The sequence below is a fragment of the Apteryx mantelli genome, chromosome 1, assembly GCF_036417845.1.
Source record: "Apteryx mantelli isolate bAptMan1 chromosome 1, bAptMan1.hap1, whole genome shotgun sequence".
NCBI classification, from domain to species: domain Eukaryota; kingdom Metazoa; phylum Chordata; class Aves; order Apterygiformes; family Apterygidae; genus Apteryx; species Apteryx mantelli.
The window spans coordinates 131,964,758-132,035,870 of NC_089978.1; the positions used below are offsets into that span (position 1 = coordinate 131,964,758).

Consider the following 71,113-nt stretch of genomic DNA (forward strand, 5'->3'; position numbering starts at 1 on the left):
TCAAGGTGAAGGCCAAAGTGTGGCACTCGCTGCAACATAAGCAAAATGCTGGTGGACACAGGGGATTCCACAGAAAGCAACACTAGGTGGGAGATGGGATTCTTTCCTATTCCAGGTAGCATCCATTACTGGGATCTAACATCCTAGCTTTCCCAGCAAATGCAGCCCTAGGCTGTGGCAGTTGCAAAGGGGCAAAGAAGAGTTGCTTTCCTGTGTCTAGCTACATGCAGCTTGTTAGCGAAAGCAGGCATATCACAGAATCACAGAATGGTCGAGGCTGGAAGAGACCTCTGGAGATCATCTAGTCCAAACCCCCTGCTCAAACAGAGTCACCGAGAGCATGTTGCACAGGATCGAGTCCAGGCGGCTTTTCAATATCTCCAGAGAGGAGACTCCACAACCTCTCTGGGCAACCTGTCCCAGTGCTCTGTCACCCTCACAGTAAAGAAGTTTTTCCTCATGTTCAGATGGACCTTCTGTGTTTCAGTTTGTGCCTGTTGCCTCTTGTCCTGTCGCTGAGCACCACTGAAGAGAGTCTGGCCCCATCCTCTTGACACCCTCCCTTTAGATATTTGTATACATTGATAAGATCCCCTCTCAGTCTTCTCTGCCTGAGTGGAAGCCATTGTATCCAGCAGCAAGAGCAAAGAGCTTTCCGACCCTTGGACTCTTACCTAGATTCCGCTAAAGTTTCTCTGCCTGCCTGCCTCCTCCCTCTGTGACTCTGCTTTCCCATCCCTCAGATGGGCACAAACTCTCAGGTTCTCAAAGTAAAAAATGCTGCAGAAGGATTGTGTAATGTACATGCTATTAATAACAGCAGTAGGCATTCACATTATGCCCTGCACTATTTTCATAATGCTCATCTTCTCCTTTCATTGCATCTAGCACTACCTACCCCTAGAATTTGAGCAGCCCACAACTGCACCACAAACAATGAACGGTCAGAAGGAAAAAAATAAACATGTTACACCACATCTTCAAAAAAGATTCACAATTACTCCCAGCCTGAATTGAGTGGGACTCACAAGCCATAGAGCAAGAATTTTCAGGTATTAAAACCTAACTGGATTTAATCCACTGGCAAGAGTAAAGTTCCCTGCGTGTTATCTCTACTTCTCTCAGTCATCCTGCCAACGTATCAAAAAGAGTTTGTAATTGCTTGTAGATACTGAAATCAGAGATTTCCTGTTTTTTCTTAAGCTAATCTCTCTTACTGCTGTTTTGGGAGGAGAAAGGAGAATACAAGTACTTTACCCTCTATGCCTGGTTTCAAACAATGTTTTTTCCTTCGATCCCTATGGATTTGATCTTAATTTAAATCACTGCCAGTAAGAGAACTGGGACGCATTTTTCTCCTGAAAGAGATACCAGGTGTAAGTTTACAACACCACCACTGCACACTATGGTTTCATGTCATGAAGAAATGGCAACACGTCAAGTATCCCAAAGCAAATGATGGATCAAACTTAGACTATTCCAGCTCAGCTATACTGTGTACACCATAGCTGTTTCACTTCAAGTGGCAAAATGTCTTGGAAGTTGTTTGGAGTTTTTTTTGTGTCACATATAAGATGCTTCACAGCTACACTGAAAGAAACTGAAGTTTGATAAGGACTGAAAATGAAATGAGTAGGTGATTTCAGTTCAGAAATTTCTAACCAGTTCCTAATACCTCACCACAGCTGGCAAGATCTAGCCCTTTATGGGAAGTCTTAAAAGAAAGCCTGAAAGATGAGTAATGAGAGCTAAATGAGAGCTCTGCCTTGGGGTCAAGATGGTGCAGCTTGGGAGGGAGACTGCTGCCCAGGCAGCATGTGTTTTCTAGGTAAACAGAAGGCTTCTGTCTCCAACTCTCAAAACAGTGCCAGATCCAATAAAGACCATCAGCGGCATAAAATGGATCTTGGGCAGAAAGTTAAAAATGTGACTCCAAAAACTCCTTCCTCCTTGCCCTCTAAAATTGCATCTGAGCTCACCACAGGTTTTTACTTTAAAGTTCACTGTGTTCAGTCCCAGAAGTGCCTCAGTACTGAGCAGGCCAAGCCATTTGTAAGCCCATCTGGAATCCCAAAACACAGTGTTCATTTGTCTGCATGGACTCAAGTGTGAGATCCACCCGCATCTCCCAAAGAAGGTCTAAAACGCAGTGACAGGACCAAGCTTCACAAATGCTGTGGAGCCTCCCACCTTCTTTTAAAACACAACCAGCCAGGAGATGGTTGTAATGGCATCTCTACCCCTTGCATAAAAGGGTCTGTTAGCAAACAGGTTGATCACAAAGCTCTTGTCCAGGACCCGAAAGGCTGAAGTTGTCTTCTGCTGAGGGGGGTTTCAAACCCTGCTTACTAGAATAGTGCTTAACTACCTGAATGTAAGCTCTTCTCTGCAAGACAGTTCTCAGCGCCCCCACAGCTAATCCAGTGTGTTTGGGCTCTCAGCAGGGGAACCCTCCTGTGGGGAAGAGGCTACTGAAACACTTCCACAGTAGGGTGGGTATTTCCCAGCCCATACAGGGTCCTGTAGGCTCTGCTAAGCTGTCATGAACAAAAAACAGCAGATGCTTTTTTTCTTTGCCAATGTATGAAGGCATAATTAAAAAGCAAATTGATCACACACACAGAGTAGCAACTTTGGCATCCATCTGTTTTTCCCAGATTTTTAAGTATAAAAGGGACCCATGAGGATCACCTAGTCAGACCTCCTGAGCAATACAGGGCATAGAAACCTGCCCCATAACTTTTCACTGAGTCCTGACCACAATCTGTAGTAATTACTGAACTTTAAAGCCGTTAGAGCTATTTTTGTCAAGTTTATTCACATCTACTGGCATACAGGATGAGCTTTAATCTTAGGTTAGCAGGTTTGAAGCATTTCAGGCATCCTGTCACCCAAGGCTACTGAGCATCCAATGTGGTAGCAGACAATAAGAGAGCGACTTTGATGGAAAGGTACTGCCTGAGGTCTTGAATCCTCAAAGCAGGGCTGGCTTCAAAGTTAGATGGGGTTGCCCAGAGCCTGGTCGAGCCAGGCTGTGACACCTGCAAGGACAGCAATGCACCAGCCTCTCTGGGCACGAGCCCCAGTGCAGCACCCCCCTCGCAGCAAAAAACATCATCTCCAAGTCAGAACAACCTTCGCTAAAACTTGTATACTCCGTGACAAGCCACAGGGCTAGAACCGAGCACATCCCACTCCTTTTGGTTCAGCCCGGTTGCAGACCAGTGATCAGAAACAGCCGTGTGGCGTGCGTCCCTCTACGTGGCCCTGCGGAAACCAGAAAGGGGAAGAGCAATGGGGAGGGAAGCCCATGGCCCTCCTCAGCGTGACCACGTCACCGGCCTGCCAAGGCACTTGGCGCTAAGCAGCACTGCTTGCCTGCCGCTTCAACTCAAGCAGGGCTTCCTGGTTGTTCTCAGGGAGAAACTAAGCTGTGTTGCCTCCAGGGCTGTGTTTTTCGGGGGAAACTCTCTAGGTTATCTGCCCTTTGGTGCTTTTTGATGTTCTGTCAGGATATTAGTGGAGAGCAGTTGGATTTCTGAATGCAAGGATCTTTCTACCTGTGGCTCTAAAGCACCAGGGAGTGAATCAATATTTACTTAAGAAATGAGAAGGATACAGTACGGCCGGTTCCTATTGTGACCTTGGAGACTCCTGTCACCACGCAATTTCAGTGACTGTAAATAACGGCCGTTAGCGATAAACTACGTAAATCTCGCCCCGCTTCAGATTTCTCGGGAAAGCCGGGTCAGCGGGGAAGTGGCCGAGACGCCCTCCGGGCCTGCGCGGCCCGACATGGCGCTAGCGCCGGCGGCCCCACGAGAGGCCCCGCGCGCCGCGGCGCCCCCCGCCGCCCGCCCCGCGCCGTAGCGCAGCTCAGCTCAGCTCAGCGCCCCCCGCTGCCCGCCGCTTTCGCTTTGCACGCCCCTGTCCCTCCCTTTTGCCCCGGCTGCCGCCCCCCCCGCCCCCGGACAGCCAAGGTGAGCCCCAAGGAGCACCCGCGGCCGGCGAGAGGGGCTGGGCCCGCTGGCAGCGCTCCCTCCCACAAGTCCTCCCCTCCCTCCCCGCGGCCGCTACCCGCCGCCCGCGGGCGCGGAGGGGCGGGGCGACGGGACGAGGCGGGGCGGGGCGGCGCGGCGCGGCACAGAGAGGGCTCTTTAGGCGGCGGGAAGCTGGCCGCGTTTGGAGTTGCGGGTGGCTGCAGCAAGAGCGCGGAGCTATCCCGGCGGGGGCGCGGGGGGGGTGGAAGGGAGGCGAGGCGGCAGCAGCAGCAGGAAGGGCCGGAGGAGAACGGAGCCGCGGGCGGAGCGCTGCTGCTATTGTTCCGCACCTGCCGCCGGCCGGGACACGTGGCGCCGCTGAGCCCCGCACCTCGCTTGCACCCGCAGGCCCCGCACACAGCCGCCCGGCACCATGGGCAAGGGGGTGAGCAGGGGCGGCCGCCGGGGTTGCGGAGCGGCGGCAGGGCTGGCCGGGGCGGGCTGGCGTCCCTCGGGCGCGCCCCGCCGGCGGCGGCGTGAGCCGTGGCGGGGCGGAGCGCATGCCCGGGGCGTGGGCGTGCGGCCGGGAGTGGGAAATTCAAGGAGCCGGAGCCGGGGCTCGCCGCCGGGCAGGGAGGGCAGCGCCGGGCCGGGACAGAGCGGGGGCCGCCCCTCGCGCCTCGGCTCCGGCCGCTTTGTCCGCGGATCTGTCCCGCCTTTGTCTGTGCCCGGCTGGGAGGCGCTGGGGCCCTTCGGGCCGGCGCTGTGTGGGGCTGAGGGGGAGGGGGCCGGCTGGCGGGGCCGTATGGTGCCGGTGCCGCTGTCCCGGGAGGCAGGGCCGGGCGGGGGGATCGGCGCTCTGGCGGGCGCCAACGGCCGTGGCGGCCGTTGGCCGGTGGCACCGAGCCCCCTTCCCCACGCACACACACACACGCGCGCGCGCACACACACACACCGCCGGCGAGCCCCGGGTGCCCGCGGCGGCCGCCGGCTCCCTCGGGGCGGGCCGCTTGCTCCGTGAGAGGAAGTAACGGCGAGGTCTGCGGGGGCGGGGGGGAACGAAAGGCCCGGCAAACCGCGGGCGCCTCCTTCCCTCCCTCCCTCCCCGGGAAGCAGGGCGGAGGGTGAGGTGGAATAAGACGTGGTTGAAGAAATGGCCGCGCGACGCTGTCAATGGGCTCCTTATTCTGGCGGTTACAACGCCGGGAATCACTTAGCGTTTCTGTCCCAGGGAAAGCCGGGCGGGAAAGAAAGGGCGGAGGAGACAGTTATTTAAAAGTTAAGGCTAGCAGCCGGAATATATAAATAGGAGCCTGACGGTTTCATTCTAACGTTAAACTTTTAGGCGTGTTCTCCTAAACCTTATCTGCCCAGGTGGGTAGCGTTCGCCTTGTGTTCACCGCCTCTATGGTTTCCTTCCGCGCAGGCCGAGCAGCGGGTGGGAGTTGGGGTGCTGTTTTTCAAAGCTGAGTCGTGCCTTGTCCTGGTATGAGGCACGAGAAGGAAGCTTGCCACAGCTCGTTCTGTGGAAAGCCTCTCGGCTACAGTTCTGAGATGATAAACACTCCTTTTCTTTGTGCATGCTGTTGGTGAAAGCATGCTCCAGGTTGAAGGTTAGCCTGATAGTTTTCTAGTCAGCATGGAAACAGAAATGTGCTCTGTAAGTGATGTTATCTGATGCCCTTTTGGAGCTCAGCTTGAAAGTGTGGCTGCTCTAATATCTTTTTGGCCATTATAAGAGTACTTTAGACTTCTGGAGGCATGAGGCCTGGGGGTGGGGGGAGCTGACAGGCTAAAAGGCCCTGCTTGTTAGTACTAATTTGCTTATTAGTACCAGCGAGGATGTGATAAGACTTGATGGACTAGAGAAGGTGATCATTCAAGACTTATCATGTCCCTCTGGTTAATTGGTGTGATAAAGTGTCCCAGAGTGCTGTGCAACAGTTTCTGTATACTTGGGTGAAGAGTTATATTGGCAGTTTGTTTCCTTTTAGTCTTCTACCTTATAACCAACAATGAAAAGAAGTCCTTAATTCAGATTATATTTATTTTTATTAAAAAGAAATATTTGAAGGCTCTTGAAAGCAGAAGTCAAGATTCTGGCTTTCAATCACAATATCAAATGTTGCAGTGTGGGGAGCAGAAATACCTCTTGGGTTGCTCTGATTTTGTTTGGAATAAACAAAAAACGTTTCTCCATGTGTGGGTTTGTTTTTTTTTATTTGTAAGAGCTTTGGGGTCTTTTCCCTTCCAAATATTTTACTTCCAGATGTTGTACAACTGGGGGGGTAGAATTCCCCCCCCCCCCCCCGACTCTTTCCTGGAAAAATTTGTAATTTCTCTGCTTCTGTGAAGACAGCATAACTACGAGGTTCCTAGAGACACAGGCGTACCAGGATTGTCCCTGCTTGCTTGTTAGCACTTGCTGCTTACAGTTGTTCTGCATTTCCAAAATGCTGTTCAAATATCAATCAGGACAGTGCAGAGTCAGTCAGTGCTGTATAGCAGTGGCAATATTGTCATGAGTACATGAATGGTAGGAGAACTGCAAACACAGCTGAAAGGGCAGTTATTTGAAAAAGGGGGCCTGAGGAGCGTTCCCCACCACCCCCCTGTTAAGCTCAGTTGCCCAGCATAATGTATTTCAGCCTACTGGGTGGTTTGATGGATAGTAGTCATTTGGAAGGAATAGGCACTGTGCACAGTGCGAGGTCATCTAAGAGATAAATATGGGGGGTGGGGGAAGGGTTGATAAGATTTCTGGATGCTCTCATTCAAAGAAGCCTTAGAAATCTTTCATGACTAGGGTGCAGAAGGCTTCAGTGGGGAGTTTAGTCTATCTTGGCTTGATCAGTGAGAGTTACATAATTTCTAATGAAAGTAAGATTTAGCTTATGTGCATAGTAAGCAATTTGGCCTGAAACTGAACCCCCAGCGTGAGGGGTAATACAGCAATGTATGGCTGCCTCAGACTTTCTGCTAGTAAGTCACAAGATTGGTTCATTTAGCAGTGAGAAAGCATGCTGTAATAGGGACACCCTGAAAAAAAGTGGATGTGAAAGAGCAAGAAGTTGGAAAAGACTGTATATGATTGCAAAACTGAACAGCAAGTGCCTGCCCTTACTTAGGGTGCCCAAAAAGGAAACCATACTTCTTTCCCATGGGAGCCTAGCATTGAAGAGACAGTAAGGGTGTGTATGTCTGACACAGACAGACCTCTCTAAGTGCTTGCATCTATGGCTCTGAAGAGAAGCTGACTGGAGCATCTGTTTTACTTTAAATGGTAATGGAGCTAGGGGAGGGGCCCAAATAACAGATCTATCAAAGACTGTCTGTAGTGGAGAAAAGCAGGCAGGATTTCATTTCTACTCAGTGCTTGCCTGGAAGCTGTCTGCAGACAGCAGCATGTTTCATTACATTTGCCATGCTACATGTATATGGAGTACAACCATTAGTGTATGCTTTGAGTTGCTTCTGGAGAATAATATTAATGCATGAACCCTAGTTAAGCTTTTCTGCTATTAGAAACTAGGAAGGCTTATTTCTTAATGGATCAACTGAAGGGAAATTATGCAAATCAAAGCATTCCTTGTGTAGTGCACTTAAGAATTCTTAATATGTTCACCCCCCCCCCCCAAAAAAAAATCTTCTTTGTTCCCACTTCTGTTAGTATGGGGGAGTGACAGGATATTCCTTTTGCCAAAGAAAACCCCTGGCTCAGACAACACTTTTTCCTCAAAGCGGTGTAATGGCATAGGAGGGTCTTTGACAAGTGTTCTGTACCTGTGGGTTTCAGTCCCACAACCTGGGGGGATCCTGACATGCCAAAAGCAGCAAAATAGCACAGTTCAAAAACCCAGACCCTTTTAAGGGGCAGTTGAAGCTGCCAGTTGTTCTATGGGAGAACTGTGTCCAGTCCATTGATCCTTCATGTGTTTGACAGCTACTAGAGATGTCTAGGTTGACAGTACAGACACGCTAATATTCCAGGCGCAGAGTTGTGGGAGATGACACTTCATAGTTTGCATCCCCCCCCCCCCAAAAAAAAAAAAAAAAGGAAGGGCTCCTCAGTCACACACCAGTAGTGTTTGGAAAGCCAGTTCTGCTTCTGGGCCTTCAAGAAGCAGGGGAGACACTGGTCCGAGTACTCAGAGTATTCAGGGTACGCTTAAAGTATGTGGATGGTCACATTTCAACCTTGATTAAAAGTCTTGCAAATTTTAGATCCTTTTTCATGTGAGAAGGGGTTGTCCTGCAGGAATTTGGGACTCTGAAGCAGCAGTCTGCTTGCTGAATCCCAATAAGTGTTCACAATGAGAAATTATGTCTGCTTAGTAAAAGTTAAGTGGTACTGTCCTAGTTGCTGAGAATGTGTTCAACTGATGCAGTCAATTAGACTTTTGATTAAAGATAGGAGGTTGAGCAGAGCTTATGAAAGGGAGTGAGAAAGCTCCAGAGAGGGTATTTATGTCCCTTGCTAAAATTACGTGTGGTCTCTGCAGAGTAGTGTCTCCAATCCAATAGTAATAGTCACTAACATGACTCATCTGGTTAATATATTTACTGAAGTTTGTCTCATGAGACAGCAGGACAGTAACTTTCCCATTTGTTCTGCCCAGTTGATAACGACCTAAATATTAGAACAGACTGGGCCTCCAGAGACTACTTAATTTATCTGGGCTTTTACTTGACATTGCTTGTCAGGATAGGTGGTATCAGAACAGGGTACTGCTGAAATTGTCTGCTGACTCATACCCCTCCCATTTCCTTGTTAATGATGGTTCATGTCTAAAGTATCAGCCATAAATGGCTCAATTAGCACAGAGCGGAAAAGCACAAGTTGTATCTTAAAGACAATAGGGCTTTGGGGAGGGGGTGGTGTATAAAACTTCTTGCATCCCTGTGTACAAATGTTCTGCTTCAGCCAATGGAAAAAGCTTGCATGAAAAAAGGTTATGTTCTGTGGCTTTTCCTGTCACAGTTTTGATGAGTCAGAGTTCCTCAGCTAAGTGGAGTGGTGGTGGGGGGGGGGCATTTCTGATGAGACAGACCTTCCTTTGTGTTCAGGCCATGTGATTAATTCTTGATAAGATGTAGGTCAGGAGCACCGTTTGTTTTCTTCATTGTATGACAGGAAAAGGAGGGGAGAGCAGGGAAATTTTACAGTGAAAAGGGGATGGGATGAACTCCTCATCTCCTTGCAGCACAGGCCTTTGAATAGATTGGGATCATCTTGCCAGAAGAGAGGCATTGGCCATGAAGGCAGAAACAGGGTCTGTGTGTCAAATTCAGATTTGAATGATAGGACAGGAAGTTCAGATTCTGAATGAAATAACCCTATAGCAAGAATTAAAGCTGATGCTACTGACTTACACTTTCTGTAAGGTTGGGATGCAATAGCAAGGCAACAAAGGAGTAAATTGTGCTTTTTTTTTTTTTTTTAACTGAGGTGCTCTGAGCTCCTCAGTAGGATGTCAAATACTCAGGTGCTTAAAGAAACAAGTAACCTCACTGTCTTTTTTTTTTTTTGTCCTGATTGCAGCTAATGGCTTTTCTATTTCTTTTTGCAAATCATGCTTGAACAGAGGCAGTGGGCTTTTTAATGTTTGCCCACTTGTAGGTGGCCTTTCTAGCTATAAGAGCTAGAAACTCTTATATTCTTGGGTTGTTTTCTTCCTTCCTCTCTGTGTGTGTTAAGTGACTGTAGTTCTCAGAAGCTTCTAAGAACCAGGGGTGCTAAGACCACCTGCAAAAGCTTGCCAAGCTTTTTTTTTTGAAGAAAGAGTTGAAACTGAAGATGATAGAATGCTAATCAAAGCCACAGCTTCATCACTTTCGTATGAAGCCACTTTTCATTTTGAGCAGTAATCAAGAAGCATGTGTTTTGTGTGGGACTGTCTGGACTTGACTACTACTGAAGGTCTAATAGACAGTTATTTGAATCTAAGGCTAAAGGAAAAAAGGAAGCTTCATGGTGACTTTCTGCAAGTTGCCCTTTGGCAAATTCTTGTGATGCTGGAATGTGTGGACTATGCTGTTTTAAGTTCTGTGGTTTTCACCTTTTTTTTTAATTTTAGACAAAATAATGAAATAGGAGTTTTGGTGCCAAGAAGAGAATGTCAAGAATGCTGACAATCTGTAGTCCTGTGCCTTTTTCCTGGATGAAAGGAGGCAAACAGCTAGGATCTACTGCATTTATTTTAAAAAGTTTCCACTGCACAGCTCTGTGGCTGCATGCAAGAATATGGGGAATTCAAAGTTTGCCTCCCCTTACATGAAGGGACTCCTGTGTCTGTGAAGTGTACAAATACAGTTGCAGAGTGGTGTGCATGGGACTTAAAATAAAAATAAAAAAATCTTTGTCTAGTGTGTCTGACAGATTTCTTAGAAGTTGTTTTTTTCATTTCTGCAGTTTCACTTTTGTTTTTGGTTTCTGCTTCTCAGAGTAAATAACAAAAAAACCTTTCTGTGTTTGTCATTCAACAGGACAATTCTTGGATTATAACAATAGTTTATGTCCAGATTGCTCTAGGGAATCAAATCTGTGATTTGAGGTGCTTGTGCAAACAGCAAGGCATTGCCTCAGAACCCTCCTCTTAATCTTGTTACTGTTTTGACTGTGTTGCTGTTAACTGCTGTTTCATCTCAAAATACTCCTCAGTTCTTATTGGGTGAAAGTGCCGTGGCATAAAACTTGGCAGGGATGTAATAGGTCTTCTGCAGAAGAGAAGGGAGGAAAAATCTGCCATTGGAGACTTGTGAGTCTGGAAATCTGTAGAGGATTTAAAGGAGAAACTGCATTGCAGTGCCATACTGGTGCCTGGTTTTGATACCTTATAGATGGAGCCTACATTTCTTTTGTTTAGGATTATACTTAGGACCACATCTAAGTATAGATAAGTTTCATGCAGAAACAGTTGCAATTAAAGGAAATAAAAATCCATCTGAATAAAGATTCCGGCTGGAATACCAATTTGAGAATAAGCGTTTGGAACCTATCCCCCAAATTTGACTAGAGTTAGAGGTAACACTTTAAAAAAAAAAAAAAAATCTTGATAGGATGCTCCTTTCCCTCCTGGAGGATATGAAAGATTGTGAGGGAGGGGGAGTTAATGCCTTGAAGGGAACGTACACTTGCACCTAGGAATTGCTTTCTTCTGGTCTTCTACTTTCAGCCTGAGCTGGGGCTCACATGGAAACTGACTGAAGAGCATATAGTCTGATTTCCTCCTAGCTGATCTTGTACAATGTGTGGCTGTAATCTGTGCATCATGGATGCTGCTGAGCAGAGTTGTCTGTTTACTAGCTTGTTTGTTATTAAAGTGGCATAACTTTATTTAAACCATAATCATTTTGTGTGTCCTGCAGTCATATATGCACAACTGACATTTACTGCTGTAGAAATTGACTGTAGGTGTTTCTTACAATACTATGCTTTTTTTCTTTTTTAAAGGCTGGAAGAGACAAATATGAGCCTACTGCTACATCAGAGCATGGCACAAAGAAAAAGAGGAAGGAGAGAGACATGGATGAGCTGAAAAAGGAGGTCTCAATGGTAAGAGCATGAGGCAGGGAAAGAACAGCTTTAAGATTGTTCTTTGCCTCCAAAGCCCTGCACCTCACACAACTTTTGGAGGAAAGAGCTGTTGAGCTGACAGCATGGTGACTGAAGGCAGTGATCTTCCTTCTGGTCCCCTGTATCTCCAAGCCAGACATCCTACAGGTATTTTAGTCCAGATGAGCGTGCAGTAGGCTCTGAAAACGTCACTTCTTGAAAGGCACTTGGCATAAAACTCAAGCGTCTGGTTGCCTGTGTTACGCATAGCAAAGTGTAGCTGCATTTCCTCACTCAGGCTGTCTAGATAACAGCAGTGCAGGCTTTATTGTGCTGTCATGTGGATGAGACTGCTATTTTCACTCCAGCTGAGGAGTTGAGTCTGTACGGCTCCATTTGCTGTTGGCCTCTGCTCAGACCTCAGTAGTAGTATTCCTTCTAATCACATATGATGCTGTGGTGAGATTTCCATCCCTGTCTGTGAATGTTGGATGATGTGCATATGTGTATAAGCAGAATCCAGCTTAGATCAAAACCTTATCAACTTCAAGGAGAGCTGTTGATGTGCTGTGGATTTTGGTCTGGGCTCTCACATTTTTGGCCATGCTTGTTAGGGAGAGGAGAGGCTGAAATTTGCTCCAGGATCAGGTTTTCTGTTCAGTAGCAATGCTAGCTTAGTGTCTGTTCTCTCCAGCACAAGTGTTTATGCAAGGCAGTGCTGTGCACCAATGGGGAACTTGATGCAGTTGAAAAATAACCTGGCTATAAAAGGAGCCTCTTTAGGGGGAGAAACACTGCTTAAGCTGGCAGTGTTACTGAAAGCATGTGTGAAATTACAGGGCTAAGCTTTTGTACACTCCTGCCTTCTTTCCTGACACGCTGTGCCCCCCGCCCCGCCCCCCAAAAAAACACTGAGAGTTCACAGAATCTGCAGGGAGGAGAAAGACTGCACTGAGATGTGGTCGGAGTTTGTTAGAAAGCTGTCATATCATCTCCAAATAGCCACAAGAACACTGATAACAAGGCTGTCTAGAGTTGCTGAGTGAGATAGAGATTCTCTTTGGAGAGAAGATAAGCTGGAGTCTTGCTGTCTCACTGAGCTGTTACTGAAGGGGGTTGGGGGGGGGGAGAGGAGGGAGGCAAATCACTGAGCTCTTGCTGACCAATTTGTAGGGACTGTTATCTTCCCCTCACTGTTTTTTCTTTCAGGATGACCACAAGCTGAGCCTTGATGAACTTCATCGTAAATATGGAACAGACTTGAATCGAGTAGGTAGACTTCGTTTTCTGTCCTGCTTTGTCTTGATCTGAAAAGGAACAGTCTCTGCTTAAAGCATTTCATGAAGGGGAGATTTGGGTGATCTTTTTTTTTTTAATCTCAACTCCTCCAGTTAAGTTTCCCAGGCTTTGGGAAAATAGTTGAGCTCGCAAATACTTCTCTCTGTCCTCCCACTATGCAGCCTGGCTGCAATACTTTCATGACTTTGTTAGAAACAAAGTCACTGTTATCTGCCTCTGGATTGTTCCAAGGTCAAGTTGATTCTTGGATTTTTCCCTTAGAAGCTTTTAATAAAGGCAAATGTTTGTCTCCTGTTGCGAATAGTCTAGTGAGCTAGCACATGCCCAGAGACTAAATGGTGGCCAGTGGCAGTTAAAATTTTACTCTCCTCATAAAAAGAGGTGTGTAATTGCCCTGGCTAACCCTGAAGTCCAGTGCAGTAGCACTGCAGTGGTTTCATACCTTTGCTCACTTGCTTTTTATTTACTAGGGGTTTTTTTGCAGGATTGCATATAGCAACAAGCCTGTTCTTACTCTGTAAGAGCATAGAGACTTGCATACTTCTGTCAAGGACCTTGGCTTCTAAAAGCTCAACTTCCTGGAAAGCCAACTGCCATCTTCATGGCCCCAGCTTTCACTTGTTCTATAATTTGGACTGGGCTGCTTCTCAGAGCTTGGAAGTCCACTGCTGTAGCCTACTTGTCCTGCCTTCCTTCAGTGTTTGTAGTTCCATGGTCTGCAGGCTCCTCATGTAGCATGCAACATCCTCTAGCTCCTCTTTCAGTGTCAAGCTTTCACATCCTGCAGTTGTGTTGCAGAGCCCTGGCAGCTTTACAGGCTTCCATTCCTTGTTACAATCTCCCTGTTGCTGTAACAGGATTCCTGCATTTTTGAGCTGAAGATGAATGAGTTCAAAAGTACCTTCTCTGGTCAGTCCTGCCACGATGTCCCTGAAAGGAATCCCTCTTCTCTCTTCACCTCACTTTTAGGGTTTGACACCTGCACGTGCAGCTGAGATTTTGGCTCGTGATGGCCCAAATTCCCTCACCCCACCACCAACCACTCCTGAATGGGTAAAGTTCTGTCGGCAGCTCTTTGGAGGATTCTCACTCTTGCTGTGGATTGGCGCTATTCTCTGTTTTCTAGCTTATGGCATACAAAGTGCAATGGAGGAGGAGCCCAATAATGATAATGTAAGTAAAAATGTCTGCTTTACCTCAAAGGCAGGCTGAGCAGCCTATTTGGCTCCAAGCAGATCTATTTCCTCTAAGCATTCAGTCCAGAAACTTCTCCCATAAGCACGGGAAATTTAGTGGGTGACCTTAACATGTCTTGGAATGCTTCCACATAATGAAAGAAACAGCCGACTTCCTTCATGCTGTGTTAGCAACATTAGCTTGTGGGCAGTCTTTGTGTACAAAATGTACAGAGATTGCAAGTACTTTCACACTTTGCAGTGGGGCACTTAATCACCAAGCAACTGATCTGGAGAAACTGTAGGCCTTTCAGCCAGATCATGTTCTCAGCCACTCTTTCTGTTCCTTGTAGCTATACCTTGGTATTGTGTTGGCAGCTGTGGTTATCATTACTGGCTGTTTCTCTTACTACCAAGAAGCAAAAAGTTCCAAGATCATGGAGTCCTTCAAAAACATGGTGCCTCAGGTATGGAACAACTCATTTGCTTGACCTGCTGAACTGTAGCTCACTTGGGGCTTTTACCTGCTTTAAACATGGGTTTCAATTGCAAAAGGCCTGCCTTGATGGGAATGGTATGTATTGGTCTTTAGCAGACAAGATGTCTCTTGTGCCAAGCTGTCAGTGTGGGTAACTTGCTCTTAATGTTGAGGCATATAACACCCCCTCCAGTTATGCTCCCAGTGATTATGCTAATAGTCCAGAGCATTGTGAGTTCTGGAAGTTTATTAACACTTGTAGGACGCTTTCTGGCTAGTCTGGGGAGTACAGTAATTTGGGTGATGAGTAAGCCTTAAAACCCAAATTCCTTCATAAACAGTGTCAGTATCATACTTAACCATCTTACTGCCATCCTGGCAGCAAAGAAATTCAATATCAAAAAACCAGCTATTTTTCTTAAATCACATGCCTGTCTGAGGTGAACATTACTCTAAGCAGAAACTTCTTAGAACCATAGAACAACTATTTTAAGAGACTCAGTTTCATGCACCTTCTTAAGAGCTGCCTTTGATATGGATTGTTTCATTACTGTCTTTCAGCAAGCTCTTGTAGTCAGAAATGGTGAGAAGATGAGCATAAATGCTGAAAGTGTTGTAGTTGGAGATCTGGTGGAGGTGAAAGGAGGAGACAGAATTCCAGCTGACCTTCGGATCATATCTGCTCATGGTTGCAAGGTACAGTGGTAACCATGTCTCTGAAAACCTCATGCCATAATGAAGGATGATAAATTAGTCTGGTTTCAAAGAATGTCTTCTATGCTGTCAGTGGGTGGTGGAAGAGAAAGGTGGGAAGTACATAGTGTTAGCCTTTATCACTGAAGCATCTGTCTGCTTGTGTATGAAGCAATAATCTCTTCCATGCAGGTGGACAACTCCTCTCTCACTGGGGAATCAGAGCCTCAGACCAGGTCTCCAGACTTCACCAATGAGAACCCACTGGAGACCAGGAACATTGCCTTCTTTTCTACCAACTGTGTAGAAGGTATGCAACTATCCTAGTTTTGTAAAGTATTAACAGTGCTAGGGAATGAACTGCTTAGGTAAGCAATGTGAATGCTGTTCATGGTTAGTGCACTAGTTGGGAGCCCAGTCCTATTGTACAAGAGCAGGCTGGAAGTTCCCAGCAAAGGCTTATGTCCATTCCGACTACAATACTGTGCAGTGGGCAGAGAAGACTCTACAGCACTGCTAACTGGTTTCTTGCAAGAGTTACACATCTGCTGGGAGGGGCAACTCAGGCTGGAGAGAGTGCAGTAAATAGGGGTTGTACTGGCAGCTATGTGGTGGATCTTTAAGCCTGACTGTCTAAATACAGCAGTGTTAAAGTGTAGATACCAAGCGTGAACCAAAATGGTCAGGCAGAGCTATTGGAAATAATACAGCTGCTGCAGAAGGCAGGAATTCCAGAACATCTCGGGCAGAATTTCCTGTAGCAGCTCCGAGTGTGGTGGTAGGCACTGCTTGTGCTAAAGCCCGTGGTATTTTATCCACATCCGCAAGGATATCAAGGTATGACTATCCTGTGATGGTGCAGAAGTTGACTCTTTACCATATCATGTTCTCTCTTGACAGCAAACTGCCCCAAAAATTAAAATGTATTTAGTACTTGGAAACTTTCCTACTCTTCTTTCCCCTCTCCTTCTCTCCATCCCCCCCTACCCCCAATCTTGCAATAATGAGGCATATTCTTGATCTTCCTCAAGAGTCTTGGAGAGAAAAAAAATAGGCCTTCTATTAAAGAAGGGAAGAGGGCACCACCTACTTCTTGAAGATGGCTTCCTCTAACTCTCTATGCAGTTGATACTTGAACCGAGTGGATTCTTGATTCTCTGGGATAGAAGGGAGAGGGCATACAATATAGTCATGCAGGAATCCTGTGCCAGCCCTTTAAACAAAAGTAATTGGAGCTAGACAGTAATAAAGCTATGGTGGGAGATTTTGGCCTAGTCAAATGCCCACCTGCGATATTTTGGACAAGGCTTGCTGAACTCCAGGACAGGCTGAAGGAACCCTTGCGCATCTGTTATTAGTTTGTACTCGGTATAGTATGTTTTAGGACAGGTTTTGTTTTTTAAAGTCTGCCTCTCTTCCAGGCACTGCCCGTGGCATTGTCATTAACACTGGAGACCGCACTGTGATGGGCCGTATAGCGTGTCTGGCTTCTGGACTGGAAGGGGGGAAAACTCCCATTGCCATGGAGATTGAGCACTTTATCCACCTCATCACTGGGGTAGCTGTGTTCCTGGGTGTCAGCTTCTCCATCCTCTCGCTCATCCTTGAGTACACTTGGCTGGAAGCTGTAATCTTCCTCATTGGGATCATTGTTGCCAATGTCCCTGAGGGACTGCTTGCAACAGTCACGGTGAGTGAAGTTGGGAGAGAAGGTTGAGTGGAATGGATTACACACATGGTTCTTAAGGAAATAGTGCTTGTGCTTGGTGTGTGTTCTCAGCAGTAAACCTTATTCTTGGTGCTGAGTGCATAGGGCCAGGTCTTATAAACTTGCTCTCAAACCAGTTGCCCAAATCAGTGAGGTGCCAAGGTCATGTGGATGCCAGGTTTTGCAGCTGTTTAATGTAGGTGTGTCCCTAATTTATAGATGTGCATGGAGGCTTGGTGTCACAGAACTGAAATGAGCAAGGCTAGGAGTTCTGAACTTGTCTTCCTTCACTTTTTCCATGGCAGGGAGGGGCCCTTCCATTAGGAAAACAGTTGCTTTAGGGTTTCTTCTCCATACACACACATCAGTCCCTCCAACCCTGAAGGACTAGCAGAGCATCCAGTAAGTTTCACTCTAGTCCAGCTCTTGATCTGGGAGCTGCACAGGGTCTTAAAAATTTGATTTCCCAGAGGGATGGTGGGAGTATCTAGGACTGCTCAACTGTAAAGAGTGATGGTGGACAGGGCTAGATACCATGAAGCCCTAGGGTGCAGAGCAGCAGCTGAGTTGAGGAATGAAGAGTTGGGATCTAGCACCAGACAGCTTCTGGTGAGAAAGGGTGCTGGGGCTGCCTGCTTGCTGTTTTGGACCTCCTTGTACATGGCCCATCTCCACCTGTTTTGAGAGCTTCTGTGATTATGGAGCTGCAACACTAGCTAAAATGTTAGTCTAAGGTGTGTTTCCTTCCTAATGCACTGAGAAGCAGAAGACTGAGCCTTGTGAGTCCTTTTTCTTGGAGCTAAAAGGCACTTAGCTCTGTGGCCTTGTGCCCCAGAGCTCTGTTGGGATTGTTAAACTCAAGGACCCCACTCCAATCTGCAACAAGCAGCACACCTGTGATGCAGTACCTGTAAAAGTGTACAGCACTTTTTTTCTGGAGGTTTTGTGGAGAAGTGCAGTATCGTCTAAACCTAGCAGCTGGACCAAATTGTTGCTGCTTATCTTGCAGTGGGAGGGTGAGCATGGAGGAGTTAAGGAATCACTGCAAGGCATGCAGTTTGTCATCTCATGTCTGCAGTGAGTTGGGTAGCAGTGTATTGGTGCACAAGGATATCTAATCTGTTGTCTTCTCCTTTGCCTCCAGGTATGTCTGACGCTAACAGCCAAGCGTATGGCTCGTAAGAACTGCTTGGTAAAGAACCTGGAAGCTGTGGAAACCCTGGGCTCCACATCAACCATCTGTTCTGACAAAACAGGCACTCTGACGCAGAACCGCATGACAGTTGCGCACATGTGGTTTGACAATCAGATTCATGAGGCTGATACCACAGAGAATCAGAGTGGTAAGACTATCTCTTTGCACTTGAGGCATCTCATTGTAAAGGGCTTATTGTGGGCCTTCCTGTACACCTGTGCTTCTAAGAACTCCTGTGTTTGTAGCTAGCCAGTCCAAGTCTGGTTCATAGTGCAAGGATTTGTAACATGATCTATAACTAGCATTAAAGGCTTAGCGTGACCTGTGGAGTTTTGCACAGTACCATGGTTGTTTAATCAATTAATGACATATAGGCTGCTCTTGCTCCAAATTTCTCCATTGGAGTTTGAGACTCAGGAATGTTCAGCCCCTTAAGTCTGTCCTGTAGGTAAAAATACTTTTTATTCCGTTCTTGAACACCTGATTATTTTTTCTAAAATATACCAAATGGAATTGCCTGTCTTGGGTCATACACACAGCCTTGAAAGTGCAAACAGAAGAGGTATTGACCCTGATAATAACTACTTGAGACTGGGCATATGCTGGAATTTGCTATGTTGAAATAGTCTGCTACCCTTAAGAACAGGGGTTTTCCCAGAATGTCCTGGCTGTGGTCAGAGTGGTAGCAATGAATGAAATAAATGTAAGACTTACTAATATCTGGAAGAAACTTCCTGTTAAGAATCCGAAATCTCGGCATGCTATTCCATTGAAAGAGAGGTACTTACCTCTCCAGAACTACATTTAGTGCAGCCAAATTCAGAATTTCTCTAGCTCTGTCATCCACCTTATGAAACATTGTTGTTGCACCATATTACTAACATGATCTTTTTTCCTACTCCCTCCCTCCTCTGCCTCAAAGCATCATGCTTGTAGGAACCATTTCTGAAAGCTGCTTTCTTCTTAGTTGGTACTTTGTACTAGTGGTTTAAAAAAAGCTGTAAATAAAGTATTATTTGGAAGCACTCAGATTTGGTTTGGTAACACTTGGCTTGGCTGCAGTAGAAATAAACCTATGTGATTTCCCTTCAGGGAAAGTATATTAGCTTACAAATTATCTGTCTGTTCAATTCATCTCCCTTGAAGCCAGCTTAAGAGCCAGCATGGGTGAAGTAGGATCTCTCTGTATTTAAGCATCATTCCTTTGGGAGCTATTCCATTCAGTTCCAGGTGACAGATAAAGTGAGATAACCTAGAGAAGGAACTCAGTATTGCTTCCTCATCCCCCTCTGAAAGGATGTTACTTGTCCAGATTTTCTTGTTCTTGCTTTTTGTTGTCAGCCTAGCTTCTGCTGCTGCTGGATGCAGCTGTTATCTGGAATCTTGAAAGCAGAGGTATCTTCTTTCCATGTAACCATTTTATCCTCAGATCTTCTAGTAAAAATCAACTGCTCACCAGGTACCTGGAAAGTAGTAGGGAGGGGAGGAAAGAAATGTAGTGTGCTAACAGGCTATAAGCGAATTTCCTTTTCCTGTGAGGTAAAGAAGACGACTCACCATTAAGCCTGTTTTCTTGACACTCTTTCTCTGCTTTCAGGTGCTTCCTTTGACAAGAGTTCAGCCACTTGGACTGCCTTGTCCAGAGTTGCAGGTCTCTGCAACCGTGCTGTGTTTCAAGCCAACCAGGAGAATGTGCCTATTCTTAAGGTGAGTTCTTAAAAGAAGCACTTGTCATATTCCTTCTCCCCACCCCACATGATAGTGAGGCTAAATACCATGTGTCAGGAGCAACTGCAGAGTGGACAGGCATGTGCTGCTGTTAGTTTTTCATGCAGTCTAGCACTTTAATAGCCCACTTGCTGTGGGCAGAGTAGATAAGACTGGGAAGACATTTCCCACAGCAAGCTCCCTGCTGTATGCTACTATCTACAATCTGTTTGGCAAGTAGGATATTTGACAGAGCTAGGTAGTGTGGTTAGAGCTTTCCTAGGCAGTTAGCATTGCCTGTCCATTCCAAGAATTACCCTTTCAGTATTTGTATATTTAAAAGCAGCAACACCCAGTTTTGGAAGCTGGGAGAATTGGACACCAGAGGTGGGGGAGCAGCAGGTTGTGGGATTGTTTGTGTTTAGCTATTCTGTTCCCACTGGCAAATCTTAGCTTTTTAAGCTTTTGCTGGTTCAGCACTAGTGCAAATTCTGTAGAATCAATCCAGGTTCCAGCATCTGAACTGTGACCTAGCCAGGGCTGAAATTAATGTACAAAGAAAAAAAAAAATCATCTGATGGACAAAGGGGACAGAAGTGTGAGGAACAATGGGTTTAAATTGCAGCAGAAGAAACTCAGGCAGGACATTAACAACATTCAGATCTCCAGGGCTGAGAACTCTCACCCACAGTCTCTGCCAGTGCTAACCTTACTCTGGAAAAAGGAGGTTAAACCTTCTCTGCCAGATGCTTTCTAAGTTGATCTTGTCTTGAGGTGGGAGAGTACATAAGGGTGTGTTTCTTTGTGTGTGTCATTAGTCTTCATCTAGTGCTTACTATATGTCACTTGAAGAATATACCATGAAGAACAGCAGGTAGTTGAGAAATCGCGTATCCTAATTCTTCTCGAAGTTCCCTTCTAGCCTCATTTTCTGACTGCACCTAGTTATCTGACTTTCTCTGCCCTTTAAAAAGGGACTTGACTTTGGCATCAGAAGACTACTGTTCTTTCAGACCGGAAGGCCTGGCCTTCTGAAATGCAATATTTGTTGTCAGTGCTAGATAACAGAATTGTCCTTTGCTGCTCTCCTATCGGGTTATGTTGAAGCTAGAATTGGGCTGATATGAATATGCCCTTTCAAAATGTGTGATCTTCTGTGGTGAGTCCACTGGTATGTGCTCTAGTTCATTATTCCTTTCTTTTTTCCTCAGAGGGCAGTGGCAGGAGATGCTTCTGAGTCTGCACTTCTAAAATGCATTGAACTGTGCTGTGGTTCTGTCAGGGAGATGAGAGAAAGGTACCCCAAAGTGGTGGAAATACCATTTAACTCTACCAACAAGTACCAGGTAAGTGTGTGCCCTCGTGAGGGAGAGCCATCACTTGAAGCATTTATGTAAATTCACATGCAGTGTCTCAAAACTTGTTTTGGCACCAAAACCTTATCTAGCCAGCACTACCTGTAGAGTACCCAAGACTATGAATTTAAGTAACAAGTCATGCTCATTTTACATTGTGTAAGTGCTTCCAGAGCTGCCTTGACACTGAAGTGTCAGCTGCTGGAAGAAGACCAGGCGTGCTTTCTGCCTGTGCAGTCAGGGTGCAGGGAGAATAGAAGAGCTCAAATCTCGGAATCTGCATGCAGAGAAGTGATCTTAAAGGTAGAACATGGATACAAGAAAGCCCCTGCCGCAGCTGTGGTTATGTGGTAGTGTTAAAGAATATTCAATAACTCCCCTGTTTGCAGGCATCTTCATAGTGCTGGTGAATGTGAAAACTAGGGCAGAATGTTGCAAGTTGTTCTAAGCTACTTTAATCACAAAACACTAAGTGATGGTGCTTATTCATGAACTTTGCTTCACATGTTTAGAAAACTGTTCAATTTCTTCTACCCTAGCTGTCTATCCACAAGAATGCAAATCCAGCAGAATCCCGTTACTTGCTGGTGATGAAAGGAGCCCCAGAGAGGATCTTGGATCGCTGCAGCTCCATTCTCATTCATGGCAAAGAGCAACCACTGGATGAGGAAACTAAAGATGCTTTTCAGAATGCCTACCTTGAGTTGGGAGGCCTTGGCGAGAGAGTGTTAGGTGAGGAAAAGCAGTCCTAGTAAATAACAAGATCTGTCCCTCACACTCGTCTGCAGAGTCCTGCAGATTAAATGTAGGGTTGTGCCCTGTTCCCACAGTGTAACCGTAGCGCTGGGTCAAGGTCACTTCGACAATTCATATAGGAACAGTCCTGCCTTCAGCCTTTAATCTAAAAGGCAGCCTGCAGGGTCCTTTCTTTTCCAGCAACTGGGTTGCCTAGATCAAAATGAAGCAAAGCTTTTGGGATCTTCAGTTTCCATGGGCCCACATCGTATTAGATTTGCTCCACTGCACGTGAACCAAGTTGTGGCTAGGTACCTAGCAACAGCTATTAGTTATCAGAATATGAGTGTGACTCCTATCTCAGCAGCCCTGGCTAAACTCCTGAACACTGAAGCTGCCCTATTGTTCTTGTGTAGCTGTTTGCAGAAGCAGTAAGTGTTCGCTGCTCCCCATCTCTGCCTCCCAGTATGTAGGAATAGAATAAACATGTCTTTAAATGTGTTGCAGGCTTCTGTCACTTGGCTCTACCTGATGATCAGTTTCCTGAAGGCTTCCAATTTGATGCAGATGAAGTAAACTTTCCTGTAGAGAAACTCTGCTTTGTAGGACTGATGTCTATGATAGACCCTCCTCGTGCTGCTGTGCCAGATGCTGTTGGCAAATGCAGAAGTGCTGGAATCAAGGTAGCTTCTTCCTGGGCTGAAAATAGCCTTGCTTTTAAACCTGTGTGTATAAAGAGCTTCACATATCCTGTGCAATGCTGAAGTGTGAGTGAAGGGAAGTATTGATCAGATGCATTTCTAAAGATCTGGTTGTTCAGGGTTTAACAAATTCTTCTTAAGGCTTAATATCCCTGAGTTAAATTCCTAGGATGGTATTACATGCTGAAAAATGAGTTGGATGCCAAACTCTTAGTGCCCTAACAGTACACTGATTATTTGATTTTTGTCTCAGAGCATTTGATTTGGCTCATGTGTCCCATACTACTGACTGAGCAGGGATGAGCAAAGCACAGATTGGAAATGGAACTGGAAATCTGACTCAAGACTACAAGTTTTATTGTCCATCCACCTTAAACCCTTGCAAACTGGTAATAGGTTATATTGTCTGTACCTCAGGCTTGCTCTTTGCCAGGACCATTTTGTAGAGGAAAAGCCACGTGGCCTTCAGTGTCAAGGGACCTTATCTCTGGGGCAGTGCTGCTCTGTGGTATAGACAAGGCTTTCACAGCAGTCTGCTGTTTGTATTTCAGGTTATCATGGTTACTGGAGACCATCCAATCACTGCCAAAGCCATTGCCAAGGGTGTCGGCATCATCTCTGAGGGCAATGAGACAGTAGAAGATATTGCTGCTCGGCTCAACATTCCTGTCAGCCAGGTCAACCCTAGGTACTGACTGGTGGGGAAGGGCAGGCAAGATTGCCAGAGCTGCACAGAGAATAATTATCCAAGACAATAAGAAGCAAGTGCTTAACCTCTCAGCATCTTGCCAGACATGAAAAGCTCGGCATCTGCTTAGCTCAGCATGTTGTGGCTCTTCAACATGTATCATGTGCTATGTGAAGAATGCACAAAACTGTTTTGAATATGTTTGTAAATACCAGTCTCTTGCACAGAGGAAGTAGTTAGGGATAAGGCCTACATAGAAAACTTGAGCAGTTTCTTTGCTCCTGTTCCACAGCTGCCTGTCCCCACATTAGGACAAGGAAACAATTGACTGGGGGGATATCTCTTTTGGGGAGCATAACGTTTTTTTCCCTCTAAGCTGAGCATTTCCCCCATTGGCTCGTGTCACTTGTAAGCTCTGTGTGTTGGCCCAGTGTAGAGAGCAAGAAAGAATAGCTAGAAAAAAGGGCATGGGGGAGGGAGATGGCTGCCTGGGGACTGTTGAAGCAATGCTGCTGCAGAGTCTGAAACCACAGACCCCTGTGATTTCAGATCTTAAATAGAGGGTAAGTCTAGTTTTGCCCCCAAACATACATTTAGTCAAGCATATTTAGTAAGAACTGCTTATAGGTTCATGGGAAAATTCTGATAGAAAATGACTGGTTAGTCACAATGCAATCTGAATGGGCTAAGAAAGGTCAACTCTGGTTAACTGTTTTATACTGTTTAGAGAAAGGAGCTGAAATGCTGCCTGTAGATTTGATCGCTCAAAGCAGAGTTCTGTGCCTTTTGTGCTCAAACTCTGTTCTGAGTCTGATTACAGGTGGACAAATAGAGCAGGTCTAGGGCTGGGTGGTAGAATTGACAGTAATTGGTCACTACAAGCAGAATCAAGGCATTTAATGTGAAGATGGAATTCCCTTTCTTCTTAGGGGTTAATGTTTTCCTTCATAGCCTCACGTAGAACTGAGACATCCTAAGAAAATGTGGTTTGGCATAAGCAGGTTGTTTGCAGAATGGCTGGGCTGTCTGCATTGCTTAGCTTGACCCAGCCTCTGTTTGGGCTGGAGGGTAGCCACATAGCTTATGAACTGTGAATAGAGACACCCTGTGGACTGAATTGCTTGGGGAGGACAAATATTGTGGCTGAATTCCTCTTTTTATTGAGGGTAACTTCATAACCTAGTAATGCAGGCTGAGGATCACTGGGCTGTGTGACTGAGCATTTTAGCAGCTGGCTGTAAGGGTGGGGAAGGAATTTCCCTGTCTAAACTGTGATGTCACTAGCTGCAAGAATAATCTGGACCTATAAGGGATGGTATGCTGGGTTAGAGAGGTGGTATTTTGCCATAGCATGCAGGGTACCAAACTAGTCTAAATATAAAGGTTGCCTACTTTTGTTGTTGAAGTGCATAAAATAGAGACTGAACTGGCATAGCAGGAGCTCTCTGTGAAGAGCCAAGTGTGGATGAACAGTTTGTTGCAAAAAGGATTGCCTGCAGAAGACCACAGCATCTCTTCTGATGTTGAAAGCTTACTATCTGAGTCAGATGTTCCCTTCTTGCAGGGAGAGCAAGAGCTGTGAAACAGTCTTTGCCTTGATGCCTTTAAAACCATAGAAACAACTGGGCTGCTCATGGGCTTCTGTCTGTTTGGCACTATCATGTTGCCTTTTTCCTTGCATTGCCTATCTGTCTTTAAACTTAGAGCATCAAACCTCTGTGCAGGGGCTGCCTGGACTCGTATTTAGTCACATGCAGCAGGAGCTAGATCTCTCCCTTACAGTAATGAAGAGTTCATAGGTTAATGGGGGCAAATGCAACTAAAATTATGGAAGTTAACTGGTGATTACCTTGTCTCTTGATTGCAGAGATGCAAAGGCCTGTGTTGTTCATGGCACAGATCTGAAAGATATGACTAGTGAGCAACTGGATGACATTCTGACTCATCATACAGAAATTGTCTTTGCCAGGACATCTCCTCAGCAGAAGCTTATAATTGTGGAAGGCTGCCAGCGACAGGTAAAGAGCAAGAGAGCCCAAGGATTTACATTAGAGAAGTTCTTAGACTTGCATATAAACTACCAACCAGTGTTGCCTTCTGAAATGGCAGGGCTTAGCCTTCTTGGTGTCCTCAGATAAAAGGCCAGACAAAAGACTTTGGCCTTTGTCGGCAGCCGTGGCTGTAAGTGCATCTTGCAGGGTTAGTTCTGGCTACTCTGCAGTACAGAAATGGGTCTTGCAGGAAGCGTTGTTGCAAGAAGTTAATGTACTTAATTGCTAAATACTCTGATGGTGCTTGGAAGAGAAAAAGATGCAACATGGCTATAAACTTTTCAACATCTCTTTTGGAGAGAGGAGCATGATTCTCTTACAAGCCTGATTGTCTTCCCTGCACCCTTTTCCAGGCTTCAAAGAGAAACTGAGGTCTCTCTACTGCAAAGTGAAATAGCTTTCTGCTTCCTCTCCTGGAAGACAGGAGAAACCTGCTGCCCAAAACATCATATACATGTTTTCAGTCTTTCCTACCTCTCTCTTTGTGGCTAGGGTGCAATTGTAGCAGTCACAGGTGATGGTGTAAATGATTCCCCAGCTCTGAAGAAGGCAGACATTGGTGTTGCTATGGGTATTGCTGGCTCAGATGTCTCCAAGCAGGCAGCTGACATGATTCTGCTGGATGATAACTTTGCCTCCATTGTCACTGGGGTTGAAGAAGGTGAGTTTAACTTGTGAGCAGTGGTGTCCAGAAACGTGGGGGCATGCTTCAGCAATGTTACTTACTGATTCCCTCTGACATAGAGGTGTCTGAAGGGCTTTCCTTCATTTGAGCCTGTCTCTGACAAGTGTTTTCAAGGGTGGGGGGAAACATCTTCCTGCTCTCTTCAAAATCTTTTGCATTTCTATGGGACCTGCACTGCCCTTTGGAACTGGTAGCAGTGGAAAAGGCTCCTGAATTCCTATCTGGCTATCTACCTCTCCAGAGAGGAACAAGGTGGGAAGCAGTTGAGCATCAAAGACTTTGTCCTTTTACCTATCACTGCAACCTTGCAGTCATCTTTACCTGCTGAGTCTGACAGATTTCATTCTCTGGAGTAATAGCTCTCAAACAGGAGCAGAAGAGAGGGTACCTCTAGGGGCTCTTATGTGATCTCTAGAAAGCAGGGTCTGATATCCTACTACTGTATGCAGTGAACCCTGACTGTGGTGACCAAGAATATTGCCCTGTATAGGTGGTAGTGTGCTTGGAGTACACAGTCCTTGCATCCTCGTGTAGCACCCTTGCATGCAAGAGAACTCCCCAATTTGCTGCACTAGTGCTTAGCTCTGCAGTCTTGCCACTGCAGCTGCCTGTGAGCTATTTGGCTGCCTTCTGCTGATAAGCAAGAGTTATTCTTCTCTTTTCCTTGTCCCAGGTCGTCTGATCTTTGATAACCTGAAGAAGTCCATTGCTTACACCTTGACCAGTAACATTCCTGAGATCACACCTTTCTTGATCTTTATTATTGCAAACATACCCCTTCCACTGGGAACAGTCACTATCCTCTGCATTGACTTGGGCACTGACATGGTGAGTCTTCCCATCCCACAAGAAATGTGTTCTAGGTACCCCTTGAAAAGACAGGTGGAAGGAAAACGTTCAAGTGTATTGCTTACTCTAGTGTTCTGACTTGAAATAAGTGACCACTTGATGCTCCTGTAATCCACCATCCCAATCTCTTGGCTCTCCAAGTCAGGATGCTTCAGTCCTATCTTGAGGACAAGCTGGGGAAGAGAGTGAGGTCCTCTGAATCCTACAGCTGGGGCTCTTGAGCAGTACTGGTTTTTAGGCTGAAAACAAGAGGCAGGGAAGGCAATGTGCAGTGGAGAATAGAAACTGTTCTAACAGCTGTCCTACCACCCCAAAAGGTTCCTGCTATCTCCCTGGCATATGAGCAAGCAGAGAGTGACATCATGAAGAGGCAGCCCAGAAATCCCAAAACAGACAAGCTGGTGAATGAAAGGCTGATCAGCATGGCATATGGGCAGATTGGTAAGCTGGTCCGTTTGCTCTGGCACCGATTTGAACTTGGTGGTGGTGAAGGCTTATGCACCATCCTCAGTCAGTGACTGGTCTGCTTATTTTGGTCAGGCTGAGGCTTGGGATGTGTAAACCAGAACCTTGGGCTGCTGAACTTGCTGTGATTCTGCCCCCATGGCACATAACAGTGGCTTGTGCAGCTTGAGCCATTGAATTGCTTTCACAGTAATTTTGTTTAATTGCTTACCACTGTAAAGAGCTGGCTGACAACCAGCTCTCCTCTGGTTCAGACTTGTTTAGCAAGAACATAGATCCCATCGTTAATTTAATTAGAAGTAAAGGATTCTCTAGCATATCCCTAAACACAGTATTAGGAGCCTTGATTAAAGGCAGCTACAAAGATGTGCCCAGTTCGCAGGATGGGAGCTCATGCTTAATTGCAGCAGACCTTAGGAACCTTCTTGACTGTATTTTGCAAGGGGTGGGGGTGGGTGAGGTTTAATGAGAATACAAAGAGTTTTATCTGGTGTCCTTGAGTACCATGCCTTCATAATGCAGGGAAGAACATAGGTAACTCTGTACAAAGTTGGGAGAAGGAGCTGCTGAGTGAAAGGGATGCAGCTGGGCTTGATCTTAGTGTGAACTATTTCTACAGCTGCTGCTTGGGAGGCTGAGTCCCACAAGGAGCTATTTCTGATGTGATTGGAGTTTCCAACAAACTGCTTGTCTGTTATGACTGCATCATGCAGTAGCTTTATCATTTTTATTCCCCCTTTCTCATCTCATCAGGTATGATCCAGGCCCTTGGAGGTTTTTTCACCTATTTTGTAATCATGGCAGAGAACGGGTTCTGGCCTTCTGGCTTGCTAGGGATCAGAGTTCAATGGGATGACCGATGGATTAACGATGTGGAAGACAGCTATGGGCAACAATGGGTATGTCTCAAGGCAGAGCTTGCCAGCCAGAGTGCTAACATGTCTCTTGAACTTGGTGTGAGCACAAGAGAAGAAAGGCAGTGTATCAGAATTAATGCTCTTTGCTTTCTGTCTGCTTCCTAGACTTATGAACAGAGGAAGATTGTGGAATTCACCTGCCATACAGCCTTCTTTGTCAGCATTGTGGTTGTGCAGTGGGCAGACTTGATCATTTGTAAGACCCGAAGGAACTCTGTCTTCCAGCAGGGGATGAAGTAAGTAGGGCTGTCCATGGAGCATTTAGGTTGGGACTCCATGTTTTTTGCAACACATGGGGGTGAAGAACTACAATGCCAGCAGTGCCCTGGTAGTGGATAAAGGACTAGGTGGCTTTTTTGTAGTATCTACTGCAGTCTCTCAGGCTGGGACAAAGTGAAGTGCTGATCTCCAGTGGTGTTGTCTGTGGGGACTGACCCACCTCAAATGCCTGTGGCAGGGGGATATTCCAGCACAGCAGCTTTGTGCAGCAAGTAGAGCAGCTGAGGTCTCCAGAGAGACATGGCATGAATCCCAGCCTTCTGAACTTGTGATGAAGGTAATGGCTGGTTGGCCTGGTTGTAAACTGGATTATCTGCCTCCCTAGAGATGAAGGCTACCTTTGACAACTGTGCCATCAGTTTGAATGGCCTGATAGCCTCAGCCTGATGGACTGCTGGACTAGGTCAGAATGTCTGCTTCCATTCACTACTGTATGGTAACTAGGTGGTTTTTAGGAAAAGTAATTCATGAAAGTTATCTGTCCCTGACTGCTTTCCTGTTTCTTCTACTAGGAACAAGATTTTAATATTTGGTCTCTTTGAGGAGACTGCTCTAGCTGCCTTCCTCTCCTACTGTCCGGGGATGGATGTTGCTCTAAGGATGTATCCCCTCAAGTAAGTTGCATTATACTTACATGTAAGAGAACCACAGAACAGTAGCACTTGGGTGGGGAGGCAGGTAAGGGGAGATGACCTAGTCTTAACCCAGAAGATCTCAAGCTAGAGGAAATGAGTGAACTTGCATTCTGGCACACCAGGGATCTGCTTTTCTTTACTGCTTGTAAATGCTTGTGGAGATCTTGTAGTTCAGTGCCCCACTAAACATGAGCGGTGCCACTTCGGTTGCACTAGTACGCTTTGCAGCTGCTGTTGTATTTGCATGTTTTTTTGTTTTGTTTTTATGGGTAAGGGGCTGTAACTCTAAAGAAAACAGTTAAATTTTTTTAAAATATAGGCCAGACTCTCTTCTTTTCTGAAGAACTGGTGACAATGTCTTGTGCCTTTTCCTACTCCCCAGAGAACTAGCATAGGCTGTAGAGCTTTTTGGAAAGGTGCTACATCAGTGCAGGTGACCAACTGGTGCATAGGAACTTTCCCAGCAGTTGGGAGGATGGCAACATCTTAAGCATTACCAACAGTGTTGCAACGTTTCATGGCAAGGTTTAGTCTTGAACAAATTTTTAACAGTTCCCTGGGCTTAGGTCCATGAAATTCTGAATGGAATGCCAGATGTACTAGGACTTTTTGCCATGAGAAGTGTTGTATGGGTTTGGTGTTAAAACATTAGTGTTTTCTAACAAGAAATCTGGCATCCACCCAATGTCTACAGCAGCTAGATGTTAGCATGTGTAAGTCATAAGAGGAAACCAATGCAATTCAAATGAGCAAGGCTATGGGTACAAAGATTATGTATACTTAGAGGAAATATTACTAGATCAGTAGTGGTGGGGTGCTGGCAATGAGCTGGTCAAAGGTGCTATGGCATACTTTTGGAGTTATAATCTGAAAGTGGATTAACTGATTAATGCAAGAAATTTGGTGGTAATTGTTGGCTCAGGAGCTTCTTGACTGAACCACAGCCTTATGGGAGTTGGCAAACTGGCAAGCTGGGACTTGCTTGCCTTCCAAGATCTGCGCTCTTGTGCCATTGACATGCTCTGTTAGGCAAGGAGCGTCTCTGCAATGCACTGCCAGTGTTCTCACTGACTCTTCTCCCAAACAGACCGACCTGGTGGTTCTGTGCCTTCCCGTACTCCCTCATCATATTCCTGTACGATGAAATCAGAAAGCTGATTATCAGACGCAACCCTGGTGGTAAGAATGTGCTGCTAAAATCTGCATGTTTCCTTCCCCCATCCTTCTTGCGGGTGTGAGCTCTAGGGACTCTGACAAAGCCCAGTGCCCTGCAGTGCTGAGCACTGAACAGGATTATAGAAAGTCCCTGTCTTGTAGATGTTCAGTCCCTCACCTGGATTGTGGAGGGGAGCTGTAGGGTTAAGTGCTGTTGCTTCAGGAAGCCTGCTGGTTTTGCTGGAGTGAATATAACTAAAGGCAGACAGGATTAAAGTTGGAAAAGGAGCAATACTGCTGTTTTACTGACTGTCATCCCTACTCTCCATCTGACATGTAAAGCAGATGTGGAAAATGTCCTGCATGCTCAGTCTTCTGCTAGAAATGTTTTTGGTGTGCTTTTCCTTCTTTGCCCAGCTGAGCTGGTTGGGACTGCAATGAGCTGCAAGGCAGTTCTTCCCCACCCCAAAACTTGCTAGTGTGCCCCCAACATTGGAACTGGTTCAAATTCAGGACTTCTTCTGTCACCTTACTGCCTTCTCCCCCAGCATGTGAAAGTACCAAAATGCTAAACTAGATAGAAAAGGTGGATTAATGCTTGGATAGTTTAAGAAAGTCAGAGCAGGGCCTGAAAGCTGTGGAACATCAACAATTTGGCAAGATTTTCCATTATGCAACAGGGCACTTAACTTGGCACTTAACATATGTGCTAGTGTCAGAGCCTAAAAGGAGCTCTCGTGAAATTCACACCCAGTCTGTCTTGTAAGACTAATCTTGCTCTCTTCCCTTCTTTTCCTTTAGGTTGGGTGGAAAAAGAGACTTACTACTAAAAAGCAATTGTAAAACATTCCACGCACAGCCCACCACCACCTCTCCACCATCTCCCCTGTGTGCATACTTCATCTTTGTGAGCACAGAATTGTGCCTGGGCAGGAATGAGCTGAAACTGAAGGAAATGTGAAGCATGGACTGGAGGAGAAAGCAAGGGGGAGGGGGGAGGGAGTGTCTGACCATCAGTCCATGGGGCCGAAAGATTGAGTAGTTTTTATGTGCCTTTTTTTTTTGTAAAAGGAAAGAAACTGAAGATTTTATATGCAGATTTTTACAAATAAAGATGGATTATAAGAGGATGCCCCCACACAGTCTTAGACAGATGTTTTCTCAAGGCAAAACTCTGTTCAGGGCAGCGGTGAAGCCAAGTAGAGGACCAAACTCTCATTAAGGTGTGAGAATGACCACACAGGTTAGTACTTGGCTTCCGATCTCCAGCAGGGAAGCAGAGCTGCTTGACCTGGAGATAATAGTGCATGCAGTTCTTAAAGGCCTTTGTGCATCCTGCTTTGTAGGACAAACAGCTTGCAAGTGCTTGTCAGCTTCTATAACCCTATGTATTGACTGCCTTCTGCAAAGTCTTCTGCCATGCAAATGTAGCCTCAGAGGGAAAGAAGAACTTGTGGCCACTCTTAGCGGCTGCAGCATGCTTACTGGTTTCAGAATGAGAACAGGCTGCCACTGACTGGCAGTTGGATCCAAACCTCCTTGTTCTTAAAATCCCCAAACTATAACTTTCCTAGCTGCTTTGCTAAGCAGAGGCTAGTGTTTCCTAATGTCCTCCTTGCATGAACACCTATTTCAGAGTCTGTTCCAGCAGAGTATTGCCTCTGTCCTGCTGCCATTGGCTCATGTCTGCAGTGAATGGACAGCAGAGCCTGGTTTGCTTTGAGGAAAGAGTACAGGTTCCTTCTTCCACTATCCAAAGTTTCCCTTCCCTCTCTTGCTTTCCTCTAGTTTGTTCTGTTCTTGGAGTTGTCTGGCTTCAGCTCTATACCATACTCTGCCAGAGCAGACAGTGGGAATGAGGAAGAGGAGGTAGGGAAAGTGGGGCATGGGTTTGACATTTCTCAACCCCATCCCACACCTGGCAGTGAGGGTGGGTGAGGGCTGCAGGCAGGCCTCTCCCTTCAGCCAGGTCATGTGCTTTGGTGAGCATGGTGCCAGGGTTGTCTTGGCTCCAAGCTGTCTCTGTGGGCCCTTGGGCTGAAGTGGGAAAGTCATGCTGCTTTAGTCTGGATTTTTAAACAGTAAATTGAAATGTATGGGAAATTGCTCATGTTTGTATGGCTGACTGATGAAAACTTAGTGGGACAACTGGGCCTTTATCACATGAGCAGTCAGCACCATGAAGTCCTAATTTCATATGGCTTGTACTGTTTTGGTAAAGCTGAAGGTATTCCAGACCCTTGGTCCTCTTCTTGAACTGCCTGTCTTTGCTCTTCTTGGATGTGCTCCTACCTCTGCATAGGGTCACTTTAAACCTGAACACTGAAAGGATCTGCAGCTAAAACTGTTGTTATCCCTCTGTTCCTTTTTTAAAGGGTTATTTTAAAGCCAGGTCATTTTCCTGATCTCCTGTACAATACTGTAGCAGTACAACACGGAGGTAGGGAGGGATGAAGTGAGAGGTTGAGGGTGGGACCTCTGTAAACTGTCTCGGACACTCTGTAATGTGGAACCCCTAGCTGGAGGATTTAAAAAATAAAGTGCTCCACTTGTCTGAGTCTACCCATGCTAAAAGCTGATTTAATGCAACTGAGGTTGAGATCATCCTACCTGGGAGGAGGAGATGAGTTGTGCTAAAAGGTGGAAGGAAGGAGGTGGGATGAGCTTTACTGGATGATAGAGCAGTGCTGAAGAAATTACACTTGCTATACCCAGAAGTGGCACTTGCTTGAACTTTTTGATCAGTGCCTGAGAAGACTTCCTCTAAGAGTCCTGCTGCAATTAAGTTGTGAAATCAACCTTGCTGTCTGATGCCTGTTCTTCCTCACCCTGATATGTCAGCTTTAACCAGCCTTAACTGCAGGCCTTTCAGTAGAAAATTTACATGGGAGAGGACCCCTGAAGGTCTCTAGTTCAACTACCTGCTCAAAGCGGAGTCATTTTCAGTTTGATCAGGTTGCCGATGGCCTTGAGCTGAGGTTTGAACATTTTCAAGGGGGATGGAGGTACCATACCTCTCTGACACAGGTGTCAGAGCTGAACCAGCACTCTGTGCACTTAAAAGGTTCACTGATGGGCTGTGCTTGTGCTAGTGTAGCCAAGGCCCCTTTGCAGCAATAGCTGAGCACAGCTATGCTCAAGCCATGCTCAGCTGGAATGCTCCTGGTTATACTGGCTGCTTAGGAGTAGCATCTTGCCTGGACACCAGCTCAGGAGTGTCTCCTGCATTTTGTGCTACTGATTCGTCAGTATAGTTGTAATCTGAAAGAAAAGTACTGTGAAGCCACATCTAAAATAACCAAATGGCTAATGTTAAAGGAAAGCTTTATCCACTTGTGGACTGTTCGGTGCTTTATCATGAATGGCCAGGATGAGACACTGAGGAAGCTGTAGCTGGAGGCAAATGGGGATCTGACAGTTGGGAAAGGGAGCAGGCAACTGGGAGGGGGGAAGGGAGGAAGGCAACACAAGATATTTTATATTGGCTCTAGATGTTTGTCAATATTTACAAGCTGAGCAACATATAATTAGAGGCCAAATGGTAGCAAAGGTGGAGTGCAAGGTTTGGGCTAAAAAAAGTTACAGATTTTTATGATGAATGGCCTATACACACTCCTCATACCACTTTGGGAAGCCAGTCCTGGGAGGTCAGCAAGCTACAAGAACTAGGCCAGACAAGTCCCTTCCCTCTGCCCTCCCTTTGTGGTACAAAGGCTAAAAGACTATTTAAATGCAAGTTCATTTCAGCAGAATTTTCCAGACTCTGTGAGTACGTTGGAAAGTTCTCCAGCGCTAATGTTATTTGCTGTGTTCTGCCTGCATTTGTAGAGTCAGCATGAATTGCTTGGGACTGGACAGCCATTACCAAGCCAAAGGCAGAGGTATGGTATTGCCCTACACTGAGCAGAGCTGCAGCTGAGGCGACCCAGTGTCTGGCATAAGGTCTGTGAGACCAGCACTTGCCTATCCCCCATAATTTTCTCTTCCAAGGGGAGCTTCATGCGCTTGCAAGGTCCAGCCCACAGTGTTGGATTCTTAAAGCCTTAAAAAGGCTTCTTGGTCAGGGTCAGTTTAGGCAGAGTCTAAATGAAACGAAGAATGTGATGGTGATTTCTTGCCATAGTTATAGTTAACAACGTGGACCAAGAATTTCCAGGCTTTTGGCAATTTGATATGATGTCTAAACGGCATTGCTCTTGAAGAATAGTGTGCTGGCTTTGCTCCCACACTGACTCACCAGTTCCCTTCAGCCAGGCCACGGAGGGAGCGAGGCTCAGGTCAGCCCATGTGGGGGCTTGTTTCATGACATTGAGGCTACTGTGGATAGGACATGGGGCCAGGCAGAGCTGCAGGCACATGCCAGCATGTAGACTTATGGTCAGAAAGGGAACCAGCTGGGGCTGTATCCCAGAGGACTTGGAGGGCGCCCGGGTGTTGTGCTCACTGCTGACTCGAAATCCAGGCACACAGGGCAAGAGATGAGAGTCAGCAAAGGCCTTCAGGCCCCTTTGGCCCTTCAGGCCCCTTTGGCCCTTCAGGCTGCAGGGGCTTTCTGCCACTTTTTGCCTCCCTCCCTGATGGATTTTGACAGCCAGAGGGCATGACATCAGCTGGGCTTGGCAAAAATGCAGCACAACGTGGCATCCCATCTGGAGGGCATCTCCACCTTATTTGGTCACCCTAGCTCCATGCAGGTGGTGGGTGGTGGGGGTGAGATGAGGCTTTGACTCGGTGGTCCATTACAGAGGGACTCAGCACCATCTCCAGGGTATTTTCAGAGGCAACCCACCCTCTCACATGCCCCTAATACAGCTGCTGTGTGCCCTCCTGTGCCAGCAGGAACTGGCCCAAGCATCGCAGCCTGCCTGCTTTTTTGGGAAGCCAGGTTGGTCACCCCACCACACACAGAGGTGTCTGTGGTGATGGCACGCGGGCAGAAGGGAGGTGAAAAAGCCCAGCTGGGAACCACCTGAACTTGCCCTGCCAGTGCCAGGTGCGGAGGGCTAATTGCTGCCCCATGAGCTTGGCAGGCAGGCCAAGCAGAAAGAGTAGGCGGCTTGCATAAACAGTAAAAAGGAAGAACTGGAGCTGCTTCGCTCCCTTGACCATGGCTTTTGTGCAAGGCTTCGTCCACAGCCTGAGCACGGCTTCATGGGCAGCAGTTTTGCGAGAGGTTGTGTGAATGGCAGCGTGTGGCCAGATGTGAGGATGTGTGTATATGCAGGCACCTCTGGCCATTGAATACACAAGCAGACAAGTGAATCCACCCACACCTGTCTCTCCATCAGACAGTTATGCACTTCCCTGCTGGCCCCCTCTAAGAGACAGTGCCCCAGCAGCTTCCAGCTGAGAGGAAGCAAGACAACCAGGGCGGGCTTGGGATTAGCTGGCACAAGGACAATTGAGAATAACAGGAAGGTTGTGTCTGCTGTGACTAAACATCACAAGACCTTGAGTGTCTGTCGGCAGCCAGCTCAGCGTCACTACACTGCCAACGTTGTTTTGCCTGTGGTTTCATCGCCTTGCCAGGGAGAGCTTGTGCGAGTGGCCTTGGGAGCCAGCTGAGGTTTTGTGCTGTCCCTTTTCATACAACTTTACTGGCTCTGAATAAGGTTCTGGGGCTTCCTTTTGCTTCCCGCTCAGGAACTGGGAGCTTTCCTAGACACACTATGTGTTGTCGCTTCAGAGAGGCTTGCTGGATGAGCATTGGAGTGGTTTTCTAAAGGAAAGAGGTCTTTTTTAGGGACCAGTTTGGAAACCTCTCTTGCGTAAGCACTGTGGCACTCTGAAGGGCTCAGACCCTCCCTGGACCTTGCAGGCAAAGAAGTGTTAGAGCAAACATCTGCTTGGCAAGCCTTGAGGTCAGTGGGTCCTTAATGTCCGCATGGCACAGCTGCCCTCAGTATTTCCCATGGAGCGGAGATCCTCCTTGTTGACATCCTTTGTGAAAAGTCCTTTCAGCTCAGGTCTGGTGGGAGGGGTAGCATTTACAATAGCTCATCTTTACTGCAGTGAACTCTTGCCACATGGCTGAGCTCATCCTCCTGACTCTTTTTCCACCCTCAGACAGCAGGATGCCTTTCTGGTGGTAATAATTTCACCTTCAGTTTAAAGCAACAGGAAAGGACTTGTATGAGGTGTCCATGATTCACTCCCTCTCAGCCAGGTGAGGGAACTGAAATAGCGATAGTCACAGAGCAGATGGACACAGAAAGGCTTCCAGAAGGCAAAGGAAAAGTTCAGAGAGGACAGAGTGACAACAGCAGTGTATGCCTGGCCTGCACTTCTGTTTTGCTCGGGGTGGGACTCTAGGGCAGAAGGGCAAAGGCTGGGTGACAGGCCAGCCAGGACCAGCCCACTGAGCTGGCAGTGCCTACCAGGATGTGGGAGTCTCAGCAGATCCCTACAGAGCAGTTTCCTCACTTTGTGCCAGGCTCTAGTTGAGGTTTGGGTTTTTTTTTTTTCTCCCAGTAATCTTTCATTTTCATAAGACCCATCAATTAGAGATGAGAAGGGAGCTAATCCATCCCAGGGACCCCCCAAGCATCATTCCTCAAAGGATAAAGTACTTTTCTCCCAGAACGGACAGCAGGAGTTAGAGTAGTTCCAAGCTTGCTCCACAGCTGTCCTCTTCCCTGACTCCATGACTTGAAAAGAGAGGGAGGGAAATCCACCAATCTATGAGGCCTCTGAACCAGCTGATTAGCCCAAACATGAAGCAGATTAACAGCAATTAGGTGGCAATGTGTAAACAAACACTTTCAGTAAAGCTGAGTGATTAGCTGAGGGCCTCTTGGGTAGGCAGAGAGCCTGAGTGAAAGGGTAGGGAGCTGGGACCTTCTCCAGCCAAAGGCAGGGCCCACCTTATTGCTGTCTGAGGCAGCTTGACCTGCCCAAAGGGTGAGGGAGACTGGCAGATGAGTAGGAAGAAAACAGCTTTCAGTCCAACCAACCGGGAGGCAGCAATGTGCCTCTTGCACCCACCACACTACAGCACCCTGCTTTGCTAAGCTCAGAGATGGAGGTGGCACTTGAACACAGGTGTCCCTTTCCAGCGCCAAGTCCCAACCGGGATGCTGAGCCCTCACCACTCTTGGCCATCAAAAGTGGGGGGGGGGGGAGGTGCAGGTAGATGGTACTAGTGCTTGGGGGCCCTTTTGTGCTTTCCTCTAGTGCCCTTGGAAAGGGCACACTTAGCTCGCAGTCTTGCTCAGCATGTATCTGCCCTGACTTCAGACCTTGTCTCTTCCTCCCCTCTCCTCATTCTCTGCAGTCGTCCTCTCTTGTCCTTGCTCCATACTGTCCCAGGGAGGCTCTCTGGACAACTGGGCTTTACCAATGAAAAATTTGGCAGAGGGTCCATATTCATGAGAAGGTGTGTTTCCCTCCCCATCCTTCTCATCACTCTCATCTTTCCTCCAGTGAGATCATCTGTCCTTCTGCTTCTTTCCTCTGGTTGTCCCAAACACAGCAACATCTTCACCTGGGTGAACTTTTGAACACTCCAACTCTTCAGGAGGTTGAAAAGCAAATACAGTGAGTTTGTCCAGCTCTAGTAACAGTGGCAACAGGATCTTGCATTTCTATGGTTCCTTTCACTTTAAAAAGCCCCAAATTTCCTTCACGGTAGACATAAAATGTCCTTCCACCTCCAGAAGGTTTGTGCTGCTGTCAGGCAAAGAGCCAGTGCAAACAACAGAGGGGGGAGATGTGATCAGGAGACAGATACAGAATACTTGCTCCCAAGTGAAATGCCAGGCCAACTTGCCCACTGCAGCGGGAAAAAGCTGTGCTTCCTCGGCAGCATGGGACTCCTGTGCCATGGAAAGTTGGTCTCACCCCCACCCAGAGGCTTGCCAAGCCTGTGCCCCCCTGAAATTGTGTGTTTCCCAAATTGGATCTGTGTTGCATAAAAACAAACTAGGGACAGAAATTGGTAGTTTGAAAATTGTCAGCTGTGAGGAATGGGAAACCTCACTGCCCGATAGACCAGGTCAATTCCTTGATGTAGTGCTGCATCAAGGAGGTGGGAAGGCCAGCAAAATAAAGACAGAGAATTTTTTTAAGTGTTTAAAAAAAAAAAAGATTCTTGATAGTGTGTGACCAGTATGGGCTTGAACACATAGCTGCCTAAAATCTGGGTTAAAAATAGCCATTGACTCTAATGGGCTGGGGCAGCCTTAGGTGAACGAGTCCCAAGGTGAATTATGAAATCTAATATGCATTCTCTCTGTAACGAGTTTGTTTTCTATTTAGGGTTATTTACCTTGGTCTTCATATCTGCTGGAAATAGAATATTGCTCTCAGATTTCACAACTAAACAGATCTGGGCTAGATCAGGAGACAGCCATGTAGCAGACAAGGGAAGTGCTGTTATGGAGGGCACAGCTCCATACGACTTCCTCTTAGCAATAGCATTAGTCGAAGGAGTTTCTGACCATGTCTTCTTGCACAGGACCACTGGCTTAGCTAAGCTGTGGTGCCACTCAGTGAACCTGGGCTTCAGATAAACCCCTGATACACTTTATTTATTTAATATCTGTCTGTCTAGCCACAAATATATTTGGCAATATGTATTAAGTGGTGAGGATCTGATCATTTATCCAGCCAGTGCACTTCTGCATTGCTCCACAGTATAAATATGATCTGGATCAGGCATGGTAATATATCAGTTGAATTAGCCAGAGCACCATATGGCATTCATGTCAGCTTTGTGGCATCTTTGGGAGGGCAGGCAGCACCTGATCCAGAAGAAAAGAGCAGCACAGGCATAAAGCCTGGCAATACTGAATTATTGTGTCAAAAATTCACAAGCGATTTTGAGCCAACAGAACAAGTTTATACTCATCTGCCCTTTGCATTGCATGGCTGGGGTGTGTTTGACCTGATGTCAGGAGCCCAGCAGTCAGATTTACCACATTGTCAAGCTACAACATGAATCGGCTGGGGACACTCTCCCTTCAGCTCATGCTGTCCCAGCACCCGAAGCTGGTCCCATGGGCAGAGGCAGGGTGTACAGGGTAGGGGGAAGAGGTCTGACAGGTAGCTGGGTTTTCTTTTCCCCTGTAAGGCTATTTTCCCCTGTGGTTTTCAGTAGTAATTACAGCTAGTCACCCAGGTCCTTTTTATCCTCTTTTTTTTTTTTTTCCTTTTAAAACTATTTTCTAAAAGGAAATCAGTGCAACGCCAGTCTGAGACATCACTGTCCCCAGCATCCTTCTCTTTCTCACATGTGCTTGCCCACATGTTCTTAGTTGCCTGCTTTCCCAGTTTTTTTTAGGTGATGATGTGTCCTCAGAGAGATTAAAATAGAAATGCAAAGAGCCTTCTTTCTCCTTCTCAGTGAAAAATTACCATCTTGGATGAATTGCTTCAAAACAAGAGCCATCGCTTGCAGGCTTTGAGCCCAGTTGTCTCATTACTGTGCATGCACATGGTTGCTGGCTCTTCAGCTAACACACACAAACCTGCCCCCCAAAAACACATGCACGTTTCAAGGAACAACCATGATATAACAGATCTATTGGGACTTAGCAGGACTTTTCTGTCCCTGATCATACACTCCTTAAAGCTTGTGCTGTCTTCACTCACATCAGTGAAATATTGACACCTGAACACTCCTTCAGGCAAAATCTGGTTGCTTAAATACACGACCACAGCTGTCTCCAGATATCATAGTTACATAAATGCTCTTTTGTCTGACCACCTTTCAGGCTTGAACAGGCTTGTCCCAGCACCTAGGGAGAAGGCAGCAGAGCTGTTGCTCCCATGGTGTCACTGGGGCCTGACCCCAGCAGCCCAGCTGTGCTCTCCAGGAGAACAGGTAGCTGGCACTGGGCATCCTCCGGCAGCAGCTCCGCAGCTCATTTTCATTCCCTTTCTCATCAAAAAGGTGAGTCTGACCAGGCTCACTCATTGCTTTCCATCGATGTAAAGCACCTGGGAGCAGACAGCTTTTGCTATAAAAGGCAGCTTTTTGCTGATCCACATGGAAAATGGTATCACCCTTGATCTGGGAGTGCAGGGTCAGGCAGATTAAAGGTATTGCTCTGTACTCATTCCCAGCTCCCTAAACTTCCCATCACCAGTCGAGGCATGGGGGAATGGGGGTTAGTGGTGGCAGTGGAGAAGAAGGGGTTCTTAGGAGAAGATCAAATCTCAAAGCATTGTGTTTACACTCATCAGGAGGCAATAAAGAAGCTATGCAGGCAGGAGAATTAGAGATAAGGGCAAACAACACACTGTTCCCAGACCGATGTCCTGCCCGCTGGTAAAAGTGGGGGGCACAGCCCGATACATTCTTGACATTTTGTTCTCCCAGCTGATGCCAACTCAGTCCTTATCAGATATCTCCACGGCCAGTGATTTTTCACAGTGGATAACACTGCCAAACTCTATAGGAAAAAAATCATAAACTTCTGTCCTAAGCAGCTGAGCACAATGTTCCCTTCCCAGCCTTCATGCGGAGGGTTTTTGTAGCTTTACCTTTTCCACTGCGCTTCATTTAACCTCTTTTCTGCCATGCACATTGATGGTGCTGACCCACCCAGAGCTTCATGAAGATGAGGCTGGGTGGTGAATCTTTGCTAAGTGCTCTTGAGGTTTCTACCGCTGCAGCTGCATTTAATGTGCAGGCACAGAGTTGGGACAGGGCTGCACAGTCAGAAGAGGGTTGCCCTTACAGGTTGGGTTAGTAGCCCAGAGAGGTTGTGCCTAAACCCAGACACACCTGTCTCTCCATGGCAAAAAAATGCCCCTTTCCTCCCTCCCCACTGGGGCAAGCCACCCTTGTGCTAAGGGTGTTCCCAGATCTATAGTTTCCAAGGACTCCACGTCCAGTGTGGAGATGTGCCAATGCCCCCCGCCATTTCCAATGCACCACGGGGATTGCCCTGCAGTGAGCAGAGGCCGCCTCTGGCAGCAATCTGGCCACACGTGTGCGAGATGGCCTCCCAGTGGACGTGGCACCCAAAGTTCCCTCTCAAACAGCTGAGCTGATTTTGGCCAAATCTCAAGGATGCCTTTGATGCTGCTGTTCCTTCATGCTGAGCTACGGGAACCTGGGCTTGACGTCACTGTGTGGTGTGAGAGAGACACCCTCCTTGTTCTGCTGGGTGTCAGATTCTTGGTTAAAGCAATATTTGGGCAGTGCAGTTATGTATGCCAAAGCCAGGGGAGCTGGGGAGGCAGGTTGAATGTTGCCTTTTAGGTTCTGTGCACTGAGATAAGAAAGCTTTTCATTAAGTTAATACACACAGTCAATTGCTTTAAAAGCATACCCTTACCCAGGGCACCATGTGATGGTATTGTTAAAGTGAGCTTTTTTTAAAGTGAGTCGTTAAGACGCTGCTCTGCCCTCCACTATCCCATGTGCCCGTTTGTGCTCCAGAGGACTTTTCAACACTCCCTTGGATGGGTCCTCCTAGCTTGGGCAATAAAAAGCACATTAAATTTGGCCAGGCATCTCTGGCCTTGGCCAACCCCAGGCTGCTCTGCCCTCAGTGGAGGAAGGACCTGGCCGGGGTGGGTAGGGAGCTCCTGCCCAGGAGGCTCTCAGGAGATAGCGCCCACACCCCAGGGTGCCAAGCATGGGCTCTAGGGCTCCTTGCAAGAGATCTACCTTATCCTGGGCCTCTGCTGAATGCGCTGCAGCACCCTGCGGTAATAGTCTGGGCTGTACCTTAAACATACTGTGCCCATTCCTCATCTTTCTTCTCAAAGCAAATGGGAAGAATAACAGCAGGGTTCATTAGTGTAGGGCATAGCTCTAAGCAGGCAAAACAACCCACCTGAAAAACACTGCCTGGTGACTGCTGCAGCGCCTGTTGCTGTTGTTCAGACCTGTAGGATTGCTCCAAGACATCAGACATTGCTAGCCAGAGCAGGCCTTTTCCTTGTCTGGCTATTTCCTAGCCCCTGCAGGGCTCAGGGATCTCATCCTGTTGTAGCACTTTCCTGTTCTCTAGCCTCAGATTTTAGGGGAGGGTTGTGTTTGCTGTTTCATCTTCCTTGTCTCTTTATTCTGCTCCAAATCCCCAGTGTCTCTGACAGCAAGGTCTCTCTCCTAAGCTTTCTGTTGAAGGTGATGTCAACTGGTAGAAACCCACTCTTCATTAAGAGCTCTACTGTAACATATATAATGTATATTTTGTAACATATGTAATGTGCATACTATATATATGCTGCCTGTGAGTGTGAATATATACACACACACAATTACTTGTCTATAATGTTTGTATATATTTATACACATTATACTCTACATTACTAGTTACTCTGCAGTGCTTTGCAATGGAAGTTTCTTTTAACCATGATATAAAGGCATTCATGGGACAAGCCTTGTGGAAAGAAATCAATCATTTTATCAGATGAACTGATACAGCTGATTAATGAGGCAAGTTTCTGGGCCAGTTTAAGACCTTCTTTGGGTCTTTCTCAAAAGAAGCAGGATTATTTTCCATTTTGTCCATTCCTCCCTTGTACTGGCAACAAGAAGCGCTAGCAGCTACCAGTCTGACTGTCTTCAGTGCAGACTGCTCTACCACAGACCCACTGAACTGTAGCCAATTTTGTGTATAATCAGATCATAGCATAAGATATCAGCTATGTCTAGCCATATTCACATTTTCATGTCTTGCACAGTTTGAACAGGGCCCACACACAGTCTTCCTTGACCCACACACTGAGTTCTGCAGTCCTAACTCCTCTGGTACCTTTTTTGTAGTGTTCCAGATCCCCAACTGAAAGACTAGCTTCAGGACCCTATTCATGCAGCTGTAGCCATTTTTTTGGAGGGGATGTGCTGTGTTGCTTGGCACAGTCAGGATTAGTTCTGGCTTTCCAGCTCTCTATCTTGTTTTAGGTTCCAGCCATGGGCTGGTCTCCTCTAAAGGAGTTGGCTATGATCCCCCTTTCCTTTCTCCTCCCCTCCCTTCACTCCCTCTCCCTATGATTCATCTGAACATGAATCCCTATGATTTGCTCATCCATCACAAACTTTGCTAGTGTCACCTTCCTTCGATGAAAAAGGCATCTCTCATTTAATGTGGAATGTAGAATGCCTCTCATTTCTCTCAAGCTTAGCTTTCTGCACCTTAAGATGTAGTTATCTGAAAACTACTAAACTCATCAAGTGCATCAGAGCCAGCCAGTGTAAGAACTGAGGCTACTTTGCAAGGTCTTGTTATTTACTTGCACCTTGTACAGACACAAAGCAAAACTTTGACCTTCCTTGGCTGCGTCCCATGGTTCTGGAGCTCCAGTGGAGCTTTAAATGCTCCATTCTTCGGCTCTGACATTTCCTCTGTATTTCTGGCACCATGTCATCATCACTGTTTACTCAGTATTTCAGGTATTAATTTGTAGGAGAGGGGCCTGCTTATGGTCAATAAAGAAGTGCCTTTTTACTGATTGCACTCAAATTCTGCATCTTCTCTACCCCACAAAAATGCTTCCTAGCACCCTCTAACCCATGTCAAGCCTTCAATACAAAGCAGTGGAAGTCACAGGACTACCCATTCCCACATCCTTGCAATAGCAGTACTGGATCTGCTAGATGAAATACCAGGGAAGCAAATCATACCCCCACAATTCTTCCCTATCTGACCTTGGCAAATTTTTTTCCTGACTTCAGATCAGGACACCGGTTTATCTGTGAATATATGAACAAGATGCACCAGTGAGGTTTTTGAGAGGTTTCCCAGCTCAGCCTAAGCACGTACCACTTGGTCTCTATCTATGGCCAATCTCTAGCACCTCAGATGAGAGTCAGCCGGGACCATCCTGATTTTACAGGAATATGTAGCAATGGGGAGCAGTTAAACAAGTGGCTTGCAGATGGCCACAAAATCTGGCCAGGCTGCATGCCTTCCCCCTGACGCTACAGGCAGCAAGTGCATCTATGAGAGAGAAGGAGAGAGACATTTAAGAGAGTGTGCTTTGCACCTGGGTCACAGCTCAAGAGCAAAGGGAAGCTGTAGCTCAGCCAGCAGTTGTTTCTGGGCACCACACGGACACTGCTACAGGTGCAAGGGCTTGACATGGACAGTCAGAAGACCCTGCAATCTGTCCCCACTCTTCTTCACCGCACTGGCTGTGCAGGGCTCTGCAAGTGCAGTGTTGTGCCTTGTGCAAGCCACATGGCCATGATTGCCTTTTGCAACAAATGGAGGAAGCCACCTTTGCATGGGGCAGATGGGCGGAGAGAGCAGAGACAGCCCTCTCGGAGCAGGTGTCCCACGCCAAGCTGGCACTTGCTCCAGTGGTTATATAATGACAACAAATGTTCATCAAACAGTGGCCAAGCTATGTCGCTTGAGACCCATTTAATGTCCAGACAGACAGACAGCATGTCACTGCTCTTACATATTACAGTCACATCCGATGCCCCCAAGTGGACCTGCTGTCACATCTCTCCCAGAGGAAACTTCCTGGAAGCTCCTGCTGCAGCGTTTACCCAAGTCACCACCAAAGGCAGCCTGAAAGAGCAAAATGCATTGCCCCACTCATTTTGGTGGATATGACACCACCAATGCACAGCAATAATAATTTCAGTGGTTAACATTGTTTGCCTCTCTGAGGGCAGTGTTGGCAAAAACATTCAATCTCCCTAGCAATATAAACCCACAGCTGCTTCCTTCAAACTGGAGGTGAATGGAAGCAAGCTGAGTGAAAGTGTATGTGTACTTGTAGCGCTCATGTTGCAGAGAAAGAGAGAGAGGAAATGAGTCTAAGTGCAAAATAGAGGAAGTGGAAGAAAAACAGCACAAAGAAAATGCTGCATCCATTGAACGGGACTTGAATTGTTATCTGGGCTGCTGTTTGACGGACTTATGGTATCACTTAATCCCATTCTCCCCGTGCAGGGAGAGAAACCCTGCAACTTTGCATTGTCAGCGTGACGGAAGAAACAACGGCAGCTGATCCCGGTTGGGGCAGTATTCCTCCCAGCCTCACAGACCGGCCTTTGTTCCCAGTGCAGTGACAAAGAGCTCCCTTCTTTCCTTTACCTCTGTCAAGTTGTTCACTGATATGTCAGAACAGTGCATTTTTTCCAAGAATAAATCAATCCTGGCTCGGATGACTCAGCCTGTTCCCCTCGGGCCCCCAGGCCGCCTCCCAGCCCTTGGAGAGCCCTCGTCCCTTACCCAGGCACCCAGGTCCCAGCCTGGCCCATCTCAGTATAGCTTGGCAAAGCTGCGCACTCCCAGGAGCCCATTGTTACTAAGCTACAATCAGAGGCAGGTCACAAGCCCGGAGCCCAGAGCCAGCAGATCCTCGCGGGAGTTTTGCGTGCCGAGCCAGGAGTGTGCATGGTGCTTGTATCACTTTCCCGTCGTCTGTCTGGTTGCTCTCAGCACCACCTAAAGTTGTCACTTGGATGCTCTGCTTTCTTGCCCTCTTCTGACAGATGAGCATAGGGGAAAGGAGAAGGTACTGGTGGGTATTAGCTGTTCTTCCATGTTACCTCTTTCTCCCCCCACACAGAAGAAAAGATTACAGAAGATTTCGCAGATTTTAACTGCACTTTCACCTTCATTACTTTTCTCATGTTCATGGTACGCAGAGATGAACCCACACACAGACATGCAGAGACACAAAACAGGGTTCACGCCCTGACCCCCACACACTGGTCCTGACATACAAGAAGACACATCTGGAGGCGTAGGCACGGCAAGGCTCTTGCACAGAAAAACAGAATAGTACACGGAGGTAACAATAGACAGACAGACAGATGTCTTATAGTGCTATCCAAGAAATCCCAAGTCTGTCATTGTCCCCTGAGGAAATCTGACAAAAGCAGCACACTACATTACAGAATCACACAGAATCACAGAATGGTTGAGGTTGGAAGGGACCGCTGGAGATCATCTAGTCCAATCCCCCTGCTCAAACAGGGTCACCTAGAGCATGTTGCACAGGATCGCATCCAAGCGGCTTTTGAATATCTCCAGAGAGGAGGCTCCACAACCTCTCTGGGCAACCTGTTCCAGTGCTCTGTCACCCTCACAGTGAAGAAGTTTTTTCTCATGTTCAGATGGAACTGTCTGTGTTTCAGTTTGTGCCCGTTGCCTCGCGTCCTGTCGCTGGGCACCACTGAAAAGAGTCTGGCCCCATCCTCTTGACACCCTCCCTTCAGATACTTGTACACGTTAATAAGATCTCCTCTCAGCCTTCTCTTCTCCAGGCTAAACAGGCCCAGCTCCCTCAGCCTTTCCTCATAAGAGAGATGCTCCAGTCCCCTAATCATCTTTGCAGCCCTTCGCTGGACTTGCTCCAGTAGTGCCACATCCCTCTTGTACTGGGGAGCCCAGAACTGGACACAGTACTCCAGATGTGGCCTCACCAGGGCTGAGTAGAGGGGGAGGATCCCCTCCCTGGACCTGCTGGCAACACTCTTCCTGATGCACCCCAGGATACCATTGGCCTTCTTGGCCACAAGGGCACATTGCTGCCTCATGCTTGACTTGGTGTCCACCAGCACTCCCAGGTCCTTCTCAGCAGAGCTGCTTTCCAGCAGGTCAACCCCCAACCTGTACTGGTGCCTGGGGTTATTCCTCCCCAGGTGCAGGACCCTGCACTTGCCTCTGTTGAACTTCAACAGGTTCCTCTCCGCCCACCTCTCCAGCCTGTCCAGGTCTCTCTGAATGGCAGCACAGCCCTCTGGTGTATCCGCCACTCCTCCCAGTTTTGTATCACCAGCAAACTTGCTGAGGGTGCACTCTGTCCCTTCATCCAGGTCATTTGTGAATAAGTTGAACAAGACTGGACCCAGTACTGACCCCTGGGGGACACCGCTAGCTACAGGCCTCTAACATTAGGTTTTAAGCATCTTGTTTCAGTGTCTCCCTTTCAGAAAATGGGGAAATAATTTTCTAACCTCTGAGAACAACAAACAGCAGTGAACGGAGGAGCCTACAGCACAGGGGGCACAGCCTCTGCTATGGTTTTGATCCAGGAAAAGCATTCAGCAGGAACATCACACACTAGCAATCATCTGTGCACACAGTCAACACCACTGGGAGATGCCTGCTCTAAAGTGAGCTGAAATCTGTCCTTCGAAGTTGTGTCTCCAGGCCCCATTCGTACACAGAAGCTCAGCTACAAGTGTCCTGCCTTGAACAAAACATGAACATTTATAAATGGAAGTTAAAAAGGTGAGGCTGACTACATCATTCAAAATAAGGTGCTCCAGAACAATGTTCTCCTCCTCTCCCATTATACTTCCTTTGGAGTTTGTTTTCTTTTTTCATCTTTTGGCTGTGTCTGATGCCAGGCAACATAACTCACGTGAAGTCTAGTAGGCACTAGCACACACAGAGAGGAGACCAGCCTCTTTCCTGAAGCCTCCACAAGCAACCCAGGAACATTCAGCTCAGCCTCTCCTCTGGTATTTGGGTCATGGGTCTTTGATTTTTTAGAGCAGGGATGGGCCAGATGACTCTACATGTAGGAAGAGGAAGCCCAGGAGAACAACAATGAAAAGGGAAGATGAAAGACACTTTGTGGTGCAAGACCTCTTGCTAACCTATACATGTTTATTTCTCTTACCTCTTGGGCTACTGGCCAGATCCCCATCAGGAGTGGTACTAACATGTCCACTTGTGTCAGACAACACACAACTGCAAAGGCTGTGCCAAACCTGCACATTTCTGGGAGGTCACTGAAGAAGAATTTCTTCCTTTTGCTTATAGCAGTCATCCATGCATCCAGCTTCCAGAAGAAATGAGTGGGGCTGTATTTCATAGCTCAAGCTAAGATGGGCCAAAGCACTTAATTTTGCATCTACATTTTTTGGGGGAATTGACCTTATGCAGTTGGAATAGCCTACAGCATAGCTTAGCTAATACTTCCCACAAAAGAGCAGGGTCATGTAGCAGGCCCTGTGGCAACAAAACCTTAGGGAAGGGCGAAAGAGATGTTTGTTATGATGTTATTTGGGGTTGGTCAAGAGAGAGGCAGAGTTTGGCTCCAGCTGGTGTTTATGGCACACATCTGAGAACAAATTACATGTGGCTAGAAGGAAGACTCCATGTTATTATGGCTAAAATCATGTCTCAGTATCTAGCCTCTATTTTAAGTAGGTGATGCATATATGTTCTCATGCCAGTACTCTTCAGGCTTTTAGCTGAAATAGTAATTCTCCTTCCCTGGGATTTACCCATCTGATGTATTAATAGGCAGCAATCATATGCCCTCTTAACGTTTATCTTTCTAGGCTAAAAAAAGCAAAGCCCTTCTGGACTCATATGATCATGTCTCCCCTTTTTCCAGATCACTCTAGTGTCATTCTTTGCACTTGTTGCATCTTTTTCTCTCCTTTCCCAGTTCTTCTGGATGTCACTGCTGTCTTCCTCAGTACTGGCAATGTCATTTTGACTTGAAGAGACACCTAATACCTACATTCTTCCTCCAAGGAAACACCTACATTTTTCCTCCAAGGTCATAAATGAAATTAATTGGTGCCAAAACCAGTCCATAAAGGAATTTCACTAATGATTGCATTACAGAGACCAGGTCAAACACAGCAGAAGCTCTGATTAGTTTGCTGCCTCTTTGGTGAAGAAATATGTCAGCTAGTGCATCCAGGAATAGCTGGGTCCAGCCTTTGCTAGTAGCAATCATTCTCCACTCTGCATCTGGCAAGTTAAAATCTCCAGTAACAACAATTCCTCGTACTTTATGTCTCTCTAAAAACTTTAGAGACCTTCACCAATATCCTGATCCAACCATGGACAACTGCAGCAGAAGTCTAGTCATCTTTCCTTGAGGTGATTTGAACCCAGACAGGTTCTGTTTTATCATCTCTACTGCTTCTTATTTCTTAATAGTCAACTATAACATGAATGGGCAATACTATGACACACCTCCACTCATCTTTGTTCTTCTTCAGAGCAGTGCAAATCCTTCAGTCTCAGTGGTCCAGCCATGACAGCTGCCCATCATGCCTCTGGCGTTTCTGACAGTTTCATAGCCTCATTCTAGCTCCTCCACTATATTGCTCATGAGCAATTTGTCTTAATGTTCAGTTGTTTCCATTGTTTCTCTCATTTTCCCACCTGGACTGGGTATATAACATTGGATGGAGCATCTGCTTCCTGCTCCAATCAGTGTTATACTCTTGCTGTCATATTTTCTTTTATTCATCACTGTATCTTAGTTTTTATGCTCTTCATTCAACTAGCAATCAAAAGCAAGCACGGAAACCACACAAATCCCAACTAAAAAGCACACACAAACTCCCAAATCCTCCTCTCCATGCCTTAATTTAAAGCCCGTCTTTTCCACCTCACTCCCAGAAGGCTATGTTCCTGCACATGCACCCTCCAGCTGCCAAGGAGAGCCCTCTTTCTGCGGATGCCATCAATGTAACAATACCTCACTGACAGCAATTCCCAAGCAATATCTGTGATGTCTGGGTCAAGGCTTTGCCCTCTTTCTCTTTGTCCAAATTTCACAGAGAAATGAGCGCTGTTTTGGGCAGTGTCTCCAGTCATCCTTCTTCCATTTCAGTGGGAATCTGGACATGCCATTTGCCTCAACATGAAGGGAATTGCTGGTTTATCATTTCAAGCTCCTTTTCAGTTCCAGATGTTTATCTCTGTCGCAACAGGGATGACAGTTTGTCTTAAAGAGTCCTCACTCACATAGGCTGTCTTTTCCTGGAGCTCCTGGTGGTCCCTGGCTCCATTCCGCCCCTGGCCCTTTCCCTTGGCAGATCTTCCTGTAGCGTCTCCTTCTTTGCAACTTCCTGGGTGTCACTCTCATTCGTGAGCATGTGCCTCTCTATACTGCACTTAGTGCGCAGGCAGGGTCTGGGATGGGATGGCAGGATCCTTGCTGCACTGGGATTTCCAGTCAGACCAGCACACACCTTCTGATAGCCTAAAACCAAACAAAAACCTCCTTAGAGGATGTGTGCAAGTAAGTGAAATATGGCAGCTGTTGAGCAACTTGAAGGAAAACTACTATATAGCTTTAGTGTTCAGAGCATAGGGACATTTTATTCCTTTGAAAGTGCTGGCTGGAGCAAGCTAAAGTGGAAACCTGAACTCACAAAAATGGCTGTGAGATTTCATCAGTGTGGAAGCTCTAGCCCTAATTTAGCCTTATCCAGATCCCAGCTCTCATGCTTACTTAAAATAGCAAGGGCAGGCTGCGACAGCACAACACCAGAACATACAACTACCTTTGCCTCCAGACAACTCTGGTTACAAGTTTTAGCTGAGACTCTCACTTTCCCAGGAGATAGGCAAATATTACTACACTCATATGGTGCAGTTGAGTGACAGCTGTTAAGTAAGTGACTTGGTCATTGCTCGTGACAAAAGTCAGCCAGACACCACAAATCCAGACAGCTACTAATGGCCCTCAGCACTAGGTGAGAACTGGGAGTGGCTCAGGATTCAGGTTATGTGCCTATACAGTAGATATCTCCACTTGAGCATGTCACTTAGACTGCCTTTATGATCAGAGAAGAGATATGGGTGTATCTAGAGCATGAGTGCTCTGGTCCATCTGAGAGGTCTCCTCAGCTGAGTCCACCTGCCATGGCGAGGACCCTCTCCTCGTCGCTCTCCACCAGCTGCAGGGAGGACCTAGAAAATTAATTTAGATAGAGACAGATACAGTGGACACATCTTAAGCATCCTAGTCCAGGGGTAACACCTCCTCCTCCCTGACACCACCCTTTTTGTCACAACGCTGCTGGGTAGCATCACTCAGTAGAGCACGTGCGTTATTTCCAATGAGTTTCCATTCCAGACAAATCTGCATTGCCAGGGGCGAGTGATATGATGCTCCCACTTGCTGGCTGGGAAGCAAACTGCCACTGCAGAGCAAAGTGAGGTGGCAGCATCATGTGACTGTGTCCCCCCACCTCCCATCGGCCTTGCTCAAGGTCTTGTCGCAAGGCAGCGACAGGAATAGCGCTTGCAAATGCCACCTCCTTATCCCACTTGTCCCAGTGCCAGGCGCCCAGATGCCCAGCCCTGGGCCCCACAGGGAAAACAAACAAACAAAAAAACCCGCCTGAGTGAGCACAGTGGCAATGCCTGGGTGTTGCCATGAAGTTCAAGAACAGGTTAACACTCACACCGCAACACTGGCTGCACATACAATAGCAGCACAAGGTGCCAGCGCTGGAGGCCGGAGGCCCAGGGAAACGTGCTGGAAACCGGGGGCCCCATCTGGCCGTGTCACTGCTCCCCAGCTACAGAAACACAGACCTTTGTGGGCAATGCCCAGATGGGATGATTAAACAAGCCGGGGCGGGGGGGGGAGGGTTCATTTATGCTCATTTAGACAGCTATCAAAATGTGTTAGCATGGGCTCTGAACAGTTTGGAAGATTTGGGCACCTGTCCACTCTGTAGTAAAAATGTGTTTCTTTTACTTTAGTGAAAAGGTCGTGCATCACAGGCTACTGCCAGCTAACGAGAAATAAGTCTGGACAATTAATCAATACACAATCTCCTCCGCTAATCATATTGATGGAAGATGAGCTCCATCCCCCAGGAAGGGCAAAGGCCATTGAGCTAAACCATTTAGCATCATTTATTTATATCCTCAGTGGCTCAGTAATTTGAGTCTTGCCTGATAGCATCAGGTCCCCAAGGGCTAGGAAATATTGTCCATCTGGAAGAAAACCCCACCAGATATTTTGTAAGAGAAAATAGCCTTTTAACAGAAATGAATACTTTAAAAGGCAAATGCATTCCTTTTCTCTGAATTTTCAACCACATGCATGTGTACACAAAGAACTACCAAAACACTCCACGCAAATGGTCCAAAAAATGTCAGTTTCTAATGGAACTGTGCAAGAAAACATTAGCAAGGTCTCAGGGCATAGACTGGTCTCAGTTGCATCAGAATGTCCTACCCTAGAGGTCTATCATGAAGTCCAAAAAGAGAATTTGCCCCTCACACATTCATCCCATCCATCCCATATCTCTCCTCTAGCAGGCACAAACTGGCATGTAAAAAACCTGGCCCTTTAGGTAAGGTGAGTTCATGCTTGTGCAATTAAAGCCTATGTTGTAACATATACGCACCAAGGGACAAAGCTGATGTCAAAGCACAGCTTTTTCTGCAACACAGCTGGTTTTCTGGCTCCCTGACACAAGTACTGCTCTTACCAAGCTGCAAAGAAGTAGGTGGTAAAACTGTAAACTGGTAATTGCAGATTGTCCCTCTTTTTCTGTGTGGGCCTAGGCTGCCCCATGATCCCCAAGTCCTCGCAAAAGCTGGCACAGCCCTTCCATCCACCCTCTGCCAGACTCAGTAACCTGCAAAGAAAAGCACTGGTGCTAGCAAAGAAGCTGTTTACATATGCAGGTGCCTGCTGGGACTTATTTACAGAGCACTGCTGAGAGCCACCAAATCTGCTTGTATAGCTCTGGAGACTGTTCAAATCCTCTGTTCCCAGACCAGCGATTAACACTGTGCAGAGAGAAGTTAGGACTGAGGATAAAACTGAGCTTTCAGAACAAGGGCCTCTGATCTCAAACTGAACAAACATTTCCCCTTGCCTGTGTCAGCTGGTTTAATTTCCACTAAAAGGGCAGATTGCTTTGGAAACTGCACCCACGCGGGTGAATTACCTTCCTACTCAGCAGAGATAGCTCCCGCAAGCACACTGTCCCACTCTCTCTATCAGGTCACAGAGGGAGCTCCCTCTCCAAGCAGCTAGCTCAGGGAAGGCTCAGAGGGAAGTCTCACAGCTCAGATCTTGGCAGGAACAAGATTATACTCTTCAGAGCCTCACCTCCTCATTAACCCTTACTTATAAACAGCCACAGGGCTAATGTGCTCGGAAGGTGTGCCTGATCCTGCTGGCAGCAGACTGCAACACAAAGGCATCATGCAACAGCTAAACCTGCCCTTCAAAAGGACTACAGCAGCCAGAGCAGGATTTTCTCACACTTTGAAAGCATCTCTGGACAGGATAAATTTAGTTGCATTGGCAAGGACGTGCTCTATGTGAACAGGGTCCATGGAAGCACCATACAGAGCCTGGTGATAGCAACAGCCTGAGGCACAGCCTGTGGAATGCATAGTTCTCCTTAACACCAGAGCGGGCCTCCTCCACTGCTCTGTGTGTCCCATACACTGAGCATATGAAATGTGGTGAATGACTATTAGCTGCCCTTAAAGTCTGTGGCTTTTAATCTATATGTACAGAGCATATGTGGAAGTATAGACACATATATGTGTATGCAAAGGCCATCATTCACATGCTCATAGTATGAAAAGCCCATCCAACCAGCAGTTGTTGCCTCCACTACTGCCAATAACTGATGAGGTCTTGCTGAAAAGTGCTCTAAGCTTACATGCGTTCCTGTTTAATTTTGTGCTAGTCTTTCCCAACTGAGTTCACAGAGAACACCGCTATTGTGCAGGCCAGAGCCTTTCTGCCATGCCAATACACGCAACAGCTGAAGTTTCATAAGCTGCCTGCCATCGGGAGGACAAAGCCCCGTTGAGTGGGCATTGGCTATGCCTTCCCTCATAGATAGCGAGGGATCAGCTGAATGCAAGTTTGGCAGCGTCCCAGGGCATGGCACAAGGCTAGCCAAGCATGTGAGGCAGAGTCATTATCATCAGAGCTCTGTTCCCAACAAAGTGAAGACATTCATTTTCATCTCAAACTAATATTTGTCCATACTCTTTCCAAGCAGAGGAAGAAAGACACACACACACTGTGCCAGATCCCCTGCTGTGATATATTTCTCCTAACACGTTGCCTGTACGGTTACACCACTGTACTCTAAAGGGGCTGCAAACATGGGAAAACACCTTAAAATCTGAATCCAGGGATAGCATCCAATAGTGTAAAGTAGGAACAATAAATAAGGAATCTTTGGGGAAGGAGGGTAGAAGAAATGACTTAATTCCATGTGTTTTCCCACCACAATGGCTAAGGAAGCTAAGGGGAAACTAAAGGGCAAGTGAAAAAGGCTTGTTCATTCTCCTTTAGGTGAAAGGGGGTGTTGGTGTTGGCCAGAGCATCTGCCCTGGCATCTCCTTGTCCATCTTTAACACCTGAGGCAGAAAAGATGAATTGCTAGGACCCGTCTCTGCGTTTTAGCTCTGGTTTAGGGTACAGGCCAGTTAGTCAGCCTCACAGGCTAACCAAGATGCCCAAGGAACTTCCTCCTGCTGAGTATAATCCTAATTCCTTATAGCATTTGTTTGTCTTCTTTGTAACTTGACTCTGTCCATGAACCAGATTCACTCACATTTATAAGTAAACAAAAATCCTTCTTTAAACAATGACTTACGGCAAAGCTGAGCCTGAGTGATCTGACACATACTGGAGACACTCTGCTTCTGCTGGGACAAAGCAACATTATGCAAAGTTGCCCTGGGAAACTTCTTGTATGTCTATTGCCCACAAAGTAGTGTGGATGCTGGGAGTCCACAGAGCATTGAGTTGCAATGCTCTGTCCCAGGCAGGCAAGACAAGCTGTATGATACAGAGAGGAGTGTCTGTGTCTGCACAAGCACTCAGTCCAGAACAACACGAGAGTGACCATTGCAGACACCAGGGTAGAGGGAGGCAGGGTACAACAACTCTGCCATGGGGCTTGTGTAGCTACATCCCCCCCAAACTGGAGCTGCTTCATGTCCAGCCAGCTCAGAGCACAGCCAAAGTGACAGGCTCTGTCCCCGCCTCTATGGAGATATGTCCCTTGCTTGCTTCAGAGAGGAACGAAACAGAGCAGTGGCCCTGCAGCTGGGCAGCTTTTCAGCTGTGCCATTAATTCACCTCCAGGCTTTCTATGGTCCGTGTAGATGTGGGTCCCTTAAGACTGTCCCAGCACGATGAGATCTGGAGAAGGGGGTTGGGGAGCAGAGTGAGAGTCAGTGACAAAATGGACAACACAGCCCTAGAGTGGCAGGTGTCAACTCCTTTTCTAGCCAGCTTTCCTCTCCTTTAGCAGCCCATGGGACATTCTCTGCAGGTCACTGCAGACCTCTCTCGCAGCGTTTGTGTCCCTAAGAGGGAGGCGGTGCAAAGGTGTGCAACACATGCAAGGAATGGGACAGGACCTCACCCTGCTCCTCACCTTCAGCCACGGTTTGGGCATCAGCAGGCCTGCAAGCCCAGCTAACCAGCCTGCAGCCAGCACTGGAGCTTGCATGTTTCTTGCCTCCTCTGCTACTTGGTTGGCAGCGGGAGGTAGGTGTCCTCACTCAGCTTCTCTGAAAACACAGCGAAGCAGTTGCTGAATGGCTAAGCCATTTTCTTATCTCCATGCATAAGCCCCCTGCCCTCATCTTTAGGGAGGCCCAGTGGGGCTTCATTTGTGGTATTATCTGAGTGGGAAACAGGTGACTGAGAAACAGAGCCATGCAAGCTATTTAAATGCATGCTGTGCGGGCCTGGGAGATGGGCAGTGCAACAGGCAGCTGTGCGGAAGCTGAACTCAATGTGGGCACCGGGTGTGCAGGGGCACCTTACACCTCCCTGGATGCTGCAGGTGACAGGCTCTGAGTCGCAGCTGGGTGCGGTGTTGGGTAGGTGCAGGAGTAGCTCCATCCTGCCCATAGGGCCCACAGACTGCTGAGGTGGTGAGGAGAGCTGGGGCAGTCGCACAGGGCTCATATTCCTCCCTCTGTTGGGGGCTGCTCTTGGGCTGGCAGCAGGATTTGTCCCCTCCAGGCACTCCTTTTGCATCCGGGGGTGACCAGGGTTGCTTGCAGTCCTTTCACAGGGTGCAGTGAAGAAACAGGGCAAGAGCCAAGTTAAGCTCGTGAAGAAAGGCAAGAGCCACCATAAACACACCCGAGCCTGAGCCCAGCAGGGGCAAGGGCTTGCTCTGTGTTGTCCCTTTAAACAACATTCAGGGAAGTAGGATAAGCCAGTGATTGGCTCCCAGGAGCCAGGACTCCTGGGTTCCCTGGCCTGCCTTGTCAGTGACCTTGATTTTTGACTTTGCCTCTGTGTTTCTGTCTCCCTGCTATTGCAGCAAAGGGAGAGGGCACCATCCACAAGACATTTGCCCCCACTGAGAACAGCAGCAGAGGGTCACTTTGGCTTGGCACTGGCCAGCAAAGAGAGGGAGAGTGTAACGCTTCCGTCACATACCCAGGCTGCCTGCCAGAGCGCTGGGAGCACAGAGCCTCAGGAATTGAATCCCTGGGGAGATGGCAAGTTTCGCCCATTTGTTTCCTTGCGGCCACCCTGCAGTGCCCTGTTTCCATGGGGCTGCTCTGGAGAGCAGGGAAACACAGCAGCTCAGGAAGCTGCTGCCGCAGAGGAATTTTAAGTACCTGCACACCATGCTGTGGATGTGATCCAAAAAGCTAAGAAACGTCTGAACCCCACAGAGCCTTTGATCCCCTGCTGCTCCAGCACTTCAGCCAGTGCCCATCTGCAGCCCAGGGGCATGCTTGAGCTCTGCGGGGAGCCTCAGCTCCCCTCAGCTCTGCGGGGAGCCTAGTGGGGGACAGGCTCTCGCCATCTCCAGCCCAGAGCATGTCTCCTCATCTGTGCTACTGCTTTACAGCCTGCTGGGGCCTCTGCACCCAGGCCAGGAGTTAATATTTCATCTTGAGGTCCAGGAAAACTCAGGGAAAATTGCCTTGAAAGCCAAAGGTAACTCTAAAATATTCCCTTCTGGACTCTGAAATGTTGCTATTAGAAGTGTATTCGCTGATAAGGAAATGGTGCTGGACCCAGGTTAACAGCTGGGGACATTATTCATGGAAATCAGTGTCACACTTCTCTCTCTATTGTTTTCATCTGTCTTTCCCAAACTCCACCTTTATGAATACTAACAACATTACTCTTGTAGCTCTAGGGAGGTAAAGCGAAAGCAAGCTCTCCAGCAGAGGCAAATCTGGTCATCCTGAAAAGGTTTCTTTGTTCTCATTGCATGGGATCATTCTTCTACCATAAAGCAGATTTATGTGAAGAACAGTGGTGGCACAGGGAATAATGATACCATTTTGTTTAATAATCAACCCGCATGGTCACCTGGTGCCTCACGTTCCAGCAGACTCGCAAGGCAGAAAGAGAGCGGTGTCTGGAGAGCTAGGCATGAGGTGAGCAGTCAGGAAAAACTGATTTCTCCTTCTTCTGCTCACTTACTTTGTGCCCTGACCTACCTCACTTAGCCAGTGTTTGGGGTTCTCCATCAGTAACATTACAAAGGCTCTAGTACCTATATGCATATCTTCCTACCTACAGAGCACTATCCCGACAGTGCTTTGAACTCTGCATACTCTGCATACACTGCATGTAACTCTGTAAAGCAAACTATGTGGCAAGAATTAAAAAAAGAAGTCAAGAGAAATTCAACCCCTTGAATTCTCTAGCTACCATGAAAAAGCACCATCTTGCAACCTATCACTGCCTAGTTCAGAAACCACCAGGAATGGCCTCAAAGACCCAAGATACAAGTTTCAGTAGAATTTGTTGGAAACTTTTTGCCTTTTTTTTTTTTCAAATTCTAATACCATTTCATCACAACCAAAACATTTCCAGGGAAAGAGCTGCTTTCAGAGAATTTGCCAGCCTGAAGTTTTGTGGAGGGAATCCTTTTTGTGTGAGAGAAAATTAGACATTTTTTGAAATTAAAAAAAACAAAAACCTAACTAATTTTCATATTTCTAAAGAAAACATTTTAAAATTATTCAAACAAAACATTTCAAATCAAGCAAAAAGTGACTTTTTTCCATAAAATATCAATTCTTTGGAATTTTAGAGACTACAGCTTTTTATCCCAACTCAAGATATATAGGTTTTCCTCAATATCTGGAATCTTGGGGAGAGGGGGAATCTATTTCCCACTTTGCTTGGCTTTTAGAGAAGCATAATACAATAAAGCAGAAAGGAATTTGACTGCAAAAATCTAAACCTGAAGCAGAATACTTTACTTTGGTGAAAATGAATGCCTTAGATGTCAGCATGCATCTCATTGTCTATGACCTGAACTCTGTTCCAGTATCTCTGTCTATTTTAAGGGGTGTCCAATTTGCTGGTCTCTTCAGTGCCTCATGGGCAGAAATGTGATTCCTTCTGGAAACCATCCACTGGGCAAGACAGCTGGGCTTTTACTGAGGGCCAAATCTGCAATGTATAATGCAGCACCTGAGAGGTCGGTGAGGATGCCCCAAGCAGTGCTGTCAGCAACAACTGTGCAGGGTAAGTGCATCTGCAAGAGGCGGTTCAGCACCTCCTCGGACTAGATTTCCAGGGTTTCACAACCTCAACACTCAGGCTAGACCAGTGAAGGTGGGAGGGACTTTGGTTTACGCAGTTCACAAAACTCCCACTTATTTCCAGTCCTCTGGCATCAGGCAATCTTCAGCTACATGCTGACACCCACATCCTCCCCACCCACCCTGCACAAGTTTCCTGTGCAGGCCTCCTCCACCCTCTGCAGGCTTTAGGCCACAAAGCCTCCTGATAGCTTGTGCCAGGTAACTGCTTCTCCACATCTCATGGAGGCTGCCAGCCAAGCTTTGCTGCCCTGCTAGTCCAACAGTCTGAAGCAACCTTCAAGAAATTGGCAGCTAGGTGAAAGTACACAAGCAGATTGAAGCTGGTTATTCAGCATTCAGGGATCAGAGCAAAAGAGAGTAAAGCTGATTTGACTGTGTCCTGCAAGATGTCCCTGTCTAAGAGTCGGTTTTGGAAGCCCCAAAGCAGAAGCTAAGTAGAGCCAAAGGCCAAGGTAACCAAAAATTCATGGTCCTGGAGGACTTCTGACTGGGCTCCCAGAGGAGAGACCAAGAACCAGTGACAAGTTGGAGCATATTATTGCAGACCATGTCTAACATGGGTACTGAGGTGTTGATCCAAACACTGCCCTGCCTTCTCTGCATTTCCTACAGTCAGCCCTGGGGAAATTCTGCACAATGGTGTAATCTTTGACTCATCAAACCAAAGTGGGAGAGACAACAGTCCAAACCAGGAACAAGCTATAGGAATTGGCAAGTTTCAGAAGAAAGCCTTGAAAATCCTCCCCCTGTCCCAACCCACAGTCCTAATTGTTCTTGAGAGCCCTAATACTGGTTTCATTTACTCTGCAACCACTGAATCATACTATGATGTTCCCTTCACATACCACCTGGAGAGCTTGCAGAGTGCACTGGCTGGGGTGGGGGAGGACGACAACTGAGAAATTGCACCCCAGGTGCCTGGCCAAATCACATGGTTGTGTAAGTCCTTCAGAGCAGAGGTGAGTGATCTGGGGGAGGGAAGATCTCAACCCCCTGCTTTTGCTTAGCACCACCACAGGCCTTGTGAAATGCCCAGTCTGTAAAGCTGGTCCCCCACCTAAGGGAGTACTAAGGATTCATAGCTAAAATTCTCCCTTTCCAGTCCTTGAACAAGCAAAAATGTCTCAACATATCCTCCCCAGCCCATCAAGCTCGATGGTGTGTGACTAACTCTTTCATTGACTAAAGCCCAACCACTTCACTCACGTGACCTTACATAACTGCTCATCTATTTAGTTAATGAATGGAGCTTGAGAAAATTTCCATTGCCCAAGGCCCTTGGGAGAAAATGCGTGAGCACAGTCTCCACCTTTTGTATGCTGATGTGGGATTTTCCTATGGATTAACTGAGTACAGTGGAATTTTTTATTGTTGTTGTCACTGAGGCCTGAAATGGTAAGTGAACAGCAGAGCACCATGGAGAAGGGGAGAAAAAAACAAAAAATAGTCTCGTGCCTGAGCCAGAGGAAACAGGAGACTCCCTGTCCCAGGAGGAGCAGCAGGGACAGCGTCATCTCTGCGGTCAGGGACTGCTCCTATTCCCAGGCAGGTGGCAGCTGCCAGGCAAGCACTGCTGTGTTTGCTCAGCACTGCATGGAGCCAACACACCTCCCAGGCCTCTCACTTCCCTCCCCAACCACTGACACAGCAGCACCAGCCCACGGGTGTCCGGGGGTGCGGGGAGAAGTGCTTGATTGGCCAGACCTGGTCCTGGGGCTGGCCTGCAGCTCTTGCTGACCTACCACAAGCAGGACTGAGCACAGCCCCTGCTGAAAGGGCTGCTGGGATTGCTCTGCAAGCTTAATCCCTCAGCGAGCTGTACAGCTTTTCTTCTGCTCACAGGGAAGGCATCCATGGGAGTCTGGCCTGCTCTTCTTCCTCCAAATGCTCTGTACATCTCCACCTCCCACTCTGATGGTGGGCAGCAGTGGAGCAGGGTGGAGTACACCCACCTCCTATAGAGGCATGTCAAAGGCAAACACACTAGTATTTACTGCAGGTAGGAGCAGGAGGGAAGCTGGAGATACTGTGGTATTTCTAAAGTTCATACTCATGCTTTGGACATTCCCATTTTAACCACTGCCTTGTGATGTTGCCTAAGATGGAAATGATGGTCCCTCCATGGGCGGCAGGCTGTAAGAGGGGAGCTGTACCGCTCCCAAAGCACTGTTGTGCAAAGGAGTTTGTAAGTGCTGGAGACACATGATTTTTTCAGAAACACAATTCATGCAGTTCTCTGAGGATGTACTTTGGAATGAAGGTATTTGTCTGGTGTGCAGTGTGAACTCACAGCACAAGCTGCAAATCTCATGGCCAAGGGCTTGGGGAATGCTGCTGAAGTTGATAGGGTAGATCAGCACAACTTCATCTGCACACTAGGCTACCGTGGAACACGGAAGTGGCTGCACTGAAACACTGGAGGATGCGCCTTCCAATTCATGGAGAGAAAATGCAAATGCAGCCCTAGCCTCTGTAACGTCTGGTCTATGTGCAACGATGAGTGAATATTTAACTGCAGGAAGAACATTCCCTTCCAGAGATCGAAGCGGCCAAGTTAATCAGTTCCAGACTATATTCAAGTCATGGGTGCCAAGAGGACAATGCAAGTTCAAAACCTTGAGGATGTTCAAAGTCTTCTGCTACTTTCTGGGCAGTTGCCAGGACTCCCCTGAGATGCTAAAAGGGAGGATCTTGTCACCTGCTGGAAAAGGGTGACAATTAACTTACTCAAGGACATGTTTCATAGAGGGGTGAAGAGGTGAAGAAGCGGCAAACAGGGAGTTTGGAGATCCTCCTTTTGTATCCCGAAGAGGCTTCAGAAGTTTGTGAGAGGAGACTGCCACCGCAGCTGGGCAGGGAGAGCCCTCAGGCAGGTCTGCAGAGGTTTCCCAGACAGGTATCTTGCTGGATGTTCACAGTTTCCTGCAAGGCTGAGCTCCTCATGACAGAAATTGTCACTGGTTACAGTTTTCAGGCTTTGGAAGGTGCTCGGTTTCTGCTAAACCCTCCTCTTTCACAACAACATATTTCCAATTATTCTTTCAGCTCAATATAGTTAATTTGCCTTCATCTGTCTCTCCCTCACAGAGCCAGTCAGTTCCCTTCAGAGATTATGCAGTGGGGAGAGGAAGGTTGTTAATACTCAGCTTTATAATAAAACAAGCTCCTCCAGACATGATGTGACTCCACTTGAAGGCCAGCAGTGCAGTTTTAAAGGTACATAATTACTTGTAATGTCTGTAGGGCTGGCATCACAGTCCTGGAGGCCTCGGACAGAGATTTAGATATCTGCACACCCTCTCCCACCCCTGTCACTGGATGACAAGCTAATGAGCTGGGATCATCACTGCTCACTCCTCTGCCTCACTCTGACTTCCTCTGCACTTCAGTGTAGACATGTATCTCCGTAGAAGAAAAACACTTCCAGAACACATTTACTTGTAGGCTCTGTTGTCTTCCCCACAAAACCCCTTAAGATCCAATGTAAGTGGCTCAAGCCCCCCCCCCCCCCCCCCCCCACACACACACACAAAAAGTAGTCCTTTCTCTAGGGCCCGTTTGGTTTGAAAGACCACTATCTGAAGTTGGGAGGAAGAAGGAGGGAAGTGATGCGGTGGCCTAAGTCCATCTGGATGACTGAGCATCTCTTAAGTACTTCAGTCAAGGCACTTTGCATTTACTTTTTTGTTGTTATTGTTGTTAACAGTCAAAGAGGCAAAGATTTTACCATACAGTTGAAACCTTCATTTATTATTCATTATTTATTATTCCTCCTACAGGAATGATAGATTAGAAACCGTAAACTGAATGCTGGCTACAAAATAAAAAAGAAAAAGTCTGTGTTGTTATTTTTCATTTTGGATTCAGGTCTTCTGCACTGAATTGCCCTAGCCAGGCACTGTGAAAGGTTTTTCCTGAAATAAGATGACAGGGGTAAGGGGTCCAGGCTAATCTGATTAGAACAGCTAAAGCCATATCACATTGCTCCAGTGGGGTCATACAGTTGATCGCTGGGGTGAGGAGTGAGGAGGCTTCCCAGGGAAGCAGCAGGGATGGGACACACCAGAGAAGCCAGGCAAAATGGGCACTTGGGCCCTAAGGCTGCTAATACTGCCACCACAGTATCCTGGGTGCTTTTCTGGGGGGCTGCAGCCACCGAGGGAGCATGGGGACAGGCAACAAGCCCTCAAAAGCACCATTTCCTCAGGAAAGAGGGCTGGGACAAGAGCAGAGAGGGTATTTGGGAGGCAAGCAGGTTAGCAGCTGCCCCTCAAGCGATGTTTTTATACCCACCCCTGCAGCGTCTGGGACGGTTTGCTGGACCTCAGCCCGCCTGGCGGTTCCCGCACTCCTAAATGGCACTGGCATAAAGGCCAGGCCTGAGGCTTTGAAAAAAACATAAGGACAAAGAGGCCACAAGCAGTGGAAAGTTAGCGTTCAGCTGCCTTGGGGAACCTGTATTATTAAACAGGTGCAAACACCAGCTGCCGCCCGCCCTGGGAGCAGCGTATGGAGAAGGCGGCTTTCCACAGTGCCTTTGCAAACCCCTACTCCTGTCAAACTCAGGAGTTAAAAGAGCTAAATCTCCAAATAACGTTCAAGTTTAACCACAGCTTTACCACTCTTGTTTCTTTGCTATTTTACCTTCCTGCCCTACTGTAGACCAAGATCATTTGCTAGCAAATAAGACAAAGGATCATTGCTGCCAAAATCTGTCCTCCAAAGCAAGAACTAGCACTAAGCAGGCAAGTAGGGGCATGGAGAGCTGTGCAGAGAGCGGAAGAGATCAACCTCTATTATTTTGCTAAGTCTCTGTTGACTTTGAGGCAGGACTCTCAGGGAAAGGTAACAGCTGGTATTAGACAACTGATATAGCTTGAAAAACCAGACAAGCTTTTAGACACACAAATCCTTCTTCTGGGCTGAATCAAAAGACTATAAACATCATGCTAAGCACAGGCTGGAAAGGTTTGCTTTAAGTCTTCCTTTTTCAGAGGAGAAATGAGGCTTCACAGTGAAAGAACTTGCCTCTAGACACACAGCAAAAGAGGGGATCCCTGATGAATGAGCTCCCAGGCTCCTCTGCCATGAGATGGGACTTTGCCATCCATGGAAGCCATCACTGTTGCTGGATCCATCAAACAGAACCTGCTATGACATGCAAGTAGCAACCTTGTGCAGCACTGGCAGATCTTTGCCCCATTTTGTGGTTGCCCACCAGCAGTGCACAAATGCAACTCAGACCCAGCCTCATAACGCAGACCCATGGTCTACACTGACTCTGGAGGTTTCAGGTCACCTCATGCAACTGCTTCACCTCAGTCTTCACTGCACAGTTATTGCATCTTATAAAAAATGAACAGTTTGCAGTCTGTGGGGGGAGCCATCAGGGTTGAGCAGAGCTCAGGAACTGTGCAAGCACTAGAAGAAGCAGGTGAGTTAGAGGGGGCATGGTGTGATGACACTGTCAAGCTGCAGCTCATGGCCAACGAGGCAAGCTATACTCTGCCAGGTTTCAGGGACAAGCGCCAGAGGCCCTGTCCCAGATGCAGGAGCTAATTACATTGTATCCTGGGATCTGTAGTTCCGCTTTAGGCCAGCATGCTTGATTTGAACTGCAGCCCCTTTGGTCTGTGGGCGGATGCCTTGGCTTCAGTATTGCACAATGTGATTTGCGCAGAAATGCACTGCATTCGAGCATAACTGCCTCAAGTGTCACAGGAGAAACCAGCCTACAGGCGGCAAATGCTGGCCCTGCAACTTATTACTCAGCTCTGCAATTTCCCATTGCACAGCGTGGCCATTTTGAGACCTGCTGCTTCAGGCCTGTCTCACCCCCTGCTTTCCCTGTATTACGATACCCTAGTGATGCTTCCCCGGCAACAATACCATTTTGTTCAGGAGAGAAAAACCCAGAACCGATTAACACTGCTATCAACAAGCAGGTGTCTCGGGTGGCAACAAAAGCACCAGCATCAATAATGGAGAGGGCAGAGAGAGAGAGATGCAATGAAGTGGAGAGAGGGAAGCCAATCAAGTTAATGAAATAAGGTGCAAGGTTAGTGAAGGGCTATTTATAGACTCCAACTGGTTCAGCCCTTGTGCACTTAGAGGCTTGTTCAAACTGGCTCCTTAGCAGCAGAAATAATCATTACAGAAAAGAAAGGAAAAAAAAGTGAAAGCTCGGAAAATTCACTGCCGGAGGTAAAGCTTTAAAGCCAGGGCTGGCTGGAGTCAGAAGTAACTGCATTACTGAGAGATTGAAAGGTTAATAGGAAACCAGCTGACACTGAAAGGGAACAATTAGAGAGGTTAAGGGGCTTAATATTAGATTAATGGTTGCCTGGAGGAGCAGAAGCAGAGATTTCAGGAAAATGGTAAATGGTGCACAGAAAGCTGTTTTTCATGGATAGAGATCCCCAGCTGCTCCTGCAGCTTTCTGGGTGAACTGGAAGAAGGTTGTTCCTCTGTTCCCCACCAGTCTTGTTCAGTCTCCTCAGTGTCCATCTCTCTTCCTCTCCCATCCCTTCTGTTTGTCTCTTGAACTCCCTGCAGGTTTGCTCTTCCCCCCGCATGCACTGTCTCTGTGGTCTTCTCTTAGTGTCTCCTTTGTGTTCCTCCTCCATCCTCCTACTGTCTCCTTAAAGGTCATAATAATAAAATAATAATTAGCCTTCCCATGGCCCTGACATCCCTCTTCAGTGTGTTGCTCTCCAGTGGCAAAGGTGGCGGGGATGGGACATGACACATTTCTCCCCATTACCCCAACCAGAAATCTAAGCTTTGGAGAAAAAAAAAGAGCTGCCAAAGGTCAGATGGCAGGGCCAATCTCACCTCCCAGGTCTGTGCCACAGCATCTTCTTCCCTCTGGGTAGATAGATGGACAATACTGACAGTGGTGGAGCCCCTGACTACCAGCAGCCATTTGAAAAGGCTTTCTTGGCAGGAAGGAGTTGGAGATTCTGCAGGGAACAGTGATTTAGCAAGATATGGACTTATGACATAGATTGATGGCACCTCCAGGCCCAAAAGGGGGATTGAAGGTACTAAGGAGGAAACATTCAGCCCATGGACAATACTACTGAGAGACTGAAGGAACACAGTCCTGCCAGATGAAAGGCCACATGCATGCTGCTGCTGCATGGTGTGCTGAATACTGAAGTGACAAAAGGTTGAAACAGGCCTCATGCAAGAAGACAACAAAAGAAAGGAGGGTTGTTGTATAGCTCAGAGGTTCTGGAGGCTCTCCTGAAACCTTGTGCTGCAAAGGGAACGAAATAAGTAGTTCTCTGCTTCCACGCTGCACAGGAGGAGTAGCAAAGGGTTTGGGACCCAGCTGATCTCTACAATGCACAGATTCCCCAGCCATAACCCTGGCCTGTCCCATGTCCCCAGGATCACTGCTGTTGCTAACACACTCAGTCCCCTGAGACTCCCTGCACCTTGTCACATAGCACAGCCAGCTGCTGCTGAGGAGGATGCAGGGAGCATTCAACTGCTCCTTGCACCACCCTGAGGCACTGCTGAGGCCCAAGGAGAAATCCTTCCCTCCTGCACTGCCCCCAGCTGCTGCGCTCAAGGATCTTCCAAAGGCACGTGCTCCTCCCATGGGACTGGGAGAACTTTCCCCGAGTGCCTGGCCCTTGGCTGCTGCCTGTGGACTCAAACAAGCACAAGCTGGCTGGATCCATCCATCTCTTACACTGCTTCCCACAGCACAGCCTCCCCTTTGAAAATCTCCTGGGTAAGATTAGAAAGCAATGCACTCAGCACTTCCTTCTAGGGCTGTAAAAGCCAGCCTGGGACTCAGACATTGTGCAGGCACCAGATAGAAAAGTTTCCCCATTTGTGATAATGACAATGAATGCCCCAGCCTAGATGAGCTGTAGCCATTTGTGGTACATTAGCTCCAATGCACGCGAAATGCTGTGCTCTGCATTAGTACAGCCTCTGGAGTCCAGCCGGGAGGGTTCAAAGGGAAAAGACCAAGGAAACTTTGGCTGGCATCAGAAGGCAACTTGGGCTGTTTTCCTCTTATGTGCATGACAGCTGAGCACCGACTTCTCCATACCACCTGGGACACAGCTAGAAAGATCATAAAAATTGCTAGACATATAGAGAAATATTCAGGGGATGGATTCCTCGAGCCTCTCTTCCATGCAGCCACATCTGCTGAAGTGCAGCAACCGCAGCCATCTAAAAGGATAGGCTCTCCCTCCCACCGTCCTAGTCTACACAGGAACATTTCCTAGGTCTAACACAACCCCCACCCCCACCCCTGTGCCTGGCAGGCCACATCCCTGGGGCTGCATCTCTGCTCCTGAAGGTCTGATCCAATCCCAGCACTGATCTGTGCCAGAGGCTGGGGATACCCATGACCACCAGCCTGTAGCACCCCAGAGTTAAAAGCACATTTCACCTAAGGATCTCAAAGTGCTTTACAAACACCCATTAATCCTCGAGTCATTCCTAGGAGCCAGGTCTGCATTTATTTGGCTTGCCATTTGTCTCTGGAACTCATTGTGCTGTTCCCCCAGCCTGGCGAGCAAGAAAGGTAAAACAATACCCACCATTTCGCAACAAACTGCAAATTAAATGGACTCCAGCTCAACCGTGTAAGCAAAATGTTACCTTTTCCATAATCACCCCCTGCAGGCAAGAGCCTGAGAAAATGTAGCAACAGCTATTCTTTAACAGTTAAATGAACTTTGACACAAAATTTTGGTGATAAGGTCTGAATCAGACAGCCAACAAGGGGTAGATTTCTGAGAACAAAAATCAGGAACCCTACTTCTTGGTTTCTTGTTTTACCAATAGTAAATCTCAATTGTCTTCCCCCCTTAAAGATGACCGTCTAGGGAAAAGAAATGCAGGTTATGCACTTTTTTGTGTCTTTATAATAGATTAAGGAGCCTGTAGGATTTCAGTTCAAGGGAAAAAGATTAAGTGTTTTTCCACTTGCTTTCTTACATTAGAAATGCAGGTCTTTCGGAGCCTAAAAGTCTCCAGTCTGTCTAGCCTAGATCATGACAAAAACAGGAACAAATGAAAGACAGGAGAGCAAGAGCAGGGCAGAGGAAAGGGGAGGGGAAATTGAGTCAGACTCCCCAAGTGCTCTTTACAAGCTACAATTGTGTCAACATACTAGCACAATGATGAACAAAATATGGGTAAGAAAAGAGGTGCCATTGACAATTTGAGTCTCCCGCTGCTTCATCAGGGTGTAAGACCCTGCAGTGGTCAAGCTCAGAGTACCCCAGAGATCTACCAGGAAGAGCACACAGGAAGACCAAACCAGGTATTCCTGACATTTCAAAGGAAAAAAAAAAAAAAAAAAAAGATGAAAAGGACCCTCATACCTTCCTCTTCTCAAAGAGAAGCTGTAAGGGCATGAATTCTTATATAAGCCAGACCCAGCCTACAGGAACAGGAAGGCTAAGGCAGAAAAGCAGAGCTGTGGCCGTCCTTTTCATTTCTCCTGTGTTGGCTGGGTTCATGCTGAGGGCTCCCTGGAGAGCAGATGCTGAAGGGAAAGAGCATAGAGGTGGGAAAACCAACAGTACAAAAGGCAATTACAAAGTGAAGCAGAGGTGAAGAAAGTGGCCAGAGCACAGGGCGCAGGAAATTGTCCCACTTCAGTCCAGAGCGCGGAAAGGTCACTCGACTGTTTCTGACTGGCAAAGCTGTGCCTTTTGTAGACTTTCTCTGCCCTCTTCCTGCACTTTCCTCCCTTAAAGCCTCAGGTAGGCAGGGTTAGACCTGCTCGGGTCTAAGCCCAGAAGACAGAAAAGAATAATTTCAGTCAATTCCAGCTCCCCCTGCCTCTATCCCCAATTCAGTTGTACCTGTTCAAACTACTTCTGTGGCTCAGAGATTTAATTACAGCCAGGCTGAACTATACAGGCTTTAGGCCGCTTTAATAGTCTGGGATTGAAACCTGTACGGTCATGACTGGAGGTGGCTGAGGGGTATACAAACTGTGAAAGTACAAGGGCACAACATTTGCAAGTCCCTGAGAGCTCTGAGAGCTGAAGTTCAATTTTTTAAGTAAAAACCTATTTTCTCAGTTTCCTTGAGAATCCTCTCAGGTAACTCCTGCAGAAACTTTCAAGCACCAAGAGTTAAACAATAATCATCTGTTTAAATCACCTCCCGGCCAGAAACATGCCATTGTTATTTCTAGGTGCACTGAAACATAGAAGTCCCAGAACTGTCTGCAATGACTAAGTGCAAATCCTGTGGGAATGCCTTCCCGGCGTCAGGGAGCGGGTGAATACCTGCAGTGCCCAGCTGAGAGCCCCCTCGGGCCCTGCCTGGACTTTCCAGGCCCATCTGATGCCTTGAGCTATGGTCCTACCATCAGCCGTAGAAAGGAGCTGGCAGGTGCTGTGAGGAGCTCTTGCCAAGCAGACGCCACAGCAGCAAAGTAATTGTTAATGCTAGAGCGGTGCCTGGTGGCCGGTTAGAGCAGAAACACTTTGAAAATTTTCAACAGAGGATGAACTCGCAACCAAGGTTGGGAAAATGTGTCTAGGGAAGAGCGGCTCGTCCAGCCCAGCTGTGTTTCTGCCCTGCTGGAGAGCTGCCACTGAAGTTCCCACATGCAGCAAACAAGATGCCCCAGTTTTATGAATCAGTCTGGTATTTATTTTTATTTGATCCCCAGCCCCATGCCATTCTGGATCTTTCTTTAGTTTTTAAGGTTTTGTGATTTTTAAGCCAATCTCAAGGTTATGGATGTCTTGGTTACTTTGGAATAACCGATGCAGTTTTGATTATGCAGTTCCCTGTGAAAGTCCAGATTCTGGATAGTGTAATCCCAGCAAGCCCCTTAACCTGTCAAATGATGGATGCTAAGAACATAAGGCACCCCAAATCACTGAGAGCTTTTGAAAGCTGTGCCCTTCATTTTAGATACTTTAACAGAAACCTGCTCAAAATGCCAATAACCACTGATATGCTAAGTAGGTGGAACAGGTGTGAAAATCTCTGTCCTCTTACTCCTTTACTAATTAAAGAATTATGATGTGCTGGGTGAGAGAAATAATATTGCAGGTGAAACACAGTTCTCAACACAGAGGTAGTGCCTTGGAATCTCAGGAAATGATGAATACAAAAAAAAGGGAACCCCAAAGGAATAATCATCTTCAGTGCAAAAATGTAGAAATGTTGTGCCACCTCTGCAGAAATGTAACAATGGATTACATTAGACTTTGACCTCAGCCTGAAGATTTGGTGGCAACTTAGATACGAATGAAAAAATAGGTAGTGTATCATGTAATTTGTGAATTTATTGCATAAAAGAACATGGAGTTCTAGTAGAAGATTGGGATTATGTCCTCCTGAGCCTACAGCTCTTCTACAGCTGGGTGACAACACACACTTATCCATGCACACACACACGCATGCGTGCGTGTGTGCACAGAGTTGGAAAGAGGCTCTGTTTCCAAGACCATGAAGTTTAAATAGATAAGACTGGTAATGGCAAAGAAGGATGTATGCATCTGCCCGGATCTGCCAGGGGCTGAAACAGTTAACTCTGTCTCTCAGACACTCGCTGGCCCATGTTTTCTCACTGATGGCAGGCAGTGCCATGTTAGTCAGCCTCAGCTGGAGACTTCCCATTATTCACAATTGTTTGCTATTTTGCCACACTTGAACTGTCAGGCTGGCACTTTGCATCTTCAGCATAAATAGGGTAGATGTAGGCAGGAGGTGGGCAGGCAGACAAAAACAACGATAAGGCCTTCCTGAAGAACTGGATGTTATCTTTGCTGATGTCTGAGCTCCTCTGTGCTCTATAGAAACCCAAAACATTCAGAGTGGAATTCATATTTAAGGTAGACACAGGCCAAATGCTTGTGTGGGGCCTGCAGCCCCTCCAGAGTTTAATCATCCTACTCTTTCAGCAGACGGTAGCACCCCTCTTCCCACAGCTGCTCCAGCACCTTTCAGTAGAGACTGATAAACCTCAGAAATAGAGGCCAAACACTTCACAACCCAGTACAAGCACTCGTCTCCTGGCAAATACTCCAGTAACTTAAAAACTTTCTACTCTTAAAACTCCAGTGCACTAAGAGGCTAATAATTTACCTCTTCAACATATTTCCCTCTCCTCCATGAGCAGTGCACAATAAACAGAGGTAGACATTCATATGCGCACGTATAGAATATAAATGTTTGCACGCACCCAAAGCACAAGATTTTCAAACACCACTGCTCTTTACTTAGCAAGTCAAAGCACCAGCTCACACAGCTCACTTAAAAACAATTCTCCTGATTGCAGCGTTGCACTTTCTGATAGATGGGGAGAAATAAAACACAGGGAATCCCATCTTCTCTGTACCTAAACACAAAGAGTTTCATCACCAGACAGAATTCATAAATGGACTGCCATTCAGCAGCTATTTGTATAATCCCCATTTCCTCACATGTGCAATAAGAGATCTTCCTAGTAATCTCTGGTTGCTTGCAGCTGCAACTGAAGGTGAACAGAGCTCTGCCGTAACCACATGATGGCCCCAAAACCACTTGACCATAATGGAAAGCCAAGACTTAGTCATATGAATACATATT

At 47.1% G+C, this 71,113-nt stretch overlaps 1 protein-coding gene across 1 annotated transcript; it reads left to right on the forward strand.

Moving 5' to 3' along the window:
- The first annotated feature begins 4,247 nt into the window (after window positions 1-4,247).
- ATP1A1 (ATPase Na+/K+ transporting subunit alpha 1) lies at window positions 4,248-32,867 on the forward strand. The gene is made up of 23 exons (XM_067302201.1): window positions 4,248-4,425; window positions 11,434-11,535; window positions 12,745-12,804; window positions 13,804-14,007; window positions 14,363-14,476; window positions 15,049-15,183; window positions 15,373-15,490; window positions 16,602-16,870; window positions 18,033-18,231; window positions 19,681-19,790; window positions 21,002-21,136; window positions 21,685-21,877; window positions 22,388-22,563; window positions 23,133-23,269; window positions 25,137-25,287; window positions 25,813-25,981; window positions 26,679-26,833; window positions 27,172-27,295; window positions 28,073-28,218; window positions 28,342-28,472; window positions 29,028-29,129; window positions 30,238-30,329; window positions 31,107-32,867. The coding sequence occupies exons 1-23, from the start codon at window positions 4,414-4,416 to the stop codon at window positions 31,133-31,135; spliced, it is 3,063 nt and encodes a 1,020-aa protein (XP_067158302.1). The 5' UTR covers window positions 4,248-4,413; the 3' UTR covers window positions 31,136-32,867.
- Window positions 32,868-71,113: the final 38,246 nt, after the last annotated feature.

Coding starts and splice junctions, on each gene's coding strand:
- ATP1A1 (XM_067302201.1), top strand. Junction 22,564..23,132: donor GCAGAAGTGCTGGAATCAAG/GTAGCTTCTTCC, acceptor TTTGTATTTCAG/GTTATCATGGTTACTGGAGA. Junction 28,219..28,341: donor ACAGCTATGGGCAACAATGG/GTATGTCTCAAG, acceptor TCTGCTTCCTAG/ACTTATGAACAGAGGAAGAT.